The sequence below is a fragment of the Platalea leucorodia genome, assembly GCF_965183815.1.
Source record: "Platalea leucorodia genome assembly, chromosome: 1".
Lineage (NCBI taxonomy): Eukaryota > Metazoa > Chordata > Aves > Pelecaniformes > Threskiornithidae > Platalea > Platalea leucorodia.
In genome coordinates, this window is record NC_138823.1 from 96865088 (window position 1) to 96937176 (window position 72089).

The 72089-nt window shown below is 42.8% G+C and overlaps 2 protein-coding genes across 3 annotated transcripts in view; one reads left to right on the forward strand and one right to left on the reverse strand.

Moving 5' to 3' along the window:
- Positions 1-8236: 8236 nt before the first annotated feature.
- On the reverse strand, positions 8237-41074 carry ELOVL2 (ELOVL fatty acid elongase 2; the record flags this gene model as incomplete). Its single annotated transcript, XM_082329283.1, has 9 exons — positions 8237-8365; positions 8979-9113; positions 11302-11426; positions 13360-13531; positions 14654-14731; positions 27300-27487; positions 32947-33010; positions 38568-38656; positions 40981-41074. 9 exons carry the CDS (start codon positions 41072-41074, stop codon positions 8237-8239), a joined length of 1074 nt encoding a protein of 357 aa, XP_082185409.1.
- A 29541-nt stretch (positions 41075-70615) lies between these two features.
- Positions 70616-72089, forward strand: part of SMIM13 (small integral membrane protein 13) — a 13494-nt gene continuing 12020 nt past the window's right edge. For both annotated transcript variants that reach the window (XR_014228720.1, XM_082317225.1), the window contains exon 1: positions 70616-71048. Coding sequence is in view for 1 of the 2 variants with exons in the window: in XM_082317225.1 (XP_082173351.1) it covers positions 70973-71048 (76 nt within the window). In the remaining variant the exon portion in view is untranslated. The remainder of the gene's footprint in view (positions 71049-72089) is intronic.

Sequence of the window (72089 nt, forward strand, 5' to 3'; positions counted from 1 at the left end):
CAACCAGGCCTAACAAGGCGCTTGACGTGAAGCAGGCCTAACAATTGAGAGATTTCCATGCTGTGGCTGCTCTTGTATACTGAATTCTGCAAAGCCACAGAAACAGCATTGATAACCTGCATCCTTGGAGCATGTGTCATCTCCCTTGGGGCGGATGTTGCCTTGGCCACTTTAGGCTTGTTCACCTGCATCTCTGAGGAGCTTACGGCCCAAAGGGAAGGTTTGAAACAGGAAGAGGGCGAGATGTGATGTCTGTCTCTGGCTTAAGGATTTTTTTTTTAAACTATGACAATAATCATTGATCTTTCATTTCTGAGATCTTGTTTGATGGCTTAATTGCTTGCTAAGTTAGAGCTGCTAAGCCTTTAAGCTTTGTCAGCGTGATGGAATAGATGTGTAGTAAGTCTTGTTTTGCCACATTTCCCCCTTCGTGTGTGTTGGCAGAATGCTCTCTTAGTATCTTTTGTGACTGTCAAAATTTAGGAACATTTTTCATCCAAGTACCTTTGCTAGATAATTTACAGAAACAAGACTCACGTATGCTGTATCTCTTACTGTTGAATCCCTGTATAACCTGTCGTTAGGAAGCCTGGAAGGCAGGTGTTGAGCACTTCAGAGGGCATGGATAAAGGAGAAATGAGGATCTCTTACTTATTAAAAAATATCATAATGCATGCACCTATGCTTCCTTTTAACTGTTTTATTGGAAAAGTCTGAACCCTAAAAGGCTGCTTTTAGTGATAGATATGGAAGAGCAGAAAGGGAAGCCATACAGCTTAGATGTCTCTTACCCCTGCACTTCTTTTTCTATGCCTTTATATAAAATGCTTACCTATTGAGAAGCTCAGTGAGTTCTAGCTTGGTAACCTGTGAACTGCCTAAGCTGGGAGGACATACTGGAAGTTTTGGTCTTTCTTAATGGTCTTTCTATTTGTAGTCAGTAGCAGTTGTGTTCGGAGACAGCATCTGGGGCAGGAATGACTTTGATCTCGGACAGCCCATCTCATACTGCTTCCTGCACTGTTGGGTCAGTTCAGCGTGTTTGAGCTGAAACCCCCTGAAGGTCTTAAGTTAATTTGGTTTCTGCAGATGGTATCTTGGCCACGCAGACCTGTAACTGGGTTACCCTAACGTTTCCTTTTGGAAGGTAAGTAGTTGACCTTGGCAGGTTTCCTTTAGCTGCTCACTTACACTCTTTTAAGTGTTATTTCTGCAGCTATTTCTTGTATTTTCTTCCTTTCAGTGTAAATAGATAAAGCTCAATTTTGAACCTGTTCTGAACCAGAAAACTAAAGATGATGCAGGTGCTGAAGTGCAAAAACCATGCATCAGTACCCAGAAAAAGAAATGGGAAATACAAAGTGCAGGTTAAGGACAACTGCTTCATGTGTATTTTAAGCTCTTAACTAGTTTAATATTAAACCCTGTTACAACCCCTGCTATCTTTATGCTCTGTCTCTTTCAAGGGATGATGCTGTGCCAAGTGCTTGTTTACCTACACCTTCTGTATCAATTTAATGGTTCATCTAAGGTCTAGAGGGCTGCTGTTACCTATCATCAAGGCTACATGAAGGCTGCACAATGCCAGCGAAAGAGATGTCCTCTGTGGCTGGAAACGGGCAGAGTGACCAAAGGAACTGTATGTTTGTGTTTGCCCTGGCCTGGGGTTGGCTCGCCCTGCTCTCAGTAAGGTATGCTGATGTGGGCTGGAGCATACTGGGACAGGTCCTGCTTCTGCAAGTGGTAGGACTGTGTCTAAAAGAATGGTGCTCCGGAAAATAGACATGTTTCCAGGAACAGATGAGAGCTGTTGTATATCAGAAACAAACACAGTAATAGAGCCTTTCCTGGTCATATATTACAGGGTGTTTTTTGTTTATTGTGAGCAATAGTTGAGAAAGCATTACTTATAGCCAGACAGAGAAGCCCTGTAAAGCTGAGCCTTGGCATACATCAGCAGCCTGATTTCTCTCCTTTAATTCCAGTGTTCCTGGAAGGGCCTTCCTTCCTCTTCATTCCTTGGGAAGCTACTAATATCCAAAACCAGTGAATCAAACTCAATATCTTTCTCTTCTGCTTTACTTCCCTGTCCTCCCACACACACCTTCTGGTGAGCCCAAAACAGCAGGGTCAAGTGTTTACACATCTCCCCCTATTTGTATTTTCAATATGAAAAAAATTATATTTTTGAGATTGTTTTCAGTTGGGAACTGATGGTAGAAAACTGAGAGGAGAGACAACAGAGGAATCGATCTGAGAATCAAAGGATGACCTGATAGGTAAATACGAGCTTTGAACAAGCAAGTTATTGCAACCTTCACTTTGTTGAAAAACCAGTTAGCGGGGCTGTGTACGGAGACTTAAGAGTTCCCAGCTACAGTACTGTGTGATAGGAAAAAAAGTGCTAATTAGCTTGGTAGTTAAGTCCAGTTTAAAATTATTCAGAAGAGATGCTATGTGCATGCCATTTCAATGGGCATCATCATATCTAAGTCTAGAAACTGCAAATTGGTCAGAGGTGGGAGCGTTAGTTAAACATAACTCCCCAAAACTCTAGTATCTTATTGGAAAATAGCTTTTGTTCTTGACAATCATGACTCCTTGTAGCGATAACTAGTTAGGCATTAGACTGTGGAGCTATCCTTTTTGTGCCTCGGCTTCTGATATTTCAGTCTTTACAAAGCTGCTAGTTATCAGCCTGACTCACCTGAAGGAGTAATCTTACCTTGGAGCTAACTACAGTGGCAGAGATATTTTGTGATGAGTGCCTTATTTCACAGCAAACGAGTTGGAAGTATTTTTGAATCTTGTCTTGGTGCATATTTGGCTGCTTCAACCTTCATTTGCAAAGGTAGGAAGTGCTGCTTGTGTTTCATGCTGGGTATTTGTGGCTGAAGGAAGCTTAAAGCATCAGTAGGACTTGATGTCTTGAGGGTGAATATAGCTGTTCCCTTCTGCTTACTTTGATTTTTCCACCAGAAATTCAGTTGAAAGGTAGGCTCAGCCAAATTCAAGGAAACTCTTTTGCAAATGGAGAAGTTGCTTATGTACCTTATAGAGGTATCTAAGCTTCTTTAAAGTATTTGTAGAAAAAAATACTGATTTGACTGACTGGCTTGCTTTGGATTAGAGGAGGTTTCGGTACTTGTTGCCAGCACAGTTCACAAACAACAGAAATCTAGGAAAACAATTATAGCAAACTGTTATGGAGATCATGAATGACATTAGAAGCGCGGCAGGGCGCCTTGGTGCAGTATTTGGTGCCTTCATCAATCCATGACCTCTGCTTGGCCCATGCTGACACCTAACCAAGGGACTTATGTATCTGAGAGTCTTTAGGCTTGCCATGGGTATGAGTGCATCTAGGCTTGGGTGCTCTGCAGGACAGAGGTGCTGCTGGCAGCATGAAGCTCTTGTTGCACCCATTCAGAGGAAAGGCAGTGCCCTGAAAGCATGTTAGAAAGGCAATTGGTACTGCCCTCATGTTTCAGGTGTTGCCGGAAGATGAGCTTAGTAAAACACGATATTGTTTTTTTCCATACAACAAATGTTCCTTAGTGAAGGCAGGCATTGTTCCGTTGTGGTTTTGCCTGTTGGGCTGGATGAGGTTCTTCCTTCTCTCTCATTCCCCTGGAGTGGTTCAAGCATGCTACCAAGTGAAAATATGCCTGACAGACTTCATTTTCAGCTGATAGAATGTGGAATTTCCTTCTAAACTATTTAAGGACTGGCAGTCCTTGTAAAGAAGTCCGAAACAGAGAGATTGCTGCTTGCCACGAATATAGCTTGAAGTGCCTCGTGAATACGTAGCTGTCAGAATCCCTTCTCAGTCTATACGTTGGTAGGAGCAGCTTTCAGACTGGATCCTCTTTGCCGCTATCAGCTGTTACAGCTCTTATCTTTTTCCAAGAATAACACCAGCTTTTTCCATCCATGGTGCTAGACACCATCTCTGTGTGGTAACATTCAGTACAGGGCTTTACAGCAGCACTCAGAACTGCACTAGCTAAGTTTGAGATTGTTTTTTTTGACTGTTTGACTGTGAGAGAAGCAAGACTCACTGCCCATTTGAGAGTGAGCACGGTAACCATGGAGCATCTCTGCTTTAATGTCATCCATTTCAATATCTTAATGCTTTCCAGGTTTCCCTTAGTGGCTGGAGCTAGGTGTCAAGGATTTTTTGCATGTGGTTACTGCATTTGATGCACTGGAAACTATTGGCAAACCAAACAGTTCAATCCAGAAACACTTTTTCAGTGGGATCCTTTTTGTGAAGAGGAAGGTTGCTGTATGATGCTTTTATTTTTCTTGCTGCCCAAGTGAATCGCTCACTCATGCGGCACGTGGAGAAACCTGATTTCTATTCTCTTCTTTGGTGAAACAAACTAAACCCTATGTCTTCCATCTTTCAGGAGACGTGTCAATTAAAAGCCTCTCATAGCTGCCAAGTCTGCACAGGATTCGCTGTGAATTCACATATTTCTTTCTAAGCTGTGTTGGCTGCTGATTTATTTACTTATTTTTGTCGGGTAGAACTCCGAAATGAGATATTTTAAAGCCTTCATATAACAGAAACAGTAGGCACAAGAAGCTGCATTGCCAGTAAGGAAGTCTGAACTGACTGACAAGATTCCACATCTTGGCAAATAATGGGTAAACCAGGTCACTCGCCCCAGCTAGGCATGTTTGGGTGGAGAGGGAATGGTCTCTGCGTTGTATCTCCACTACGTCTCAACTGTGATGCTGCAGTTAGGCTTCACTGTGCCCTCACACTGTTGTGCACAGCAAAATCTAGAGATGCTTTTGGTGGTGTATGTGGGGCACTACAGAGTGCATTAAATGAAACGTGAATAAAAACTAGGAGTCAGACTCAGTTAAACTAATGAGTGGGATGCAATGTCTTCCTTCCAGGCAGTATTTGGAAATTTTGTAACAGTTTGAAAAAAGTAGAGACTGTGCTTTTTACCCATTTACAATAGATAAATCAAAAGGATCTCACCAGCCTAAATCTGTAAGGCAAGAGAGCCTGGGAATGGGAAGGTAGCAGAACCACACAGGACAATTTTAACAAGTCTGTCTGGACTGAAGTTTGGGCTGAAAGTGTTTTTGTCTCCACTGGAAAAGGTAAACTGAGTAGGAGATATTCACATCATCTACTTTGTGCATCTGAAATAAAACCCAGGAGAAAAGGCAGGAGCCTACAATGCCTTTAGAGCCACTGTTAAGAAGCAGGACTGCCTCGGAGGGACAGGGATGTTCAGTCTACCAAAGAAAGGTATCTCAAGTAGAAAGTGTAAATGTGCTGTGTCTGTATACTGTAGAAAACTGTTTCCTATTAACCTAATCAGTGCGTGTGTGCGTGATATGCAGAAATACCACCTGCCCAGTCAATGAGGAGGGCAGAGCACAGCCGACAGTTGTACCAAAAACACAGGGGAGCTTTACATCGGTGTGCAGGGAGTTGGTGTGTAAAGTTGTTTCTCAGTCTGAGGTGAATGTCCTAAGAGCTTTCTGAAAAAGTTTCACAACAAAAGTGGTCTCACATAGCCACTTCCCAGCAATTTGATGCCTTAAATAAAGGGGAGTGGAGACAGCCTGATAGTAAAATTTGTTTATTTAGTGTTACGTGTTACAGGAAAATCAGTTTAAAAAGTCGATGCTTCTCTTTCTTCAAAGTTGCAGCATTCTGAAGATGTTAAGACAGATCTGAAGAATTTAAAACATACCTGATTCCAGCCTTCCTGGCCAGTCTGGATCTGCAAGGTGAGACCATCTTGGTTTTTTCCTTCTCCCCAGCCCTTTGAGTTTCAAGTAAGGCATTTATTTATTTCTTTTTCTTTTGAATGAGGTTTCAACAAAACAAAAGATAATATCTGTGGGTTTGGTTGCCGTAGTAAACTTTAACACTTAGCATGCTGACATTGTCCACCTCGATAGTCAAATGTACGCTTTGCCATCAAAAGGTTACGGAATCCGTTCAGCCTGAAATCCACGCTGAGCCACAAGACCAATTTGTTGCCTGCCTTAGATGAATGGTTCAGCTAGTTGCCTTGTGTGCTCTCTTGTCAGAAGTGTTTGAATATTGCAGTTATTTTGGTTACCCAGTTCATGATGATGCAGTTTAGCAGCCAGACTGCCCAAATGTACTGCCTGTACTGCAGTATTGTGGGGGTTTCAGTTTTCTGCTGGAGCAGAAAGGTTTTCCCATGTTGTAATGGAGCAGGAACTGGCTGGAGACAGATGGGATCTGATGGGACTTTCAAGCACAAATTTAAATTGAACTCTGACCTGAGGTACCCTTCTCCGTGCCACTTTCTCCTCTTGCTTTTGCTGGACAAAACAGTCTGTTCTTCCCCCATCCTGTACCACGTCCTCAGCCCCTTCCCTTCCCATCCATGAGCCCTCATGGCTGCAGTCTCTCAGGCTGCTCCCAGCCAGGCTGGCTGCCCTGTGCCCACACCGCTCCCTGGGGCAGACCTTCCTGCCTCTGCACCTGTGGTCTCCAAGACCCCCCTGATGACAGACCATCTAGAGGGGATAACTGACCCGGGAGGTGGAAAAGAGTTGGAGGAGAGCAGGATCTGGGACAGCCTCCTCCTTCCGAAGCTGCTGGCTGCACATGTGGTTTGTCCCCTTCCTGCCCTGGGACCCCATGGGGTGATGGGAGGGAGAGGACATGGTCCCTTTACAGAACTGCTCAGGTCTGGGGGCTTGCTGGGCTGGGAAGACTCCAAAAGGTGTTTTTGTTGAGAGAATTTATACATGCCAGATTGGAAGAGACCGGAACTACTTGACTGGGAAACAGGGAGAGGAAAAAGGCTGTGTCCACTTTTAGTAGAGATTTTGAAGTGGGCTAAATGAGAAAAGGGCGAGGGCAGATCCCCAAAGCTAACCTTGGGTATTCTTCATTTCTAACCATTATTTAAGTGGGAGGTAAATACAGCTAACTGAAGCAGAGGAGATGGTGACTGGCTGTCGTGAGAGACATCGTTACAGCTGCAGACAGCAAATATCTCCTTGTTTTCCTTAGTGGATCGTGCCTCAGTCTCATCTGTTTCTCCAGTCAGAGACCAGTCTGAATAAGGCCCACCTAGCACTGAAATTCCTATATAATGTGATTTGCTCATTGCTGAATTCACTTTTAAGATTTTCTGCGTCTAGTCTATTAATATAGAATCATAGAATCGTTAAGGTTGGAAAAGACCCTTAAGATCATCGAGTCCAACCGTTAACCTATCACTACCAAGTCCACCACTAAACCATGTCCATATGTGGCATGTCAGTTTGCTTCAAATTAGCAGTGTTTGTATAGGATTAACTTTGTGCACGTTTACACTCACAGGATTTACCTTCATTAAGTTGTTGAGCTCTGATTTCTTTCACAATGCATTTACTCAGAACTCCTATTAATTTAGCACATCCCAAGTGACTTGTTTTGCTCTGACTAGAGCTCAAAAACCCATATCATCATGTGATATCATGTATTCTATATACCATACTGGGCAGTCCCAGGAGCTACCAGCCCAGCCCCCTGAAATAGCAGGCTGCTGCCAGCCTTCGTGGCATTTGAGTCAGGTTGCACGGACGTAAAGCAAGTGAGCATGGCACATGTCTGTCTGCAAACTACGGGAAAGTGCACCTGGGCTCTGCCCTCTGTTATGTCCTTCCCCAGGGCTCCCACAGGACCAAAGGGATGGCTGTACCTTGCTGATGTTCACAGGAGGGAGTGTGCTTTGGGGAACGGCTGGGAAGAAGAAGAGAGGGGTATGGTGATGGAAAAGGTATGATTCTCACCTTCTCCCTCTCTTCCTTTTCCTGACCTTGGCCACAGCTTAGCTGAATGTGTTGGGTGCACCATGAAGCCTTGCCTGAAGACCTCTTGCATGCGCAGAAAGTGCTCACCGTGTTAGTCTGAACAGAGTCCTAACCTTTTGAAGGCATTGATGGATTTATCCATCAAGCATTTTATAAGGCGTTTTTGTGTCAGCATTAGATATCAGAAAGGTTTTCTTTTTCGTGTCAGAAAGATCTTGCCCTTCTTTGTTCCAATGGTGATCTTTGACAGGACAAGTAATTCTACTTGTTTTGTTAAAACCTAAATAGCAGTACATTAACAAGTGTCTGGTACAAAGAATTGATAAATGTAATCAAATAGGTTTTAAGCTAAAGCTTGTAATTCAGTTGTTTTTCTTTTTTTTTTTTTTTTAGGAAAAAAAACCCATAGGAAACACTATACTTATTGTGCTTTCTTATTGTTCAGGAATCCATTGGCAGCAGCAAAGTAGTCCTTATGGAAACCGTTCTTGATTTCTGTTGTGACAGGGGTTTCCTTTATAGCTGTTCTTGAAGGTGCTTTCTGGTACGTCTATAAAAGCAAAATCCCAAGTAAATACTTGGATTTACTTAGTGCCCCCCAAGCACTGCTTATGGTTAACTGTAAAATGGAGCTATCTGGTGGTTGTTGATGCAGATGTGTATATTTGCTTCAGACTGTGTTAAGGGCTGTATTATTTTCAATGCAGTGGGTGATATTACCTTACTAGTATTACTGTAATACTTCTTGATGTCAAAAGCCCTTTTCACTAGAAGCTCTATGCATGCAGGCAGGCTGGAGCTGCCCCTGCTAAAAAAGGTTGAAATAAACAATGCAACGACAGAGCTGCTTGTTTCTTTTTTCTAAGGAGGGAAGAAGACTCAAAGCTGCCCAACAGAGCGAATTCAGACCTCGTAAGTCCTGAATGTGGTACCTGACTTGCTATACAAGTGCAGAAGAGCTGAGCTGTAACGGGGAGGTCATCATTACTGAATAACTGTCTCTTGAAGATGTTACTGTATCTATCATTCTTAACTGACATATATTTTAATACAAACATATTTGAAGTGCTGATGCTCATTCTACCTGTGAAGTCATCAAGACTGCTATCCAAAAAGTTCTTTATTCACCACCCTTGTCAGAGAGCTCTTGGAAGACTGCTTACCTTAATGTAGAAGTTTATGAAGAGAATGACCAGTGTGGCCATGTAGGAGGACTGGAACATGAGGCAGCCAAATGGGAATCCACACGGCTTCACAGCTGCACTGAGTGTGTGCACAATAGTGAGCAGAAACTGGATCTGTAGAGGAAAGACCATGTGTGAGTATTTGCTGAGAAAAGGTCAGTGCTAGCTAAATCAGATATAACAATGTCACCTAGTCTTGCTCTTTGAAAGTTTGAGTACTCTTGAAAACTATCCCTTTCTGAACCTGTGAATGTATTGCGAGGGTTAAGTTAAAATGGCGCTCTTATTTAATAAAAAAAACATAAGGGGTCAGAGATTTCTAAAAATGAGTTTATAGGCCTAGTTGGCAAACTGAAAGCTTTTTTTTTTTTTTTTTAATAGGGGTTGTTCTATTGTTCTATCTTCCAGACCATGTCATGCCAGGTACAGCATTGTCTCTTACTGGGCAGAAACTTGAGAAAACTCTGAAGACTCCAGGCAATAGCTTTAGAAGTCTGAACAGAAAATGGAAATCCCAGGTCTGAGGAGAAGTTCAGGTAGACTGGCGTTTGCATTAATAGAGTTAAGATAGGGACAAATGAAGCAAAAATGAGATGGAGGAGAACTGTCTGTATTTAGGACTGTGAACTACAGCCCATGCTGGTGAATCTGATTCTCCCCAGCCAGCTGAGCCTGCCCTCGATCCAGTGTGCTGAGGTGCATTTCAAACAGGGCAGTGTTTCAACTGCAGGGATGGTCTATGCTCAGAGAAGAAGCATTTGCTAAATGCATTTCTACACAGGTGTTTTTAAGCTCGCTGCAAACATCTGAACTCCCAAATGATATGAACAGGCCCTAAGACAAAAAAGTGAAAGGAACTTTATTTCATATCAAGCCTTATATCTTGTTGATAGAAGCTTTTGATGTGGCTCATCTCTTTGGGTACAGCAACTGCTGGAGAAGACTTTTAGAAGTCAGACCACTTCTGTCTTGTCTGAGAGTTTATTTACATAATTTTGCATTTTGTAGTTGTACCACAGTGTGGTGGATTAACCTTGGTTGGCTGCCAGGTGCCCACCCAACTGTGCTCTTGCTTCTGCTCCTCAGTAGAGTAGGGGGAGAAAATAAGGTGAAAAAACTCATGGGTTGGGATAAGGGCAGGGAGGGTAATTAGTAAAACTTACTAATTACCATCACAGGCACACCAGACTTGACTTCAGGAAGATTAATTTAATTTCTTGCCAATTAATAACAGAGAAGGATAATGAGAAATAAAACAAAACTAAAAACACCTTCCCCTAAGCCCCTGTTTCTTCCCAGGCTCAGCTTCACTTCTGACTCTTCTACTTTCTTCCCCTAAGTGATGCAGGGGCATGGGGAATGATGGTTGTAGTCAGTCCGTACTGCTTTGGCTCTGCTGCTCCCTCCTCCTCATGCTCTTTCCCTGCTCCAGTGTGGTGTGCCTCCCATGCGACACAGTCCTGCACAAACTTCTCCAACATTGGTCCTTCCTATGGGCTGCAGTTCTTGAAGAACTGCTCCAGCGTGGGCCCTTTCCATGGGGTGCACTCCTTCAGGAATGGACTGCTCCAGCCTGGGTTCCCCACAGGCCACAGCTCCTGCCAGGAGCCTGTTTCTGCATGGGCTCCTCCATGGGCTGTAGCTTCCTTCAGGGCATGTCCACTTGCTGCAGTGTGGGGTCCTCCATGGGCTGCAGGGTGGAGATCATCTCCACTGTGGTCCTCCATGGGCTGCAGGGCAATAACCTGCTTTACCATGGTCTTCTCCAGGGGCTGCAGGGAAATCTCTGCCCCTTCTCCCCTCCTTCTGCTCTGACCTGGGTGTCTGCAGGGCTGTTTCTCTCAAATTTTGTCACTCCTCTCTCACAGCTGCTGTGCAGCATTTTTTACCCTTTATTAAATATGATATAACACAGGTGCCCCCAGCTCTGCTGATGGGCTCAGCTTTGGCCAGCGGTGGGTCTGTCTTGGAGCTGGCTGGACCTGACTCTGTCAGACAGTTTTTATAACTTTTTAATCAGTCCATTTGTCATGATTAAGCAATGTCCATTTTCTATGCAAGAGAGAAAAAATAATGGAATTTTTCAGACTGTAGAGTTTCTACTGTATTGTAGAAAATATTTCTGAGCATCATTTCCTTTATTAAGTTATACAAGCTGGACTAGTGACTTATTCTGTATGATAGCTTTGTTATATTTGAATTCTAACTGCCTTAATTCTGCAAACGACAATATTTATCGTTCAACTCTGGTATTTTGAAGGTTTTCTGGTCGTTTAAAAAAAAGATTAAAATAGATACACACCAATTGTGCCTGAGTGAGGTATTTCTTCCACCACAGATACTTGCGCATAGAAGGGATGACTGATAGTCCGTAATAAGAATACATGAGCACATGGATAAAGCTATTCAAAGTGGGTCCAAAGAAACCTATAAAAATCCAACAAGGGAAACGTTTTACATACCAACTGCTAAAAAGTGAGAGAAGATACTATCATTAGCAATGTCTCCTGCATACGGTAAGTCTTCCCTCTGTGCTTAACCTTTGCTAAAGACATTCCTGATGTGAAGAGATGCTGCCCTAAGGACAACTGACAAACTCAATGCTACTTCCTATAGAGTTTTTCTCAAGCTGAATATTGTATTTTCATCCTGTATTTTTCATTTTCTCTACTTTTCCTTTTCTGTAGTTTACAGGTTATTGCTTTTGTTCCCCTCCCAAACATTATTTGTAGGAATCTCTCCGTTATTGCTGTAAGCTTTAGCCGCCGCTGCGGGTGACTGTGCTGCTGGTACCACAGCTTAGCGCCCTGGGAGGCACCTGCTCTCCTGCTCCCTGAGGCAGTAGTAAGGGCTTTACCCTGAATTAAAGTAGCTTCATCTGGCTGTGTTTGAGCACTGCTCTCATTTTCTTCAGTGGCTTTTCTGCTAGATGCAGATTTCCAGAATTTCACTCCAGATAATGCCTTGCCACTCTAATTAGCTATGCTTAGTAAATACTAATTCTAGAGCAAATGAATTACCTTCTGTACCTTATGGACTATTGAGAAGTAGCAGCACTACTCTATCTGCTGTATGCTCATGTGGTGGATGGCAGCGCTGGACAACTACAATATGGTGTCACCAATTGTTTTGATTTTTCCACTGATTAATTACTTTATAATTACCAATTAATTACTTAGCTACTGATTTTTCTACTCTCTTAATTATAATAGTGCAAAGTGTGGGGAATATGTTCAGACACAAGAGAAAGAACAAACCCCCACTAATTTGTTAACATTTCTGTAGAAACAGCTCATAATTGCTATGAAACCCTTGATCTCTGCTTCTACTTATAACAGTGATTTACTTTGATTTTGTGCTGTCTGTAATAAGCGCCAACACATGTGAATCCTGCTTTTTGTTCTGGAAAACACCTGCAACAAGTTGCTTTACAAAATGTTACAGTGGACTGAGGTGACTCCCTTTAATAGCTCAGAGCAAGAAAACTGATTGTCGTCTTGACTCTGATAACAGTGCCACAGGAAGCCTCCAGCTGCACGAAGCCCTGGGCAAGTGTGCATGTTGTGAGGCACCTGAAGCAGTTCTTTGCTGTTTGGACTTAGTATACAAATGCCAAGTGACCAGCCTGTGGCACCGTACACCTTCCCCACCTCTGCAGGGGAGATAATGATAATTACAATATCCTTCTAAGAGCCAAGTCATTTAGAGATTATTGTTGTGAAATATATTGAACCCAAAATATAATAAGGCAAAGGATGCTGCCGTGGCTGCTCTTTCAATATGAAATGTAAGACCATATCGATCAGTTCTGGCTGTCCAGTAGTTCTGCTACTTGAATGAGATGTATTCTCATTGAAAACAAAACAAACTCAAACTGGTATTATAATTAGCGATCACATAAGTAAAGTATCTTGCTAAAGCAGCATGTCTGATGCATACAGGAGTCAAACTTGTACAAATGCTATTGAGTTCACTTGTCGTGATTGACACAGACTTTACTAGGATCATGATTTCCTCCTACATCTGCTTTTGGAGTAGGTCTTGTATGTGATCACCCTTGTGTACTACTCAGCACTGTTATCCTGTCTAAAAGCAGTTTGAAGAGAAGTAAATATGAGGGGTTGTGGCAGCTAAGTGGAAAATCCAGGGCCTAACACAGATTTTTTTTTTTTTCCTTTTTTTTTACCTGAACTTTTAACCATGCTTTTAACTTTACTGTAATCTGCAAGTGTTCGGCAGTTCTGAAAGGCTATGAATGTTAATGATGCTGTCAGTGATACGCTTGCTTTGCATGGTGATGGGATTCTTTTCCAGCAACAGGTGGCTTATACCCCAGGTGATGAAGCGAACACAGACTTACTTTGCCCACAAGGTATCCAGTTCAGAACACACCACCAAATGTTAAACATAGTAGCATGGTGATACACGTGAAGGAAGGTGATCTGGCTGCTTTTCTTTCTCAGCACAAAGAAGATAGTGTCCATGAATTCAATTACTTTGGAAAAATAATACCACCACAGCACCTTGGCTACCTGTACAAGCAAGAACAAAGGAGTAGGAGATCAGTATCTGTCCATAAAAGGGCTTAAACAATGCTGTACTTCATCAGTCCCTAGGCATGCAACTTCCCCAAAGGAGTTAATGTCCTATTGAAGGAGGAGTGCAAGCTCTAGCTTCAATTTTATTTCCCTTTTGAATGAAGTAGTTTAGAAAAAAGGCATCATTTTTAATGTGATTGTATAAATATATAATTATCTAAATCTAATTTAAGAAATATAAACTTTGAGGAAGGATTTTCTAATTGTTCTGGTTTTTTCATCAAAGATACAGTTGTGTGGGTTTTTTTGTGTTTAAGGGTGCTACCATTTATACTTTCTTGGCACTGAACAGATTTTGCTGGTAGCTTCTTTTTAAATAATCCAAATTTGACACTCAACTCAATGGAATATACCCTCCTCTAGAGTTGAGACACTTTTATCAGAGCTCAGGATGTGTCCCAGGAGAGTTAAAGACAGTTAGTTAAAACAGAAATGGGCAAAACACCTTGTTGATGGGAAAAGGTATTTAACTGTCCTTTTCCTTGCTGTAACACAGACAAATTTTGAGGGCTGGGGAAAATTATATAAGTTAACCAATCTTTCTGCCCTTGAGCTCTAATGTTATCTGGGAAGTAAGCCTGACATGGGGCATGACAGAGGTTTAATACATGGAATTGTTGTGATGCAGAAATAAGGGTTGAAACTAGAGATGAGCCACGTCAGCAAAATGTCTCTGCAGTTTTTCCAGAGTTTAGAGTTGGGCTTAAATCTGTTTCCAGCTACAGCCCAAGAAGTGTTAAATTTTAGATGATTGATTTTTGTTCCAATTTTTTAAATGATCCCTATTCTCTGTTTTAATAGTTAGGCAACATTGTTTTGATCACAGAACTTGATCTATGATTTTTCAAAAATACTCTGTCATGCTTTCTACAGCAAGGATGCGTCTGCATTGAATCAGAAAGATAACACTTCGTGTTGGCTACCAGCTGTTAGGCAACTTGATTAAAACCCTTGTGTTAAAGATGTCCTCGGTAACATCCTTATAACTGCTGCGAAGGCAGAAGCGTTGCACCGGGGGGAAGGGCTGCTGGGGGCCGAGCGGCTGCTGTCTCTCACCCGGATGTCGGCCTCCCCTGCGCTGTGGAGGTTCTGGCACTGCAAATTGTAGCCTCCTTCCCATGTGGCAAGGATGAGCTGGAAGAGAAAAATACAGCAATTATATTCATGAACAGACATAGCAGTTCACTTTTACCCCTGCAGTTATTTGGTGTTTATTGAAAAAAGCAGCACGGAAGTACGGTAGGTTCCCGGTCCTTCTGGGAGCTGATGCTCCTAAACCAAACTACTTGCTAATATCTCCTGTTTTGAAATGGAAAAGGCATCAGGTTGTGTTGGAGATATACACTTAAATGGTACGCCTTTTACATTTCTCTAGCTTTAGAGCCTTCAAGGCATCCATTAAAATCTCTTGTTACTCAGTGCAGTGATCCTCACTCCAAAGCTTGTGCTTGAATACTGTATCTCTGTCCTGAAGCAGTATGAACAGAGCTTGACATAGCTACTTGTGCAAAACTGTCCTTGAGAAAAATTCCCTGATGCCAAGCAAGCAAACAGAAGGCAAATCCAAAGTAGTGCAATGGGAGAAATATTTCCTAATGCCATACACGTCTCTATCCTACACTGTTAAATGCAGGAGGAAGCAGAGGAGAGCGGGCACAGCACTGAATGGAGACATGAACAGACACACAAGCAACTCCTCAGATTTAGCGCATGTCACGCTGGGAAGCAGACAAAGCAATGAAATGTCAGGCTACCACACTGTGATGGAGCAGAAGGTTTCTAGAAAGGTGGCTTTTGATGTGGAATATTTCTATAGTAATGACCACCTAAAGCATTCAGTAGCCCTTTTGGAACTGGGAGCATAACCTGTTGTCTATAAATGCTCTGTAGAGTCCATCAATTTTTAAAAAGATCTTGCTTGTTGTTGAATGTGTGAAAAGTGCTTTTGGGGGCCAAATTGAGCAATTTGTGTTCTGGGGTCTGTCTCCTTCTCTACAGAGGGTGCAGTGAGCAACGATGGGAGAAATACATCGAAGTGTTACTCTGTAAGCAGAATTGTAAGATGCTGTGAGGAGTGCTTTGCCTACATTCACAAGGAAGGTGTGTATCAGTGTCTGTACAGACTTCTCCCTCCACTTCAGACTGAACAGTAGTGTCCTGTGTTGAACATGTGACAATCTATACAAAAGCGAAGCAGAGAGATTCTCGGTCATCAAATAGAATTAATTCCTAGAGTAAACATGTTTAAAAAAAAATTATTGATAATATTGTCTGGAGAATTAGTAAATAGTCCAGAATGCTTATTATAAATTCACATTTAAATGTGAATATAAATTAAAAAGCAATAAAAGCTGGAGATTCAGGGTCATCTATTATTTTTCCTCTGAATTGCAATTCTGTGATTGTCCCTGTAATTCCAACATAGCTGGTGTATGTGGCCAAAATAACCCATAGGGGTTGTAGAGAGAGATGAAAAGACAATAAATGAGTGTTTTGCAGATAACTGCTATATAACAACTGAAACAAATCCGCTCCTTTTTGGAACAGCCCATGTTTTGGTGGATTTGCCTACAGCATGTGCCAGAGGTCACCAAACCAAACAGGATGGGACTGGAGTCTAAAAACAGGGGAAACAACAAAAGCCTAGCTAGAGATCCTCATACAAATGCTCAGTGCAGCTGAGATCACAATTCGTCTTGCCAAGTTGTCTCTGCTTGGGTGTTGTGCCTGCAAGCATGCTGGGGTGGGACATGTGGGCTCCTCTCCTTTCCCCCCTGTGGCGGGTGGGAAGGGTAGGCACAGGTTGCACCTCTCCAACTAACTTAGCCTGCAGAGGTGCTGAAGAGAAGGGAGTTAAAACTCCTCAAGGAAAAGCAAATTATGCCACTTCATTTCCCTATTATCTTTCAAAAAGCAGCTGAGTGGAAAAGGAGTCATTTCTGTTTTCTGAGTAGGAGGCAGAGGGCATGCAGTTCCCCAGCTGTCCCTCCTGTGGCATGTCCTTGGTAGCTGGCAACAGGTAGCAGCTTCATGAGAGACGGGGAGATGTTACTGCGTGGTTGCTTTTCTGGGTAGCTCCTCTCAGTGTGTTCTTTTTGCACTCTCCTGCCTTGGATTTTCTCTCCAAATGAGAGGTGACTTAGTGATCCCCAAACCAAGACTTTTGGAATAGGCAGGTACAGCATTATTGACAGGCTGTTGTTGAAGATTTGCTCTCAACTCTGTTTTGTGACTTCAGAAATGCTGAAGAAAACGGAATCGTCATCTTGTTCTTGGCTGGGAGCAATATGGTCAAACAGTGCTGGAGTATCAGGAGCTCATCTGAAGGTAGCTGGCATCCTGGATGCCAGCAGGCTGCAGTGGTGACATCTGGGAGCTTTGGTAAGGCATGGCCTCAAACATGAGCATTAACAGCTCTGCCAGAAACCTCTGCTGCTAGCTCTACTAATAGGAGCAGGAAGCAAAGGATATTGCCTCTTGCTATTTTATTTTTCTCAGTCAACAATCCTCATTGGCTTTATAGGTGGGAAGCAATGATAGTGGGACTATCTCTAGCCCTTGTGATTGCAGGGAGTTGAAATCGTGACCCACAAACCTCAAACCCCTAAAAACAAATGAAGAGGTGACTGCTTTTCCATTCTTGTGCAGGGCAATGTCATGGACTAGAGAGGGCCCTTTCTCCTGATTTTACTAATGAACTAAAAATTGCTATTGCAAACACACTCTATTGCTCTGTTAAGGTAAGAGATAAAGTTTACCTTTTGTTGTATTCGTACTCTACATGATGTTTTGTAACTTAGCTCTATTGATATGGTGCGCCTATAACATTTTTTATCTAAAGCTCTTAGACAATTTTACCTTATGAGAGGTATGCAATTTTTAACATTTTTTTCAAGATTAATTAAAACAATTTTACCTGATTGATTCTATTGCATTCTATATCTGTAAATTCATACCTTTCCTATGCTTAAATTGGTCAAATTTGTTTATTTCTCTTTTAATGTATCTTTGGGAATCTGCTTTTTTTCAGGTTCCAACTGTGAAAACACTTTACTCTTTCAATGTCTTTTTCTCTTCCTTTAATAACTAACTCATTTTTTTTTTTTTGCTGTGCTGAAGATACCTAACCTCATAAAATTTTCTGCTACAGTAGGTGAAATATTGGTTCTCAGAAATATGCTAGAAAAAATTGCTATTTTAAATCTTTGATTAGTCTGTTTTACAAATGTTCTGATTTGTATATGATTACAATTGACTTATTTTCAAAAATCTCTTTTGTGTGTTGTCGTCTTGTCTGTTAAAGGTTAGGAAACTTTCCTGCTGGTGCTGAAGTGACCTGCTTGGTCATATCTCAAGATTTTTTTTCAAGTATTCCATTCATAGCTTTCGTGTTGGAAAATGAGATGAGAACCTTAAAGGCTCAGAAATAAAACAAATATTTCTTTTTAATATCACAAATTTTTAACTTGACATTTGAGAAATCTGCAACTCGTCACAATTGGTCAGCATGCAAATGGGGAGCAAGCTTTTGGGTAAGAACAGCACTCTCTCTGCAGATTTTTCTTTAATTTCCTTTGTTCATTCTTCCATGATTCTGTATAATGCCAGATTTTGCAGATCATACTGCGTGCCTATTCCCCAGTTGTTTGACTTGGCAGAAGAGTTCCCTCTGATTTGTGTCTGTGTTTCAAGAGCCAGCAGCTTAGAGTGAAGATCTGTTTTGACTGTGTTAACCTTGCTCTTTCATGTCAGCTTTTCTGTAGCTCAACATTTCTATTCTCCGCTGTAGGTGCCTTACAAACTGCTGGGTCTCCTGTAGGGAAAAGAGGAGCATTCACTTTGAGTTTTGACTGCTATACTTTGCAAGCCAGTTTTCAAGATTTCTGGCTAACTTACCAATAAAAAATTAGTGGGGAAACTAGGAAGGTAGAAAGTACTTTTTTTGGGGATCCTGGTGGTCCTAGGCCACGTCTGTCATGTTGGCTATCAACGATGTGGAAGGTAAGCAGCGTACCTAATGGTACTAAATGAGCCCGCTGCATATATGGAACAGAAGTTGGTACCTCGATGCAAGATGTTCAGTTACTAGGTCTCTTTTTTTCTCTGATACCAAACTCGTATGTTACTTACACTGTTTTAGTTATGCTCCCTTTCACATGCACTCATGACTGCAGAGCTGATGGTATTATTAATCATGCAGAGATGGTCCAAGTGCAAGATGCATTAGAGAGATGAGAAATCCCCTCCCTCTATCAAAATTCTCCCTCTATCAAAATTCTCCCTCTATCAAAATTCTCCCTCTATCAAAATTCTCCCTCTATCAAAATTCTCCCTCTATCAAAATTCTCCCTCTCTGTAAAATAGTTTTTCAAATGCTTTGCATTCTTGGCAGCCTATCCTGAAAATAATATTAACACATGCATTGTTTGAATCTATTTGGAAAAACAAATCACGTAAAGACGAAAGTGCTGCCTTGTGAAAGATTTCTGCTAAGTAAGTGACATCCTGTTAATTAGTAGAGTTTTCATGTTTTGCTGTTGCCCTAATGTTGTTCTTAACAGGTTCCTATTTTTACACCAATAAATGATCTTTACTCATCTACTCAAGTATAAACAGCGCACCTGGGATAGAGTAACGCCGGGCACAAGCATGAATTGGGAGAGGAGTGGCTGGAGAGCAGCACTGCAGAAAGGGATCTGGGGGTGCTGGTTGACAGCAGGGTCAACATGAGCCAGGAGTGTGCCCTGGCAGCCAAGAGGGCAAACTGCACCCTGGGGTGCATCAAACACAGCATAACCAGCTGGTCAAAAGGGGTGATGATCCCGCTGTATTTAGTGTTGGTGTGGCCTCACCTTGAGTACTGCGTGCAGTTCTGGGCCCCACAATTTCAAAAGGATGTTAAGGTACTTGAATGTGTCCAGAGGAGGGCAACAAAGCTGGTGACAGGGCTGGAAGGCATGTCCTGTAAGGAGCGGCTGAGGACGCTGGGCTTGTCTAGCTTGGAGAAAAGGAGGCTGAGGGGCGACCTCATTGCTCTCTCTGGCTTCCTGAGGAGGGGATGGGGAGAGGGAAGTGCTGAACTCTTCTCCCTGGTATCCAGCAACAGGACACATGGGAATGGTTCAAAGCTGCACTGGGGAGGTTTAGACTGAACAAGTAGGAAGCATTTCTTTGCCAAGAGGGTGGTCAAACACTGGAACAGGCTTCCTAGAGAGGTGGTCGATGCTCCATGCCTGTCAGTGTTTGAGGCATTTGGACAACGCCCTTAGTAACATGCTTTCACTTTTGGTCAGCCCTGAATTGGTCAGGCTGTTGCACTAAGATGATCATTGTAGGTCTCTTCCAACTGAAATAGTCTACCTGGTGTATTGTCTGTCTATCCGGAAACAGTTCAGAAGGGGAAGACAAAAACTAATGATGGAATTAGTATAAAAATAATTGAAATTCCTCTCAAAAATTCAGAGTGGGAGGATGAGCACTAGTGTCCTTCTTGTGGAAAAGACAGGGCAAGAAGCCTCTTGACATTATTATATGTATGATGTTTTACTAGGTTTTCTCTGGGACTCCAGCTCTCAGCCCGATTAAAACAGCTTGATCCGACCGCTGTGGTTCAGTAATGGAGGTCTTGCTAAACTAAGTAAGGAGACTAATCTGTTTATGTAGCAGAAAGACAGGTCTAGCTTGCAGTGCTGTGAATCGCCTCTTTCCCTTGGCCATAGGAGGAGATTTTTCTTACTCCTTGTGAATGGCAGCTCCTCCCTAGATCTATAGACTTGGACAAAACAGTCCTAAAAGCAGTTATCTGCTGGCCACATCCCAAGGGAAAGGAATTCAAGCAAACACTCAGGACAGTGTCTCAGGAAGGAGAGAGGAATGACTTTGTTTTCTTTGTATTTTCTTATTTTAAGTGGATTTTAGAACGAAATGCCTCAGAAGATTCAGTGTCTGAAAACAGAGGCCAGATATTCATCATCTCACCTGACTTTCCTTTTTTAGTTTTTAAAGGGAGAAATCAGCTCCTTGACTGTAACATGGCGCAGTTCCACGAGCATGCAACATCTGAATTGTCTTCGTATCCTCAAGAGGCTGGGGTGAAGGCATGCTGCAATGCTACTGAAGCCATTGCACTTTTACGTAATAAGTAGATGAATAGAGGAAAGTACTGTTGGTCATCCTTGATTTATCATTAAATCAGTCTTAAACAATACCTAGAAAGCTTTCAGGCAGGTTTTCTGGCTAGGATATTAAACTGTAAAATCATCTGTGAATAGTATTTGTTGAAGAATATCTCTCTATATAGGTTGCCTATTTTTAGACGAGCCTCCAAGAATTGTGGTATAATCCCAGGTTTTAGACGGATAGCTGAGATGCAGAACAGCCTGTGTTTCCAGATTGCTGCTTTTGTGTCTTGAAGATCTTAAATAAACTGTAGTCTGGCAAGACCATAAACCCCACAGGGGAAGCAGTGTGGGCTAGATTGTTAAACCCAGGATTGGGGGATTCTGGGAGCCGAGTCCCAGCCCTGCCACTTGGTCAGTGCCTCAGTTTCCCCAAGTGTAACAACTTGGTAGCAGTGTTGTGCCACACAAGAAACAGGTGCTGAATAGGAAATGCCCCACAAGATTTTTCACAATTAAAATATTTTGTTGTCCCTCTTTATGATGCAGTCAAGAGATTTTTTCATGGGGACAGAAATGTAAAGAGAGCATGCTTTGGGCTACTCCTTGGTGAGGCTCTCCGTCTCTCCATAGGTCTAGTTAGAGGTCCAATAATTGCATGCATGGTGACCCCCCAAAAAGATTGGCTAATTCTGTAATATACCAACTGGAGTTTGCTATCCTGACCTGCAATATGTACAGTTGGTCTCCATGTTGGATCTCTCATCCTGCTTGGAGCATCCTAACTAGAAGGATACTGGTTATTCCAGAGCAGAGGAAGTAAGTGGTCCCATGCTTTCTTCTTATTTTGAGGTCAGGAAGTTTGTATTGCAGTGACAAAAATAAGAGCCCCCTCCCAAATGAAGTTTTGATAAATGTCTGAAAACTTTTTTTGTCAACAAAAGCTCTCAAATGTAAAGCCATGTTGTTGAGAAACTCCCAGCCGGTTCCATTTAATATGCCTTAAATAAATGGGAGACTGCTAGAAGGATTAGTGAACTAATGACTTCAAAATTACTTGAACTTAGATAATTGCTTTGTGTGTTGCTGTTGTCAGATGAGATCCAGAGCACTGCCTTTTTGATGAACAAGCTAAATGTTCTATCTAAATGCAGAGCTCAGAAAGGTCAGTAGGAAAGACATGGAGAACTCGGAGGATGAAAACTGAGAAGATGAGGACAACATGTCCAGCTAGAATAACTGCAGGCGAGGACAGCAAAGTCAGCTCCTCAGCTCTCCAAATTATTTGATTAAGATAGAAGAACACCTGGGAATTTAACTCTGTTCAGACAAAGTTCTTGCTCAGAAAAGCTGTTTGCTTTTGCTCTTACATTTCACTGCTTTGCACTGCACTCCCAGTGACCTTTTGTTGTCTATTTTTTTTTTTTTTTTTTCCCCTGACTTCTCTCTTCTTCCAAATGATAGAAAAGTGCACCTGATCTCTTCTGGTTTCTCACTTTGTTCTTTTCCTCTTGCTCCCCTACAGTTAAGATAGTCTTTCTGTCCTAATTAAAGAATTGCTTCAAAGGAAGCATTCACCTCAAGTACCAGTCCTTATAGATCTAGAATCATTCCTTACTTCTCTGCTAAATTTACATTTGCTAACTTCTGAACAATTAATTAAGGAGTAAACAATCATTTATTCCAATCTTAAAAAAAGAAAATCATTATGTGGAAGTTGGATTTCTATAGTAAAATTCCAGGACAGTTCAAATCAGCTAGGATCTATGTCTTTTTTTGCTTTTCCTCATCATCATGTTAAAACTTTACTTAGACCTTCTACTACTCAAGTTCTATCTTTTTAAGACTTACACAGCTAGGAAGCAAATCTATCTGATGTCAGCCATTATAATGATGGAATAAAACAGAGTTTAAGTACTCCTCCTATTTTTGGTTTGTTCCTTTCATTTTGCCCACTGTTATCCCAAATCCAGGCATTATACTGGGCTTTCTAATAATTTGTGAGATGTAATCCCGGCTGCAATGTGTAGGGCTAAAAATGGCATCTGGTAGCCCTGATCGTGCCAGCATTGTGCTTCTGAGCTTTCCCTGCTATCAAAGGATACAGAGAAGGCAATTCTGGTACTCCTGGGAATCCTCACAATGTCTTGGCACCTATGGATCCGCAAGTCATGACTGCAATTCAGAAATTGGACTTACTGTGGGGTGAATTTTCAGCTCCTCGAAACAGGTAAAATGAAGGTAATTTGCTCCTTTTTTTTTTAATCCTGTAAGGTAAAAGACTTTTCTTCTGGCTTCGCTAAAAAGGTTAATGCACTGGGCTTGCAATACTTGTGCAGTTCTGCTCTTTCCCCTTTGCTCTGAATCGAGGGGTTCTCATATGCAAGTCCTGCTTCCCCACATGGATGTGGTTGCTTGCTTACAAATCCTATGGATTTGTAATACGTCTCTGAAGCTACCTGGGGATACAGGCAGCCTGAGACATCCACGCCACCCCTATGCTAATGACACATATCTTTAGATCTCCTTTTTAATCTGACCCAGATGGTGCCAGTGTCCTGGTTTTCTCAGTGCCTGATCAACAAAAGGACTTGGGTGAGAGCTTGATGACTAGCTGAGATTTAAATTAAATAGGGCAGAGGTGATACTGCTGGGGAAAGCAGCATAAGACCATGGTAGAGTTGATGTCTTTTCCTATGAATGAGAGAGGGTATCCTCACCTGAGTAATTTCACCATTCAGAGATCAGCATTGGTGGTCTTTGTTTCCAGTTTTAATTTATCATTAGAGTTGTGGCAGTTTTATCCTGCGGTGAACTTCAAAACCTTATCTTGGCCTCTGGCACCTCAGACTGCATCCCTGGAGTGTGGTTTGTGAGTTGACTTGCACATGAAATAATTTTAAAATATGCAAAGATTGCTTTTCACAGTAAGCTGGTTTTCTGCTCATAGTTGGTACTTTCAAGATCTTAGGCAGAGATTTTTGTAGAGGAAAGGTACAGTTTTTTCTTCAGTGAAATTGCTAAAAATTTTGGGTTTTTTTTAACTAAAAGAGAAAGTTGGTGGTTGTTTTTCTTTATGCAGATTCTTGGCAATGTTACTAGAAGTTGTTGGATCAGTAGACGTGATCTGAGTCTATGAACACTTAATGGTACGGAAGAGTACACAACCAATAACAAACCTCTGATACAGGTTTCTCTTGTAGCAGCAAGGTTGGAGGGAATTGTCTTCTGGCCCCTCAGTAGTGCACCCACAGCCTGCCTAATTTAAGCACGAGACTTGTGTCTAAGCTTCAGGTACTTGAAAAAGCCATCCTCCAAAACCAAGTGCTCCACTTCTCCATTATATTCAATAGGGAGAGGTTAAGTGCCTTTGACTTCAAGAAAATCTATTTGCCTAACTCAGAAGTCTAAATTAAGGTCTAATAAGCTGCCCTTCTGGGAGGCCTTCAAAGGCACCTAACTCTTTCTTGACACAAAAATTTTGAGACATCTTAGTAGGATGAGGGCAGCTGGGCAGAGGTCTTTTTCTGTAGACCTTGTCCTTTGAGGATAGTAGGGGTATCTGACCTTATGCTAATGGCACATCTTAGAGTTGTCCTGGAGCTGTTCCTCCAAGTATGTTAAGGATTGGTTGACCTCAAAGCTCATGGAGCTAAAATCGGCTGCCCGAGGTGTGGTGCATGGAGCTCTGGCTGAAAAAAGGAATGTGCCCTTGGAGATTTAAAAACCAGAATTTTTGTTATGACTCCTTGCTATAACCTTTGTTGTCTTGCCTTGATGTTGTAGAAATCAACTGTAGTCAAGTGACAGCTAAACTGGGTCAGGAGATGAAAGTGCGGAGATGAAGAATTGCAGCACAGGTAGCCCCATCAGCTGGTTTACCATGTTTCTCATTAAAGCCGTCATGTGGGACAGTCTGCATTTGGAGGTACATCCTTTCTTTTGAATGAGATATTTTTCTTTTGAATGAGATATTTTTCTTTTGAATGAGATATTTTTCTTTTGAATGAGATATTTTTCTTTTGAAAGTCTAAGAAGCACCTACTCCATTCTGGAGCTATCACAAGAAAAGGTGTGTGGCACCTTATAAACAAAACCAACACGAGATAAGAAGAATATTGCCAATAACTGGGGTTTTTTTGGTGGTTTATCTCTATTATAGAGCTTATTATTTTGTGATTTATCTCGGTTACAGAGACCAGAGGGGTTTGGGTGCAGTGGGAGAATGGAGGAATAAGACAACTGTTATAGAAGTCTTTAACTAGGAATTAATCCTGAATCATACTCACTGGAGAGATCAGCTGTGTTTACATAAGAAACCGCTGTGCGGATAGCTCTAAATATAGGTAACTCTTGCCTTAAAGAGCTTACTCTCTATAAAAGAGAGAATAAGGGCCAGAGAGAAGCTTTGGAAATGAGACGTTTTGAAGTGATGAGTCACCATAACTTTATTCAGTACTGAAGATGATTTCTGCTCTCCCATTTGCCTGTTTTCCTTCAGCAGGGATGTGCAAGCTACCTCAGGCAGGTCTGCAAGTCTTAACTTCCATTCTGCTCCTTCACAGGAGAAGCTGTGATAGGAACCAGGCAAGTACACTATGAAAAAATACAGAGCTACTATTATGGAAGAGTGTTTTAGTACAGTGTAAAACCAGCCTGGCTGACAGTCCAGAGTGAAATCTGCAGTAAAACAGCTGGCAGTGCGGATCAGTTGTGATGTCCCCCGGGTTCCTGAAAAATGCAGAATGTGGAGCTACGAGCCACTGCCAGCCGTGCCCAGCTGCAGTCTGGGAGGCATAAATCAGCAGCCTCCCGCTACAGAATCAAGGTCTAAAGGGACTAATCTAAGGACTAACGCAATTTAGCGATCGTCTGCAGCAAAGTTAGCCTCAGGAAGGACAGGGCAGTGAGGCGGCTGAACGGGAGTTGGCTCAACGCAATTCCTACAAGGATGTGAAAGTGGCAAAACTGAAGTTTGCTTCATTGATGTAAGCGAGACCTGCTAAAATTCTGTTTCTTCATTCATTTACTTGTGGCAGGCCAAATCAGCCTGCAAGGGGAAGGAAGCAGTATTTTTGTTTTCTATTCAGTTAATCCTTTTTGCTGAGTCCTGCTGCTGAAGACAGTTATCCGTATACCTTCAAGCAAAATGGGGATTTAAACATCAAAGTGCTAATTTAAATTCTGGAGGACAATTAGTATGGAGTCATCAAGCCTTCCAGCAATTGTGCTGGTTTCTCCTTTGTTCTGGGCCTGATGCTGCACTCTCAGACACCCACAGCAACCGCTGAAGCCAGCTGGAGCGCTGACCAGGGCGAAGCTCTGTGTAGCACAATCGGTCCTTTGCACAAAGGCACAAACCTAAACTGCTGTTCAGCCTTTTGACCAGGCCAGTCACCTGGTGTTTACCTCAAATTAATTTAAAACTTGAAATCTTTGGGGTCCTGTTTGGCTTCTGCAAAGTTTCTTGTCCAGCTGACAGAACAGTTGGTCCTTGTTTTTCTCGTGGAAAGTGCTGTTGTGGCTGGGAGCCCAGGGAGCCAGAAATGCTGCGAGGCTGTGTAGGCAAGGCAGCAATGTCAGGTCACACCTCCTCAGGTCACACCATGAAATCAAGCACATCCTTCAGCCAGGGCTTCTCGTGCCTGAGGTCGCTTTTTAAGCCAAGTCAGAAAATGTTTTGTGGCTTTTGTCTTTTAGTGTTTGTTTTTTTAGGGCCTCAAGTGATGGATGTTAACACTTTACTATTAAAAGTAACTCAGTTATCACGAGGCTGAGAATGGGGAGCTCCCAAATAATATCAAAATAGTGACTTTTGGCTTCTGCGCCCCACTGCGGGGAGGTGAGAACACACGTCTTTGCTGAGGAGCGCTGTTTGGGTCCTCTGCTGTTGCAAAATTGTCAGATGCATTCAAATCTCTCTTCTGGTTCTGAATGGATCCTGATTTGTGTGAGCATGTTCCTTCCTGATAAGTGCTTGGGAAATAATCTGTGTGACCATATTCAGCCTCCAAGTGTCACAGCACTTGCTTTTGGCTGAAGTGGCAGCTTTTTAACATCTGTCTCTTACTGTCTGACTATATGAGGAAAGCTTCAGTCAGGAGAGCAGAAAAATAACATTGAATTGCCAATACCATAAATAAACTAGCACTTACTCTCATCTATAAATCTGATCACATTTAAGCATGGGCATTTGTACATAGAAAAATAATTCCATAGACAGTCATACAAATAAAGCCCAATCCATGGGCATATTCGTGGGTGATGAAGAATGAGGTGTAGACATGTCTGAGCTGAGCGACTGCTGCAGATTCAAATTCATGCTTGTAGACACTGTCCTGGTAGCAGCCAGCTGTCCCCAGGTGTGGACCGTAGCTCAGGAAGGACAGTTAAAACCTGCCGAGATCTAAGCTGAGAAGGTACTGTACAACTCACGACCCAGTTGCGAAGAGGCTTTTCTTGAGCTTAAATTTACTTTGCTGTTGATGTTAAATTTCCTAGCGAAATTATCAGTTGCTAAGATATTTCTGCTAAAAACTGTATTGCTCACCTTTCTCAGCTGTGCTGCATGGAAGAACACTTACCTCTATGAGCATGTACAAGGAGAGCAGTGTAATCCCAAGGTTGTACACAATGAGGTGAACCCTGAGAGAGAAAGGAGGCCTGTCCTTCATGAACTTGTTGCCCAGCCATATGCAGAGTAGGTATGCTCCAGTAAGGAAAAACGTGGGAAGGTAAGAGTCCAAAAGGAACCATCCTCTAACCCTGGCATCTGAAAAGAAACACGTGTAGCAGGCAATTAAGGCGGCTATGGTAAAGTATTGCTAAAATAAGGCAGATCACATTGTGAAAAAAGTCTGTTAAAAGCGTGAGAGGAAATCTGCCATGCTTTGCTCGCAAGAGCTATCCGTTACTTTTACCTCCCCAAAACTGTATACTAATTCAGAGAATGTGTGCTGAAAACTGCATGGAATTCCCTAATCATCTAAGGTCACCTAAATCTCCTCATTTTAACAGGAAAGAGAAAATGAAAAAAAGAAAACATTCCTATACGCTTTTTAAAATGTAATGTTTTAACTTAATATTTAATTAAATCATATCTTAATCTGCTTAACGGACAGTTTGCAGATAGTATTAAATACAAAGTATGCATGTAAAGCTGCCAGTTCATGTATTATTTTAATTCTATATTTGCTATGTAAGTAGGAAGGTACATAACACTTGCTAGAAATCATTTATACAAGGGGAGAATTTCTCAAAGACATTAAATATGAAAAACAAATAGCAATTGTTTACTTTGGTTATCAAAGATATTTGGCAAGGCAAGGGCTTGCTTTCTCACAATTTCTGTCCCATTTGCCTGGTCCTGAAATGAAATGTTAAGGTGAAATCCTGCTCGCCTTATGTGTCACACAAGTAATCCCGTTGGCTGTAATCAGATAGTTCAGTGTATATGAGCAAAGCCTAATCCTATATGCCAATCTAGAGGCACTGCTTCATTGTCCTGTGAGCAACTGGATGTCATGAGCCAAAGGAGGGTGTTCTTTTTTTTTTTTTTTCTTTTCAAGATGGAGCAGAATTTAGAGTTAATTTTCTACAGCAACAATCTTCAGCCATTTATCTGTGAAAAGAACAAGGGGAATCGTGGCTAGTTTTTCTAAAAGGTTACTCTAAATCTATCACAGTTTATGGAATAAGTGAAGAAATCAGTCAGCGAGAAGCTATTGTGCAGGTCACAATAGTTCCTTCTGCTCTTAGAAACTGTTTTAAATTACTTAGTTTATTTTTTACAAAGACAGAGGTTATGTTAAAAATAGTGAAAGAAGAAAAGGTATTCACAGTGCCTGAAAAAAACTTTTACTATTTTTCCACCTGTGTTGAATTTGGAAAGGACTGGGCAATGGGTGATGTAGAAACCAAATGTGCCCAAGCATTTAACAAACTATTACCGATTGCAATTTTGCTGTACTGTATTTTTTCCCCGACTATTCTTTCCTCAGAAATATATGCATACAGGTGTATGTAAAGTGAGATTTTAAGTGAGTTAAAGTGCTTATGAACAGGGCTATGAACATCAGCTTTCTTCTTCATTACAGTCTCCCTCCACTTCCCGCCTTGCTTCCATCGCAGTGGCTGTAACACTCATCTGTTGGATTTGGGCTCCACATGGGATGTTAGCTCTTTTGCAGGAAAGACTTTCAACAAGACCTAAACTACCATGGAAGTCCAGTGCTCTCCTGGTTTTGACTCTCCCTTCTGGACTCCCAAAAAGCTCTAGGAGAGGAGAGGCGTAGGACTGAAGCAGTCGCGACAGCACAACCATCTATGACAAAGCACCATCCTTCCTTTAGGGTGGCCTTGCTTCGCTGTGCATTACCAAGCTAGAATGCCTGTTTTCTGCCTTCAGATCTCAATGTCTATTTAATATCACCTCAGTGTGAGAGTAAAACACCTCCAACAGCCCTCCTAAAGTTCACAAGCCATGTGTGAAGCTCTGGAGTGGATGTTTTTGAAGGGATTCTGCTCCCATATGGTCTCCAAATAGGTTGTCCTCCCATACGGGCTCCAAACAGGACACAGGAGTCACATGACAGGTAAAGGTTGTGCATGTAAATGTTGACCTAGTGTATGTTTTCGGAGCATAAGGATTTAATTTATTTAATTGGTATCCTAAATGACGATGTAGAAAGCAGTCATGTCAGCAAGGCTGCTATCTAAAGAAGGGCCTCCCTATCTGAGGATTACAACACTTGGTGCATAAAGGTTACTTGCACAAAGGCCAGCTGGTATCAGCAAATAACAAAACAGCATGTTTGCTCAAAGCGGAAAAGTAATTGGAAGAGATGGGAATACAAATTAAACTAAACAGCATTAAGTGCTGCCCCAGTATGCCCTCAGGAAGTTTTCACTCTGTTGTGAGTGGCCACAAGCATGTGGGCTGATCCATACAAAAGCAGAACTCGTGTGCCCGTTCAGGCCAGCATGTCGAGTATATTTAAGGTCTATACTATTTCCATTTCAAGAGAAATTATTAAAACGTGTACCCTTACTGATCGTTTTCCACCCCAACCTTGGTACCTTGAAGGGTAAGACAGTTATTGGCACAAAGTGGTTTATAAAGGGCAGCCAAGGAATGTGACTATTTTGTTTCCACTTACACTTATCCCTGAATGACAAGACAGGGGAGTTTTTTATGTGGCAGGAAGGGAGAGGAAAGGGATTGTATTTAAAAAAAGGTATTGGAAGAAGGAGAGATCAGAAGTATTTCTGTTGACTGATGGTTTGATCTCCGTGCTCAAGTACTATAAAGGTATGCTGTCAATAGGAGAAAGGATTATTTTTACAATGTTGAACCCACACAGCATCTGAATTTGAGACCAAGGCAGTGAATAAAGCCACAGTGTGAAAGCGCTGGACTACAGCAGGGGAAGGAGCAGGCGCCCACAAGCTCTGATCGCTCCGTGAATAAGCTCATTCACAGTCACTGGCCACAATGTGCCAGACCCTTGGGGTGAAATCTTGGCTCCTCTGAATGAGTGGCAGGCCTCCCAGGCTCTTTAAAGGTATCAGGCTTTTATCAGTGAGGTTTAGAAACATTTTGATTCAGGTTTCTGTATAGCTCTGGCCAGTTGGTGTCTGAGTAGATGCAGACCTTTTTAGGTACAGGTGGTTTTGCACCAATGCTTTGCTACTGTTCATACTCAATTAAGGAGAGGAGGAGTGCTTATTACTTTATCATAACTTTATTAAAATCTTCTATTCTTGACCACCTCTGATTCTTTCACAGATAAAATAAGCAACAAATTAACTAGAGTTAGCTCCTGCAATTAAATATTCCTTAATTTTGCACGATACCAAACAATATTCTGCAGATGAAGGCGACTCTGGAAAAATGCTTTCTTACAGAACAATATAGCTATTTCACTGTTTCTCATTTTGCCTTGAGCCTAGATAATCTCCTATGCAGAATAAAATGGACCAACACCAAACTGTAAGACCGCTTCTTATTAAGAGATGCAACCGATGGGCATGTATATGGCTTCTATTCCCTGATTCAAAGGACTTAGTCTGCTAGTTCAAAAGCAAACATTGAGGTAAATTTGTGTACAAAGCCTAGCTGACACCAGTGAACAAAGGCACAAAATATGCCTATATAGAAGTGAAAGTCAGATCTTTGATAGTACGCCCCTTATTCTAGTAGTGCGGCACTGCAGCTTGTGTTAACCAGCTACTGACAACATGAGCTGAGATTGCCTCCGGGAGCTAGCGCGTGGCTTTCTGTCTCTTCTTGTGTCCTCGGCCATATCTGGTAATGACTACTAAAACCAGTAGAGTGATATCAGTATGTCAGGAGTTACTACCTAAAATATAAACCATAAGTATGGGATTGATTTTTAAAAGAATAGAGCACTTTTATCTGTCCTTTTAAGCCATCTTGCTGCTGAATGAAGTGTGCCCTGTGGATGAAAATTGGTGGAGGGGAAGAAGGGAATGGTTTGTTGGGTTTAGACATTTGGGAAAGCTCTAAAGAAATTCATTAGGTTTTCATTTGTGGGGTAATTCTATCCAATTTAAAACCGTTTGCAGTTTATTGTGAATTATTTACGTGTATAAACACATTGGAGGGAGCTATGCTATTCTCAAAATGTATGATACTGTGTCATTATACCACCAGTTAAATTAAAGATCATAGTGAAGAGGCACAGACAAACAAATGCTATCTTGAGCATTGATGTCTGGAGAGGGATGGTGATGTACTTGGCAAGTAATACAAGTAATACTTGTTTAACTGAAGTGCTTTCTAAAAGCCCAAAGGGATCTGTGTGGTATTCTGCATTGGATTAACTACAGTTCATTCCTTCAAACAATTTGTTCTGGACCAACGAGGAAAGAGGAATGAAGGAGAACATCATGTCCATTGGAAAAAAAAAAATAGTAGTACTTTTATGCTTGTGATCACATTTCTTTGTTAATATTAAAATGCAGTGTTGTAGAAGCCATTAATAAAACTTATTCTGTTTTAATCACTTCTGCTGCAGTTCCCAAGCTGTTCAGTGTTTCTTCACCACAAATCTTTCTTTCAAGCTTCACATCTACTGCAGAGAAGACTGAAAAGATTTTGTAGCCATCTATCCAGCTAAGAAAAATGAGAATTTCTTGGTTTTAAGAATGCTACAGCTTTCTTTTCCTTGTCCTCCTAATTAAGCAAGAACTGCTTCTGGGACCTGGAGGATATTATTGCCACAAAATGAGAATACATAAGCATATGTCCATGCACATGGGCAGCAGTTCTGGGTTTAACCATGGGGAAAAATTTGCAAGCTATTCCTGAAGTTGAATGTTTAAGCCCAGCCCTATGAGCAGCAAGGTGGCCTTACAGGGACCTTCTCCGAAGACTGTTTGCTGTCTCAGCTCCTGTCTTAGCCCTTTCCTCTAGTTGCTTGGCTCTCCTAGCCCTGACTTTGATGCTCTGTCCTCACCTTCCATAGCATTTCTCTCTCTTTCTGCAGTCCTACTTCAGTTGTTTGTTTGTTTTTAACTATTACTTGTTTCAGTCCTAACAAAGCATGAGGCACCTCCAAGCTACAGTTATTCAAGTTTATTCTTGTCCAAACTGTTTTAGAAAGCAAGAATAGGAAGTAGAAAGATGTGTCTGTTCTCTCACCTTGTCTATTTGGTTTACTGAAATTTTGGATGTGATCCTGTGGGGTGCTAAAAGCCCTTGCTTGCTTTTGCTCAGAGCTTCCTTCTGAATTAGGCTATTTGATAGGTAGCTGGACCAAACAATACTGGATTATGAATGAGAATCAGTCCCAAAACATATCTTCCACTTTCAGAGAAATCCAGGCTTTCAATTTTTTAAATCTACGTTAGGATGTAAAACTGAAATCCTTTGATATTCTCAGAAACAAAGGAGTGATTTTTTTTAAAGTTTTTTTTTTTTTTAAAAATTCAGTTTCATTTCTTGTTTCACCTGTGATTGGTTTTAATTTGTATTATACATAATATGTCAAATAGTCAAAACAAAAATCTATTCGCTTTCTATAAATGCAGTACATCATTGATAGATTTCCTACAATAATGGCGTGCTCCTGCAAATACTATGATTCTGCCTAGTCTACATTTTTCAATGAGAAATTATTCAGATAGAAGATTTCGACTGCTTCTATTTATTAGAATATTTTTGAGTGGTAATCTGGATAGGTATTATTTCCTAAAAGAGCAGCTTACCTCGAGGTCCAAACATATAGTCCACAAATGCATTTACTTCCTGGTCAAAAGCTTTCAGGTGCTCCTAAAAATATAAAAAGGATATGTGACAAAGACGTTATCTTATGGCTCACATAGAGAATAGAGTTTAAAAAAACCCAACAAACTGGCAATGAGCATGTCATGCTCAAGTATTTCCAAAGTGCGCAACATTATGTCTACTAAAAAAACCCCAAACCTCTTTAAAAATTAATTTAGGGCAGATTAAATTAATTTAGGGCAGTGGTCTAGATAACAATAGAGGCCTCGTTACTGGAAACTGCCCAAACCAGAACTCTTCAGGAAGGGAAATTAAGGCTTTACAAATGAAAAAGAACAAGTATCGCAGCAAACCCATCTGTGATGGATGTCATTTTCACTCTAATAAAGATGCTTTTTTGTTTGTTTTTGTTATGTTTCCTCAACTGAAATATTTTCTTTTTTGTAGAGAGGAGGTGGCGATTCCTTTGGTAAGCTTCACAAAGCCGCCTGGTTGCAACCAGCCGAGTACCAGCGCATCAGCTGAATATCTTGATGCTTTGCTCTTGAAGAAGGAAACCTCTGGGGTGAACCAACTGAGATTTTTCTAAATCAGGTACTGAGTTCTTAAAAAAAAGTCTGCAGGAGAACCCAGACCTCCAGTAATGAATTTCAGGTCAGGTAGTGAGGGAGGAAGAGGAGGGCTATGTTACAGAGACATTGTGTTTTGAGGTCTAAATCAACGAAGCTGCTATGCTGGCAGGCTTAGCAAGTTTGTGTCTGTGACTGAGTTGAGAGCTAAGCCATGATCAACACAGTCCTTCCCTCAGTCGGACGTGGTGGCCTCCCCAAAATACTTTTTCCCAGACTCCAGTTCTGGGCAGTGGCTTCCTGCATGCCAGTGCTTGAACAACTCTTTGCCACAAGCCTGAGGTCAGCCAGGTTCTTCCTCTGCTCTTTCCACCAATGCCCTGCTGTGTTTGATGCATTGATTTCAGCACTGAGCAAATGCAGCCAAGCTGAGGAGAAAGACACAGGGTGATGCTGAGCATCTCCACAGGGCGAGAGCTGCCAAGGGCTGTGTGAGCCTTTGAATGCTAGATATTTCCACACCAGCCTGGGCTGCAGTCACCATTACCAGATCTGCCTTGTGAAGAACCACGTTTGCACCCTGGCAGGTCCAGCCCTGGCCTCTGCATTCCCCTGCTGGGGCTGGGCTGTGGTCCGGGCAGGGAGAAGCTCCTGGCACTCCCAAGCCCCTTGTGCTTCTTCCCCTCTTATGTTTTGGTCCTCAGGATGTTCAAACTGGATAGATTTTTGTGTCAATACGTGGCAGCAAGAGGTTTTGCAGCATCCCAGACTGTAAGGTCTGTCTCTGCAAGATGCTCCTCCGTTCATCTTATTTTAAAGAAAAACCCAGCAAAACCCCTGAAACTAAAACTATATATATATATATATAAATAAAAAAATAAAGGACTTGATCTGAAAAAGGAGAGAATGAAACTGATGATTCATGATACAAAAAGATTTCTCATACTTTGCAGCACTGAGGAAACTAAACCAGCTTTTAGGAAAGGGTCTTGACTAGTGCCCCTGGAGAAAGGCATTTTCTCATTTCCAGACAATTTCCTCAGCAGCCTAAGGATGGCTTCTGCCATAGGACGTGGCTCTGTTTCCAGGCGTGGGACCTGTGCAAAAGATCTGCTTCTATTTTCACATCCTTGAGCTACATAGTTTTTCTGCTATTAGTTCATGACAAAGGTACTGCCATTTGGGGAATGCCACGCTGATGTTTGTTTGTGATGTGCCCACCTGCTGCATTAACTTGAAACAGAGCTAATCCTGTGCTTGATGGTTTTGTGGTTAGACTTAACAGACTGCTTTGGAAAAAATACTTTAATGGATTCAAGTGACTTGTAGGAATGAGCATGCGAAGCTACTTGCTTTCATGCTTACATTGTATAAACAAATCTTACACATCAAGAACAAAATAAGAAACCATGTATATTCCTTTTATATTAAATACTGTAGACAAACCTACTCTCAGCTGCATTGAAATGGAAATTAGGGACTGAATTCTTCTAACAGTTAGATGGAGGAATTAGAATTGTGGAATAATTGTTAAGGAGAAAGAGCAGAATGAAGACTTAAAAAATTAATAGAATTATAGAATCATTTAGGTTGGAAAAGACCTTTTAGATCATCAAGTCCAACTATAAACCTAATACTGCCAAGTCCACCACTAAACCACGTCCCTAAGTGTTACATCTACCAGTCTTTTAAATACCTCCAGGGATGGGGACTCAACCACTTCCCTGGGCAGCCTGTTCCAATGCTTGACAACCCTTTCGGTGAAGAAGTTTTTCCTAATATCCAATCTAAACGTCCTCTGGTGCAACTTGAGGCCATTTCCTCTTGTCCTATCACTTGCTACTTGGGAGAAGAGACCGACCCCCACCTCGCTACAACCTCCTTTCAGGTTGTTGTAGAGAGCAATAAGGTCTCCCCTCAGCCTTCTTTTCTCCAGGCTAAACACCCCAGTTCCTTCAGCCTCATAAGACTTGTTCTCTAGACCCTTCACCAGCTTCGTTGCCCTTCTTTGGACATGGACACGCTCCAGCACCTCGATGTCCTTCTTGTAGTGAGGGGCCCAAAACTGAACACAGGACTCGAGGTGCGGCCTCACCAGTGCCGAGTACAGGGGCACTGTCACCTCCCTGGTCCTGCTGGCCACACTAGCCAGGATGCTACTGGCCTTCTTGGCCATCTGAGCACACTGCCGGCTCATATTTAGCTGGCTGTCGACCAACACCCCTAGGTCCTTATCCAACAGGCAGCTCTCCAGCCACTCTTCCCCCAGCCTGTAGCGTTGCATGGGGTTGTTGTGACCCAAGTGCAGGACCCAGCACTGAGCCTTGTTGAACCTCATACAATTGGCCTCAGCACATTGATCCAGCCTGTCCAGGTCCCTCTGTAGAGCCTTCCTACCTTCCAGCAGATCAATGCTCCTGCCCAGCTTGGTGTTGTCTGCAAAATATACCAAGATTGCTTTTTGCATAGGTTACTGTTTTCATTGACCCAGCTTGTGACAGTTGACCTCTTACACATGGCTAGGATGAGCAGACAGCATGCTGAGTAGATGAGCCAGTCTAAATTTAAATCTACCTCCTTTTAAATGTGCTTAAATGACCCAGTGGGGCCTTGTACCAGCTTCCAACCCTGCTCTGGTCTATCTTAATTAGTACTAGATCCATTTGGTGCCTGGTTTGCGTTCATTGGTAATTTGAGAGTAGAAATTTTTCTAGGAGGTGCAGCAAAAGAAACAAATATACTTCTTAAGAATGTCCCAGCATTTGCCTCTCTTTTAGCTTTTTAACAGCTTATCTTAGTCTACAGGAGCAAAAATAGAGATTTACAAGATATAGCTTTACAAGTTTGTTAAAGGCAATACATTTGTTTGTATACCTAATACTAGTACTAATAGTTTGGGAAAAAAAAATGCTTACTTTAAAAAAAGGTAGGTCATTTTGTGTGACTAGTCTTGTCACCTTCCTGTCAACACTGCTACAAGAGACCATACTGTATTTCTAGGTTTTAGAACATGTCCTTAATCGTGCCTCTGGGCAGATTAGATGCAAATGTCTTGCTCAATACGATCTGTTGTATTTCTAAAGAAAAGCAAATAAAACCAGCCTGAACAAAACCACATGCTCAGACAACTTGCACTTCTCTCTGGCAAATCACTGTAATAGCCTTTATCAATGAAGGTATTTAAGTTACAAGGCTAAAGATTAACATGTATTTCATGTTTTTCTTTCTGTTGTACAGGACATTGGTCTGGGCATTGTCAATGCTAGCAGTTTGGCAGGATTTCAGACAGATTTGTGGAAGATCTATTTATCTACACCAATGAAAAAGACATTTGGTTATCTGAGCAAATCAAATCACCCAAATGGAAAGATGGGGAGGGAGCAAAAGCCAATGATGCTAAAGCAACACAGACCTCTCTAATGAGTTTCAATATTTTTGCAACAGAAATGGAAATAAGTGACTAAGTAACATGGTGTGCATATGTGAATTACTGTTTTCATGCTGATTGCACTTAAAACACTATTTCAAGATCAGCAGGTATGGAAAAAAAAATCACTTCTCATTCTATGCTTATATATCTTTGCTAGTCTTGGTCTTCACTGAGAGACCAATGTCTACTGGTTTCCTAATAGTTTTAGTAAAAGTAGTATAAGCTATGCAAAAAATTATGTACATGCTATCTAAACAGTGTAGGTATCAAAATACCTTTGATTTGTCAAAAATTCCTTTGATTTCTCAAAATACCAATGATCTGCTATTAGGCATTATCTACTGCCTGCTGAAAACACTGCCTCAAGTCATTTAAGTTTCCCTTTATATAGCTATAAAACCCAGGCTACCTGGATCCAATATAAACATGTAAAAACTCCTTTCTTTTACAGAAGCAAGTGGATGCTTGTCCCTGCCAGCTATTATTCCCTGTGACAATCTTCAAAAATCCCTCAACTACTACTTTAGTGAATTAATACCACAGTTTAGAAACAAGGAGTTTATAGCCAAAGTAACTTGTTTGATCTTTTGGGACCAGGAATGGCCACCAACAGGCTAGTGAGCCCACTGAAAGTCCTAGGTCCTAGCGGCTGCAGTCACAAACCCTTCAGAAGGAGAATTTGCCCACAGGCATGGGGTATCCATAACCCGTGTTAGTCTAAGGATGGATATTCTAAAATTAAAGGCTCCTTGAAATTCAGAGACAGCGATACCAAGCTTTTCTGAGCTGGGATGAGGAAACCATATTCAAAATGTTCTTCATGTGTATAAGGTACCGTTACAAACAATAACTGTGATTAAAAGACAAATAAAAGGTAATTATTAAATATATGCATACACGCTGAGGTATGTTTGTGAGGCTTTTTGTTTGATTATGTGGATTTTAAATGGCTTTCTGAAATAAACTTCTGTCAGATGAGTAAACTGCATTCCATCTTACTTATGCTACCTGGAAACCTTTTGTATTAGTGGGTTTTTTTCATGCAAAAGCTTTAAATGTCATTCAGTATTTCAAAAATCCAAGATAACTTGTTGCTTGTTCTTACACTACCATACAGGAATTAGAATACTCTGTATACAAAGGCATCTCATTTCAGGCTTCAAACAAAAACCAGAAATGGGTGCCAGCCTCTGCTCTCCAATACAGCTGCTGGAAGTAAATGAGTTATTTGAAACAACCATGAGAGAAAATACATATATTAACTGTATGGTTATTTTTATTCATTAGATGGCAACTTTTCCTTAATTCCCTGAAGATTTCTGCTCCATAAATAATCAGTGACTAAGCAGTACTGGAATTAATATGAATTTATCAGCACGTTTAAAGAAACTAATTTTCGATGCCTGCACATATTTGAATACACAAATATTAAAGAAGTATTGGAAAACTGTGGTGTTGGCTCCAGAACAGCTGAAACGGGATGAAATGAAGCAAAGGTAAGTCTAAGTTAAATCTCAGGACTGTGGTGTAACTGCTCATAAAATTAATTTTTTAGCTTTTTATTGCTCTGAGCATTCAAATTTGATCTGGAACAAAGATGTACAATGGGGGACAATTTTTCATCAACAGATTGTTTCAGACCACCTTTTAGGTTTTTGTCATCTTTATCTTCTATGATTTGTGTGTTATATCCTTAGGGGAAATATGTAAGTAAAAAAGTACTTCTTTAGGGATTATTATACACGAACAGCAGAGAAAGACGAAGCTGAAGGTAGAAAGATGAGCCAGAGGTTGCTATGTGTTCTGTCTCTATAACAAGGGGGATATTCAATGAAATTGGGAGACAGGGCATCCAGAAATTCATAACAAATTGTTGCTTTATGTAATTTATAATTAATATATGGAACTCACTGCTAGATAATCTCATTGAGAGTAGGAACAAGCTAGAGTGAGCTCATGAGGGAAACAGACAACTAGCTGGGTGATGGGGCTGCTGCTGTGTCCCATGGATGCATAAGGAGGGAGGGAAGGAAAAAAATTAGCTAGAAGAGACATTATCTCAGATCTTCTTTTTTAGCATTTCAGATTAATCGTTTCAAGAAACAGAAACTGGACTCTTTATTTGATATGGTAATCTCTGTGTCCCATGTCCTGGGACATTCTTTCAACTCTGACGGCTGACCAAGATCAGGGGCTAGCTACATTACAAAGCCTTAATCAGTGCAGCTATATTGCCAGAGCTCCCAGTAGAAGCACAGCCCTCTGACTGTGGTAAACTGGGCTGGCTAAAGGGTTCTTTTGCCAATGTCAGATGCATCCACTTGGGATGTTTTTGGTAGTGTAGCAATCTCAGTGCCTGATTCCTGCCTAACAAGCAGCGTTGCAAAGCCAGCTGACTTTTGTAAGTGGATCTGTCCTATGAAGGCACTTAATTTGGTGTGACAGAAGTGACCAAAGCTAAGCGGTGCTGCAGCAAGGGAAGTTCTGCTAGTGGTCTGGGTCCAGTGAGGTGCCCATCTAATATGTGAACAACGTTTGGTAATGCTCCTGTTTTGCACAAGATAACCAAGAACAGCTAATAGAAAGAACACTGATGACTCCATCGAAAGATATAGTTACTATGAATTCTAAGAGAAGAGAGATCCGTATCTTTCTTTTAGAAATGCAAGTTGCATAATACATTTTAATTTAATGCAAAAATCTCTGTTTGAAAAATACAGTATGGTGGAGAAAAAAAAAACAAAAGAAGGCTGTTCCAGCTTTAGCATAGAAAATAAAAAATGAACCATCTTCATATATTTCTCTTCCTCTTTCCTTTCTTCTAAAAGCTTTCACAATAAACTGTGAGCGCTCCAGGAGAGAAAGATGTTGTTATTCTGGTCAGTAAATTATTAAAAGACTTCAAGAACAGCTTTGAAGGTGACAAAGAATAGCACTGCTTATACTTGAGAAACATATAGTATTTCTAAAAGATTTCAGTAAGAGCCATGTCTGGTCTGAAAACAATTTATTTGATTTTCAATGTTTTTCAACCAGATTACATTTTATTCCTATTATTTTCTTATACTATGCAATATATTCTCCATTCCACTGCTAAAGCTTGCATGCATATGTGCAAATGTCTGGACATTTTCCAGTTGATATTACCAAAGTCAGCACCTTTTGTGACAAAAAGGGCAATATCTTTGCAGCTGGGGGTTATTTTTGCATGTATTTGGAAATACTGACTGCAGATTGGCATCCTGCACAATGCCGGTAGCTTGCAGGCCTAACTATTATTTGACAGAGTAAGTCGGTGGGGGAGCTGATTCATCAAATAGGCTGGTTTTCTCTAGAGGGGATTGAGAACAGCTGTTTGAACAGTGATTACAGCCAAAAGTGCTGAACACCTTCTCCTGTGCTGATTTAGTCACTGCAGAGAAAGCTGAGTTGATGATGGTGTTACTGACAGTGAAAAGATAAGAGGAAGGTGGCTGTAAAGGAAAGGGAGGCTCACAGATTTTGCCTCAGTAGCTACTCAGGTTACACTACCTGTAAGAAAATGCTATGTTTTCAGTGGCTTCCTCAATAAGAAGATCAGCTAGCAATTTCTGATATGAAAAATTATGGAAGGATGTAAATTTTGGTAAGCATGGGAAGACAGCTAAATGTAGCCAGAGGTTTTATCTTCAGCAGTTACTGCATTTGGGCTGTCTAGGTGGCTGTACTTTGAACAATAGATAAGACTTTTTTTCCTGAAATATATAATTTCTTCTCTGTCCTATGTTCTTGTAATTTTGAAGTGAGGGCACTTGTGACTAAAGGTTCTCTTATTTTATTGCTATTGAGAGAATTTCACCATGTGGTTTACCGATGCCATCAGGAAAGGGGTAGGCTGCCAGCAATATCTGCACTAAGCCTGAAGCAGAACATTTGACTTGCCTAAACTACCAGGAGCATGCTGAAAGATGCTACTTACACAGGCAAACTGAATTTCTTCAATTTCGTTTTGATTTTTAGTTCTGCATTTTCTCTACTCGAAAATATCTTGCAAGGAAGAGTTAAATCTTCAGAGAGGTCTGGGGTGTAGTGCTGTGGTGCGTGACGCTGAGGTGTCTTGATGAGCTCCATGGTCCCGAGCAAGATGTCCACGCTTCCTACGCAAGGCACAAGACCTGGGTACCCGGCTCCCTGCACTGTGCAGACAGATGGGCTTGGAGCGGGTATGAGAGCTCCCTTTCTGGAGGGTGGTACCCAAGCAGCTGGCTCCCTCCTGCTGCTTGCAAATTACAGCCAGTGGCTGTTTCTGCAGCTGGGTACCTACACAAGTCTTTCCCCTTGCAAACACAGCCAAGATAAGAAAGTGGTACCTGTGCACAAGCAGCAGCCAGGTGCTCTTGTGATACCAGTGTTCGCACCTGCCCTCTGTCTAATCTGTCAATGGGCTTTCAGCTTGTATTCTTCATCTGCCCTGAGCCTTAGACTAGCAGTTAACTCTGGAATTTAGTTTTGTTCACTTCTTATACCGCAGCTCTTGTCTCCCTAAGAAATACTTCAGTATATGTCTGAGCAGGGACTAGAATGCAGACGGTGAGATGAATGACTTCAGTTCCAATTTTTCCTCTTTCTTTGATGGCTGACCGTGCTCAGAAATTTAGGGGGATGTCCCAGCCCCGGTGGTTAGGGAGGTCATAAAGAGATGTGAGATACCAGTTCAAGTTAGGTAGAAGTGCAGTTTGAAGCTTGGTCTCCCATACAACGGTGAGGGCTGAATACTTTGAATTAATGGGAATGATAAGGCAGTCGGTTTGGTGGCATCGCAAGTACCTGGTTTTGGTCTGTATGTGGCAATCTCAAATCCAGGCTTAGAAAATGATGTCCCACAGGGTAAGGAGGGCGAGTAAGGCACAGCTCAAGAGTGCTCCTGGGGTTTAGGAGCTCAGACCAGTATTGTTATATACAGAAATACAGGTGCTGTTACTACTGGAAACTAGAGAATTTAGGAGCCTCTAACATCATGTGGCAGCTGAGTTCTAAATTTTGGGCATAGGTACCCTGAAAAAGAAGTTCAACGGTTGAAGGAATGAAGCCAACAAACAGCCCTGTGCAGCATCTAGTTCTCCCTTCACATCCACCCCTGCTTTGCCAGCATTTTTGCAGGGCTCAGTAGTTTCCTAGCATGTGTGCTTCAACCAAGCAAAAACCTACTGTCATGATGCTGATAGGTCTCAGATTTAAACTGCAGTTTCAAAAAGGAATTCAGGAAAATGGCATTTCAAAGCATACCTGCTAGCCTGTTGGGTTTTTTCTTGACTTACTTTGACTTAATGTTAGCCATTTGCTGTAATTTTATTTTCAAAGCCATTCTGCTTTACCTCTAGAAACAAAAGCATCACTCAAACTGCTGCTTCCATCCTGCAGTTGCAGTCAGTTTGGAGAGAAGAAAAAAAAAAAAAGAGAAACCAAACGGTTAGTATTTTGTTCATTAATTACCCTTACTGCAAGCTGTGCTCATTAGGTCTGGGCTTGCAGAAAAATCTTAAAAAGAACAGGAATCTCTCTGTGAGACCCATGAAGAGGATTCAGGAAAAATATTTCTCGCTCCAATCTAGATTGAGGACCGCAGCATTTGTGCCTGTTAATGTTTGAAAATAAGGACAGTAGTATGTCATCCCGTACTGTAAAATTACATCCTCAGCATGCCCATGTTGTGTAGCAGACTGCAAGGACTGATGCTAGCGATCTGCTGTACAGGGAACCTCTCCTACCCATTATTTTCTCCTGTTAATTTTTTTGGGGGGGTATTACCTGGGTTCCAGACACACCTGGCATAGTGCCTTCAGTGACGCTACATAGACTATTGATTCTCAGCCTAATTTTATAGGGAAAGGCAATTTGCTATGAGATGTCTTCTTATCCTTGTGCTGCTGATAGCAAGGAGAGTGGAGTTCTACGTGCTGCCTCCCATAGCTTGCCTGTGAGTCCCAGTATGCCGAGGTCTGTGGAAGGTATCTGCATGTCTCTCTAAAGGGAAAGGGCTTCTTTGAGGCCTGAAGGCTTAGAGCTGTGGCCACTATATGCTTAAGCAGTGGCAGCCTTGAAATCTTCTATGTTTTCCTTGGAGCACAGGCAGGTAGGCAGTCTTAAACATGCCCTGTTGTAAGGAAGGGTGAGGCTCTTTAATTAGTTTCTCCCACCAGCTGCTCCCGGACTGTTCAGGAATAGTATTTCAGAGTGCCTCTTTCTTCTGTAGCAGTTTTCTTTATTATTTCACATAATCTCAAACTCATATTCAATATTAAAATAGTCTCTGCCTGCCAGCGTCGATTGCAACAGTTCAGCAGAAATCTTTCCTCTTGATAATATACCTCTCTTTGGGGAGTTAGAAACTGGTCTTTGGGCTAATGTGCACCTGAGCCAAGTTTCCCTGTGGTCTCCATGTACCACTGGTGAATAATGCCACCTTTATGCAGTTCCACTGGTGCTGATGGTACTCTTTGTGGGTGTTTCCCTGCTGAACCAGACTGGAATATTAAAAGCAACAGGAACTGTGGACCCAGAAAACACCCCTCCTCATTGCCTGGGGTGGAGAAACAGCAGAGAGTCTCAAACCAACAGCTCCCATGGGCAGATCTGGAGGCTTCCACAGAAAACAGTAAGGCCAGAAAGGACACACCACAGACTTGCCCTGAGTTAATTCCCATTTTCTGCTAAAGCAGTTAGTAGTGGAAAGTCAACCTCATCCTTTGCCAGCTGCTCCTGTGTTATCTTCAGTATTCTAAATAAAAGTGCTTTCCTTCAGGTGAAAGGGAAGCAGATGACTTAGAGGCTTGAAGGCTGAGAAACTTCCACATCCTCCTCTGCGAGTGTGAGTTTGGGTGACCTACATAAAAGTCAGAGGACATGGCTTTCTTAACAACCCCCTGCTTAGGCATCTTACGGCTCTGAGGATATTATTCACAGAGAGCATTAAGAGAAATGGTGGCCTACTAAAGGCAGAGCCTTTGCTGTGCCGCCCACATGGCACTCGTACCCCCTCACACTGAGGAAGCGGAGCCCTTTGGTGAGCTTGCTCATCGCCGCCCCAAATCAGCGTGTGCTGTGCGAGGGGCTCCCTTTCGTCATGTGGACTGAAATGGGTGCCTGATGCAATTTGTTGCTGGTAGTGAATCATAGAATCATTAAGGTTGGTGAAGACTCTTAAGATTATCAAGTCCCACCATTAACCTATCGCTTCCAAGTCCACCACTAAACCATGTCCTCAAGCACCACATCTACCCATCTTTTAAATACCTCCAGGGATGGAGACTCAACCACCTCCCTGGGCAGCCTGTTCCAATGCTTGACCACCCTTTCAAGTGATGCACCTTCATCACTGAGTTTAATACAAATGAGCGGATGGAAGTACTAGGAGTGGAAGAGGGCTTAGTGATGGGAGAAGCAGCATATTTCCCCATCTCCCTTCTGCATCTCAGCCTAGTTTCCAGCCATGCTTAAGTCAGTCATAGTGGAAAAATACACACGCAGAGCTCTGCAGCTGGACGGAGGAGTCTGAAATACAGCAACAACCACAAGCTCCAGGTTAATGTGCTGAATGCTAACAGAAAGCTAGCAGGACATATCAAAAACAAGTTGAGCACATGTTTCTCTCCGAGGTTCAACACCTTTGATTTCTGTGCCAGGGCCTGTTGTGACTGATCTTTACTGGTGAACCTGCCCTTTCTGGGAATCGCCTCTGATGGAGCGGGAAGGAAAACGCTCTTGGACTTGGCTTCCCTGCCTGCAGCGGTTGCTCCTGGAGCAGAGCGGGGCACACACCTGCTTCAGGTTTCTGAGCTCCAGGCAAGGCTCCAGCTGGTCACCTCAGGATGGGAGACCAGCCCAAGGAGACCAACTATGCTTGGTCTTTCACACAACACGCCTGCACTCCATTCTGCTCGCAGTCGTAACCACAGCGCAGACGCACATGCCGCATCTGCTGTAACACATCTCATCCTTACCTACAGCTACAATATCCACCCTCAGTGCTGACACTTTTTCTTGGTTTTTACAGGTGTGAATCTATAGGCAACCCTTGCTGCTGCTGTGATGCTTCTCTAAAACAAAAGCTTATGGAATGATAAGATTTTTTTGTTCATGAGGTGGTTTTGGAAAATGCAATAGATGACAACCCAACGCAATGAAAGGAAAAAAAATTAAATTTACTTTTGGGCTTTCCTAACACTCACCTTTCTAAAAGGTTGTCATATAAAATGAAGATCAAACTGTAAAAGCTTTGTGTGTGTGTTTACATTCTCTCTTCCTAACTAACAAAAAAATATCCTGCTTTTTTTTTTTTTCTTGCCCCTCCAAAAGACTGGGTTTTAACTCTTGAGTTAAGGCTTCACAAACTGTCATAGTTCTTATGTCTCTCTGAAAATGCTAGGTTCTAGCTGTAGTGAAGTACAATAGCAAGTTCTGCCTTGTACTGCTAAATTTATAATAATACATGAAGAAAAACCAAAACCAGCATGTACTGCTTTAATGCAGTTGTATTTGCAGAGTGAGTTGTGCACCATTTTACTTAGTATAAAACTCCTGAAACCAGATTGCCTGGCTGTGGGGGTTGCCATCAGAAGTGGGCATTTTGTGAGCACCTCAGTTCTGCATGTCAGGCCTTCACAGCCAGGAGGCTCCAGGGAAACCCTCTTCTCTCAAGCTTTGTCGGTTGTTGGTTGATGGTTGGTGTGCTCCCGTTGGAAATGGGAGTTTGAGCTGTTTTCAGCTGAGGAGCCAACATACTCCAAGCTTTTCACTTCTGGAGAAATGGCACTAATATTTAGGCTCCTTCTGCTTTGGGATTTTTAGTTTCGTTTAACAAGAGGTCTCTTTTCACTTGGTTTTGCAGTCCTGCTCAGTGCTATGCATGCTCATCCCACACATGGAATAAGGACCTAGGTGGAGATACTAATTTCCCACACATGGGAATAAGGACCTAGGTGGAGATATGGAGAAGCTTTACGGCTTCTGTCAGGACTCAAATTGCACTGAAGTACCATCAATGCCAATGGTGAGTAAGCCCTAAGAGGCAGAACAATTTTTCAAAAACATTGTAAGTAATTGAGCTATTTCAGTATCAGTCTTTTTTTCTGGACTATTCAACCTGCTAGGAGTCATAGGAAATATTAATTTCTCACATAAAATAAGATAAGCCTTATTTCACCAGCCACAGTACTGTCAGATCATATAGCATTGTGAGACAAATTGTTCTTACAAAATTAATCAGCTGTTTATTTTTTTTAAGGACGAGGAAAAGGAATTTAGAAGGTTTTTGCACTACCATTTCATGGGATTGTATGAAAGTGATTTAAGAACCAATTAATATTTACTTGGCTTCCAAAAATCTATTAATAATTTAAGTACTTGAAAGCATTCAGCCTATTGCACATTTTTTCATCATTTTGTCTTGTAAAAGGCTGAGTGGTTGCATTGCCTCCAGGATGAAAAATTCCCCTTCTAGAATCAATGCTTTCAGGATTTTCCTTCTACAATTTCAAAACTTTTTTTGCTCTGTTCTCTAGAATCATATTAAGTAAATGCTAAAATAAAATATGGCAATGGCAGCGCTCAAAATAGAACTCATCTGGCCTTAAAAGAAGAGTGGAAAGGAAGGGTGGCTGCTGTGGCCCAATTTGCAGTATGCGTCAGTCATGTACACTCCTGAGAACCGTATCTTTATAATCCATCCTCTTGCTTGTTATCAGAATTTCAAGATGAAACTGTCACCAAAGCAGATCAGTACAATCCTTTTAAAAGTAATCCTGCTCAATTCTACCTGCTACACAGAGGAACATCAGCTTAACTTGTAATTAAGGAAGATTTCTCTAGGGAGACCTTAGATGTGGCCTGTCAGTTCCCAAGAAAATGGTAGCAATTATTGACCTCGTTTTTCCTTTGCTCTAACAATCACATTTAAAATGACAGTATGACCTGAAATGGAGCATAATTCCTGTCAGTGACGATGTGACAAGACCGTATGACTGCAAGGGAATAAAAAGGAAATGAGTCAAAAATGAAAGGGTAGATAAAAATTTTGCCTCTTTCTAATAGCCTGAGTGCACAAATCACTTTCTCAGGCAAAACAACAATCCTTGGGAACCGGTCCTGGCTTAAATAAGAGAAAGTTTCCTTTGGAGCAGGAAGGTCCTTAAGTTACAAGTGAAGAACCCCAATGAGGTTTTTACAGGGAGGTTAATTCTGTTACAGTTGTTTCCTTAATGGTCTGTTCAGCTCTTGTTGACTTTACAAGGGGTTGGGAAGACAGATCAGTATCAGAATTAATTTTACATCAGCAATACGAAAGCCTGCGCAGCTTAACATACCTGCTTCCAAAGAACTAGACTTGGTAAAGGATGCCTAACCAAACTATATAATGAAGAAGCAGTGTATAATTTCTCATCATATAAGACAGCCAGCTGCACTTTGAAAAGCATGGGAAAATAATTCTACCAGAGCAAGAGAGGGTAATTACTCTTTTAAGGCTTCGAATTTACCAGATGATTTGGTTTTGGAACAGAATATTCCCCAAAGATGTGCCTGGGTATACAGCGTCTGTCCAACACATGCCATGTATGCAACTGCACAGTTTTTGCAGCAAAAAGCTTGCATCCTAAATTTAGACTCATACAATGAATAAACAAGATGGGGACAGGGAGGAAATGAAATGGTAGGGGAGAATTACAGCAACAAGTTTATAAGTGTGCTGGTTTTGGCTGGGGTAGAGTTAATTTTGTTCATAGCAGCTTGTAGGGGGCTATGTTTTGGATCTGTGCTGGCAACAGTGTTGATAACACAGGGATGTTTTAGTTACTGCTGAGCAGTGCTTACACAGAGTCAAGGCCTTTTCTGCTTCTCACCCCACCCCACCCCACCAGCGAGGAGGCTGGGGGTGCACAAGAAGCTGGGAGGGGACACAGCGGGGACAGCTGACCCCAGCTGACCAAAGGGCTATCCCACACCATATGGCGTCATGCTCAGCATAGACAGCTGGGGGAAGAGGAAGGAAGGGGGGGACGTTTGGGGTGATGGTGTTTGTCTTCCCAAGTCATTGTTACATGTGATGGAGCCACCTGCTTTCCTGGAGGTGGCTGACCGCCTGCCTGCCAGTGGGAAGTAGTGAATGAATTCCTTGCTTTGCTTTGCTTGCGTGCACGACTTTTGCTTTATCTATTAAACTGTCTTTATCTCAACCCATGTGTTTTCTCACTTTTACTCTTCTGATTCTCTCCCCCACCGGGGGGGAGTGAGCAAGCGGCTGGGTGGTGCTTAGTTGCTGGCTGGGGTTACACCACAACAACAAGGAAGCTCAGTTTTCTCAGTACGCTGTATCTTGATAATTTTGTTTTCCTTGCTATTTGCAGACAGATTTTGTCGCTGCTGAGAAGCCGATTTTCTAAGTCAGTATAATGCATGCAGGGCTTTATTTTGTACTTGGTGTACATGTTTGGCCATTTTTCTAGAGAAAGCAATAGAGACGAACAGTCAACATATCCTTTCTAGCACTGTGAAAATCTCTTCATTTTTCTACTGTCACAAACTTCAAGATCTAAGATGGATAGAAGATCCTAAGCCTCTGCACAGGATCTCGTGGCTTGTTGGACAAAGAACCTTAAAAAAAAACAAAAACCCAAACAAAAAAAAACCCCAAAAAACCCAAAAGCAAGAGCTCTGGTTTTCCCACAATCCTGGCAGCGCAGTAAGACAAAGGGCACTCTGTGCCGAAGAAGTAGGTTTCTTGGTTGCCGTCCCAGATGTCTGCAACGTAACACTGTCCCCCCACTGCAGGGATTAATGTGCAAGGGGCTGCCTGCCCCTCCTGTTACAGGCAGGGAGGATCAAAAAGGATTTTCTAAAATGTATTCCCTGACCAGGGCTCTCCCCGACTGAACGGTTTTGCCTGACTTTCTTAAACAGCTCGTACTAGTGCTGTGGGGCACTCGCCTGCTGGGTATTTGAAAACCCGCATGGGTAGCATTTCTAGTTCCTCCGGGCAGACTTAAAAGTAGAGCTGTGGGGTTCTCTCTCTAAAATACAGCAAGTTAATTTCAAATAAAATAAGCAATTATAAACATATAAAAATAAAATAAAGCCTTAGGGTTTTTTCTTTATATCTTATACTCTTTGACAGACAGTTGTCAGCAGCCCTTCAGAAAACTGTAAGTCAGAAATTCAACTTGTAAAATATTAACTAATTACTTGCTTAATTAAGACTTTTTCCTGCAATGCCAATTCCTTGTATAGACACGCTTTTGCTAAGGACAATAGTAGGACAATAGCGGTAGAAGATTGAATACAGCCTGTGAAGCATGTAACAAAAATGAAAGACATTGAGAGCCGTTGCCAAAACTGACAGCTATATACGTATGTATAATTAATGTATATATACATGTGTAATTAATACCTGTTTTCAAACAAAACCAATAACTGATTCACCTAGTCAGGATGTAGGGGGTAAAATAGTCTTCTAATATATGTAATGCTAAAGGTACTGCACATAAGAAAATGAATGAAATGCAGCATATTTTTTTGCATCATCTCTGTACTGTATATATAGTCAATGTATTATGAATTTCTGAAGTTTACTACCATTAATTTCATGCCTCTAAGGTACTTTAAAATTGCCATAGCTACCGAATGTATACAGAAGAATATTTTATATAAAAACTTCTGGGAGCAAACAGACAATTATAGCATAGGATTACCTTAGTTTTTCAGAAAAAAATAATGGTCCTGAAAATACTTTCATCCTCATGAGCAAAACCATCTTCAGTTGATGCAGTTATTAAACTGCACTGAGCTCCTTATTAAACATAAATAAAACCTAAATCAGAGCTAGAGAGCTGTTGTGTTTTAGGCACCATGAGAGTCGCTGTGTTGGCTGCAGAGCTGGGTTCCCGTGCACCAGCTTCTCAGCTGTGCTTCCTTTGGGCTGGGAACACCATCTCAAACCTCTCAGCAGTGCTGGTTGTGCGACTGCTACGTATTTCTGTTAAAGTGACTCTGGTTACTTGAAACTATCCAAATAGGTGCTCTTAAAATAAGTTATGCAAAGCTCAGGCGAGGAGCTGAGCAGGACAGTGACCTGCAGCAAAGGGATGGTGCTGTGTGACCGGGAGCGGTAATCTCATCTGCTGGCACAGCTGGAACAGGAGCAGACAGATGTTCACATCCTTGGTTGTCTTTTGTAGTAACTTCCTTAGTATAGATCCCTCAAACCAAACTCCCTCCGTCCTGCATTTTTACTGAGCTAAAACACTAAATTCTTGGTTTCATAAATTTACATGTTCTAGAGGTTACAGTCATGCTTTCAAGATTTTCATTGCCACAGTAAAACTAGAACGATATTTAAAAGGAATACCTGTAAGTTAAGATTATTACTGACCTCTGTGAAGTCAGAAAACCCAGAAAGGAACAAAGCCCACAAAAACATATCTATAATAATGCCTATGTGCTTGCTTTGTTTCCCAGATCCTCTGCTGAATGTCTTATTTAATCCTAATGTAAAGCTACTGAGATGAATTGTGCCCAGCTGTATTTCCTTTGTAGGAAATTGTACCTATAAACATATAGTCAAACTGGGCTAACTACCTTCCCAAAGGCACAATGTTTCAAAAGCTACCCTGACAGGTTACCCTGTGTAACCTGCTCAAGTTATTGAATTATACAAGATATAAACCAGGACATAATCCCATTTCCTTGCCTCGTGGGAATGGACCTGGAAGAAGCAGGAGATTTACGAGGGGGAGCGTTCATTGCATAGTTAAAACGCAACATGTATCAGTAAATGCTGTGCTGGCTGCTGTAGAGACCAGAAAAGCTACACCCAGGTGTAATGGTCCACTTGGACAGACTCACTGGACCCACTGCCAGGAGTGGAGCCTTTGTATTTTAATTTCTCTTCAAAACTTGGAACGAAGAAATCTGGCAAAGTCGCTTAGTGCTGCAGGTTAATGTACGTGTGTGCGTGTTTTCTTTTCTGTTGCTCTCCATTCAGAGACTGGTAAGATAGGTCACGTTGTAGCCTGCCTTAGCCACAGCCTTAAAAGTAATGGCACTCAATTTACAGATTTGTTCTTATAGTTTGGGTGAAGGAAATCCGCTTGCGTTTATCTGCCCATTAGAGAAGTGGGTTGTTCTTGCTTTGCAGTCATTTGCTGTGCCATTTCTTGCCTAGTTGCTGCCCAAACACATAGACCCTTTCCTGAACTATTTGTAGGGATATAAGGGGAAAAAGGGGAAGAAAAAGAATGGAAGAGGAGGAGGTGTTTGTAGTATGCTGCTGTGGATTAGAGATCCCAGCTTCTAAGGTTTCAGCCTTAATCTTCCAACACATGCAAAGCCTTTCAATTTCACTTTGAGGTCACTACCCACGTACAAGACAGTCTAATGGCTGCGGGAGGAACGCAGGTATAAAACTCAGTACAGGAAGCTTTTCAGTTAGTTATGAGTATAATTCACTCTGGGAAAGAAACCTGAGGTTTTAAGTCAAAATATCTGTTTATAAAATCTAAAGTCTGTACATTAAAGTTAAAATCAAACAGATTTCAAGCTTATGAGTTTGAAAAGTAAACCCAGAAAAATTCTGAAGGATAAGCATGTCACAATATCTAATATTACGGAAAGAAAACATGACTAGAAGACATTAATTGCTTCAGTGGGTATGCTGGTCTTGCAAGACATTTTGTGTTTTCTTGATTATGGCCAGCATTAGAAGATCGACTCTGTGTAGAGGCTTTTCACACAGCTTTCTTCGTCATTTGGGGAGATCATCTGATAGGATCAGCCTAAGCTGTCCAATAAAATCAAGTGCCATCGAAGCTGGGAATTTCCATGTGCCATCACATCTACATAAGAACGCTGCACCGCAGTGACCGCCACACCCGCATGGACTGACTGAACTATGAATTCATTCCTAGAGCAAACAGCCATTAGAAAGATAGAGATCATGTGGAAAAACATTGGTTCCCTCGATGGTCAAGTATCAATGGACAGATAGCAGACAGGAGGAAAACAGACTTGCTGGCAAGGTCAGCTTGAACTGCCTGAGACCTGATATAGATCACAGGCACCGATCAAGTACCTCTTTCCAGAAAATTAATATCCCCATGAGCTCAAGTTTCTGACAAGTGAAGCAGATGCTCCAAGTCTCTTTACTGTTTCAAAGAAGGAGAAGCATCACTACTTACTTAGTGTTAAATGTGTGTTGTTGGGAATAACTATTTGAAATGATGACCATTTCTTACAAGTACATGCAATAAATGTATTTGTTTTACAGGACAAGTTAGAAGTAGCATTGATGGCACCTGCAGCTGATTTAAGTATCACCACAGATATCTTTAAAGACAGATAAAATGGGAAGTTTCTCTCCTCAAAAAAAAAACAAACCACCAAAACCAACAAACAATTAAGGGAAGGAAAACTAACTAGCAGACACAGAATAATTATTTGCCAGCAAAACATGTTGTCATGTTGTCTGACAGAAGCAGCAAAGGTAATGATGATAAATCTAGTTGTTAAATATCATAGAGAATTAAGGGATTACAGAAAAAAGCAGCAACACGAGACTTACATTTCCCCTAGAAAGCAGACTGCAGCAAGAAATACACATCTCTGTTTAAGTCTGTGTGATTTGTAAATGTGGTGAGGGAGCAAATGTGCAATAGCCATGAGATTTAAGTAAGCAAGCAAAATAAAAGGAATGCAAGTATTCCTAGTTTTTAAGAAAATCCATCTACTTGAAATCATTTCTTTTAGCAAGATGCTAAGAAAGAAACCAAGAGATGTCTGAAGATGTCCTTTGGTACTTTTTCCAGCTAGGTCTAAGCACTGTGTTATTTGAGGGCTCTAATTGAATTTAACACTCCTTCATTCAGGCTGTACACATTTCTCCTACATAATTTAGATTCAGCTACCTGCTGTATTAACCTGAAGGTCTGATCAACTGAATGTTGGTCAAAATATATCCCAAATGGGCTTATTGAGTCAAGTCAATTCTCAGTCCTCTTCTAATTCTGGACTGATGAATGAATTCATCATAGGTGTTTGATGATCTCAGTTTGCTTTCTGGAACACAGATGCCCATGTTGCAGTGAGTACTTTCATTGTTAACTTATATGACATCATTATTTCAACAATATTGTATCCTCTTCACTTAGATAACCACCTTATTGCATCCTACGAGAACTGCTGAGAATTGCATTTGCATCAGTGTCTATCATCAATGCCCTTCATGTTTGGAGGAGGAGTGGTGAGGGGTGGGTGGGATGACTTCGTAAAAGAAACAAGAGCCCAGGAACCCCCAAATTTGCTGAAGACTAGGAGGCCGGTATGGGTTTCTTGTTTTCAGCTGATCAGGATGTTCCTTGTCCTACTGAGTGCTCAGGAGCTGATGAGTATTTTTGAGTGCTTGCAGCGCGCATACTGAGTTTCAGCAAGACCTAAGGTTTAATGAATTTTGAAATACTTACACTCCTTTAAACTCATGAAAACACACCTGGAGGCAAAATGGGATAGTGCTGTGCTGTTTCTCCCTTGTACACCTGTCCTTGTGACATTGTTCTCTGGCTTGGCTTTCAACTTTGCACCTTTCCATCAAAGCACTTTCTGATCTGAATTCTGCCATCTCCCAAAGGTGTCTGGCAAACGGAAGGAAATGACTTCCTGCTTGATGAAAAATAAATTATTTTGTGAAAAAAATTTGTATTAAATGCAGTCCTGAAGGGACATTTCAGTGCTACCTGATTTGAAATAAAATTATGCTGGTAATTTAGTAAATGTAAAAGGGGAAAAAAGTGGTGCTTTTCCCTCCAGGATAGGCTATGGGGGATATTTTTGAGTTTTTCTTTCAGTTATTGTAAGCAAAATAACTCTCATCTAGTCTTTTATCTTTCAAGGTTTATTGTAGATACTATTAAAATGCACGCTTACAAAGTGTCCAGCAGTAAGGAAGAAATAACTGCATTAAAACCAAAAGGTTCTCAATATCGCTTTTCACTGAAATGGAAAGCTACTGGCATTTTGCAGAAGAATAAAGATAAACGCTACCTTTTCTATTTCTCTGCACAAATTGCCTGTTTTTGAGCCAAGCTTCAAACGCCTTTCAGCACCAAGAAATCACAAGCTGTATCTCAGCTTTCAAAGGGGAGCATGAACATCATCCTCTGATGCTTTTGACATATATCAGAAAAATTAAAAAAATCTTAGAGAGGCTATGTAACTAACCTTCTGCCAGTAAAGAGAGCTCTGGAAATTGAAGAGAATGCCATAAAACTAGAGACGTGATATACTCCGATTTGTCTGATTTTGGGGATGGACTGATTCAGTGCTACCTTCTCATGACTCTTAATCATCAAGCTTCCAGATAAAGCCAGTAGCTCCAGTATTTGAAGAGGCAAAATTTTCAAGGGTGCTTTTGGGGGCGGATCCAGAGTCTTCTAATACCTTTTTCAATGGAAGGACCTGATTTTTTTGGGTGGAGATTTGGACTTCTTAAATAATTCATATAAAATAAGGTGTCTACTATTTGGACAGTGATGATAACTGCTGATATTGAAGCCACCTGCATACCAGCAGGTTGGAAGACATCTCTCATTTCTGCTTTCACCAGCCGTAGAAGGTGGGAAGAAGAAAGGAACTTATAAACACTTTGCTAATCTGAACTGGTTTTTGATACGCTTGTTTTGGATGTCTTTGATTTTTCTTTTTATGGAGGCCATAAGCTTGAAACGATGAGGCTCTTGTCTGGCTTCATGCATAGCTTTCTGTCAATATTAGAAGATACATCTCAGAAAGAAGGCTACTCAGGACTCCTAGGTAAGAAGAGCTGATTTTAAGCCCCAGTTCAGTCTCTGATATAACAGCAAAGTGACTCTGTAATGCTACGCCAGGGAAGTGCCAAGAGGAGAGATGCAGCTGTTCCTATAAGTATTGCACAGAATATCTTTTTTATACTAAAAAAGCTCCTGAATTTGGAGAGTAAGGTAATTTTGAGTAGCCAGTCAATAGTGCAAACTGATTAAACTACTTTGTACATAAGGAGATTTGAATAATAGATTGACGAGCATGTAAATATGAAAATAGTCTTCATGGTTTTCCCCCTGGAATTGCATGGAGTATTGACAAGCACTCAAAAAATTAAACTGTGTACATAATAAAACACTGTTCTGCCACAACTACCAACCTCTAGCAGATGCAGAACTCGCACGACCTCACACCTGACCTCTTAAACTGCAATAGAAGTAGCTTGGCTGGCTGCAGCCAGCAATCGGAGAGAAAGTGGGTGGGGATGGTACTATTCAGAACCGCCTTACCAAAAGATGTGCCAATTCCCTGACATGGAAATCACCCTCAACATCTTTGCCAACCATTTATTCCCTGCCAGTTTGAAGGCACATTGCTTTTTGGAATGGTTTTATCCATGCTTACAGCAAAATCCAAGAAACAAAGTATTTTTTTACTTCAAGCTGGCTGTGAAAATGCATGTGTAATATAGGGAAATGAAGAAACAGAATCTGATGCCTGTTTTCCAAAGTGTCACTTGAGAACACAAAACAACATTTGAAGAGGAAAATATCTTCTTGTTCTGTTAACTGGTCCCTATTTTTTTTTTTTCTTCCCTTTCTCTCTTAAATCCTTGAGGGCAAGAACCTGGATTTCAAATGCTAATTCATGTTTTGGACTTCAATCATGATTAGAGAAGACTGGGTGAGGAGAGGAAAGGAGATGACAGTCGGTTTTCAAGTTTAATAAGGAAGACAAAAAGAGAGTATGGAAGTTCTCTTATGTCTCTTCCTCCAAAACAGTTCTAAATTTACCTCTTTTAAAACCTTAAATCAGGCTAATGAACTCCAAGGACACCTCTTCTTAAAAGTGTATGGAACCCCAGTAATAAAGCACAGTCTGCTGGCACGGGATAAGAGGGTGCACAAGCTAATGAGCTCCCTTCCTCCGTTAACCCCCACAGTAGGTATCCTAGAGTTTAATCCACATATAACTGGAATTCAAAAGCCCCAAACTCTTAAACCCATTATACCATGGAAACACCCAGCCCGACTCTTTTCTCAAAACAAAATAAAAATGCTAATGACTCTGCTGCATGGTAAGACCCTAATGACACAAAGATGTCTGTAAACTGCATCAGCTATTGTCACATAGTGGAAATAAAAACAACTGTAAACTTTTCTTTATGCGTGTAAGTTACTCCCCCCGTTAGGTTGCTGTACCACATTGTCTTTGCTAGCTGCAAAGCGTGGTGAATGCTAACTACTGACTATAGCATACTCTAGGGGGCCTTTAAGAACAGGGGAAAGAATGGTTTTGTTGAGTTTCCTTATGCTTGGTTTTAGGATATCTATTTAAAACTTGGCCACCCTACTTCCAACTTCCATTTCTTGCTGTGTTTGACTTTCAAATAATGACATGGAATATAAAGTACTTCGTGTTTCATTTCCGTATCTGTCCTTCTTAGGGGAAGAAATCCAAATGTCTCCTAACAGTGATGAAAACAATCTTAATTTTTTATTCTCTAATTATACATCTTCATGTAGCAACTTCTGCCACATGGGGCTTGATTTCCTTCAGTTTGGGACATCTGACCTTTACTATTTGATCATGGTCGGTTTTGACTGAGGAAGAGGAAATGCAATGCAGTTTAAAGTCATTAGCTGGAAGAACTTAATATTTTTTAAAAATCACTCAGTTATTGTTAGATTGACATCTAATCAGAGTACTTTCAGTATTAATGCCAATATAATGTTAATGATCATATTCTGGAAGATGCAGGATGCAAAGTGTTCCCTCTTACCCTCCTAGATCTGAACATAACTAGCCCTCAAAAACTCAAGTGGTTTTTGCTGTTACTTAGGTAGCTAAGAAGCCCCACAGAAGACATAAGAATTCATTTTATTTCATATTGAACTCTGTTTGTCAGCTGTGCAGCAGTCCTGTGGGTACAGATGCAGTCACTCAGATATTGTGGCCCATGTATTTAGCATATGATAAGGCAAGCCATGGGGGGTGTACGCAGATAATGGATTTATAAGCTCAGCCGTTGCCAGGCGCTTACAAATTGGCTGATAAATTTGATATGCTTGAAGTCTGAAGCGTGGCATTTATAATGCGGCAGAACTGCAGGCCCCAGTCTCACAAGGTGTTTCTTCTCTCTTGCAGCCGGGCAATCCTCCTCGTGCCCTTCCGCCGTCGCCTCACAAGGGAGACTCATCCTAACAGCTTTCCGGCTCTGAACAACCAGCGGTGCTCCTAGTTTTCATCCTCCTAACCTCCCGCCCTTCTCCTTTACCTTCTTTAATTACAGGTCAGGCTGCACTTGTGACATATTACTTTATCATTGAATATGGACTTCAGAGTCCATTTGCATGAGATTTGTTTCTAAATGCCTGTCAATGCTTCAGCTTCTAAATCAGTTTTACAGGCAACGATTAACAAAATCTCTCATATAGCATGGCATGCAAACATCAGGCAAAATTCCTACCTGATGTAATTCTGCTGGTTTACACTTGAAGCTCGTTTAAATCAGGGAATAAACCAGCCCTTTATATTTACATTTATCTGGAGTTTAGTAATACCTAAAGAAAATACTACTGCTGTTTTTTGGGTTTTTTTTTTCCTCCTTCAACTTTTAACTGAGTCAGCGGTTCAATTTTAAAGTGTTTGCATCTGATTAACTTTTTTCTTTAATAAAATCAAGAGGTGTTATTAAACTAAATGAACGTAAAATCAAGGGCCTGATGAACAACAGAGTCTGTTTCTTTTCACAGGTCAGAGTGCTTGTAATAAAGATACAATGATCAGTCTTGAAGAATCAAAGGATCTATCCAGAGATGAAAGGAATCAACAGCAAGGCCAGCATGCCAGTTTTTGCAAGCAGGTATGCATAAGTAACTGTGCAAATGAAACACTGGATTCTTACTTCAGGTCCTGGAGGTCTTTTCTAACCAATCCCTTGTCGCTGCATCATGTGCAAATAACTTCAGCGCATCTTCTTGGGTTTCAGTGCAAGTACTTATGGTCCTTTGTCTGTTCTATATGCAGTTTCCGAGCATGTTTTCTCATAGTTTATTAATTCTGTATCAGCTGGCACAACCCTGGCTTGCTGCCGTGGTTCTGGGCGGCAGGGCTGCTGAAGTCTGCTGCCTTTTCCCTCTGATGGAGCTGGAGAGATCTTGTTGGCAGTGGGTGCTGTAGCACTGGCTTCTGTGTCAGGCATAGATTTGGGCTGGATTGATCTCTGTCTACAGAAAATCTTCTCTTCCAGTTTGTGTGTCAAGGTCCAGGGACTCCAAAGGAAGGGGCTGGAACATCGTCTTTGCAATACTCTTTTTCAGGAGGTGCTCAGGGCAATACTGACGGATAATGACGCAGAGTTTTCTTTGGCTACCGCCAACAAAGAAGAGAGATTTGTTGCTGTCTAGGGCCCTTTCTGTATGTCCTGCAATCAATGTATGCCCACATCAAGCACCATACTCTGATACGGTGGCCACGATGCTTATGAATGCTTAGCAGGGGTAGGTGTCTTTCTTCATTGATTTCAGATTACACCGGTTATCAAAGTCTCTCAGGGAATTTAAAAAATATTCCAGCTCCTGTCTGTATAACCCCTCTGCGACTGGATTATTGTAGAGGTGCAGGTACTTGAACCTATTAAATACAGCTTCGCACCATCCTCATGTTTCTGCTTACCTTAGTGTTACCTAGCCTCTTTGTAAGCATTAGTTGCCATGCACTGTGCAAGGTTATACACTCTCTTACTCCATAAAAGTGGGATTTGACCCCATGGAAAATACACTGACAAATCAAAATTTATAATCGGTTTAAAGTTCAAGGGTGCAGCCAAATCCTGAGCCAGTGTAATTTGACCTAGATTCACTGAAGTAAGTAGAGCTGCAATGAACTACATAAACAGAAGAACCGTCCCACTGTGGTTGCCCTCATATGGCGGGGATCACAAGGAAACGCTTAAAGCCTGATGAAGGCCGCGGTTTGCTGCTTCAGCAAAATGAAGTTTCAAAAACATGTTTCCCTATGCTACTTTCTACAGATAATCGTGGTTTAACAACCAGGATGCTGAGGAAACTCTCTCAGTTGAGTTGAAGGGACACTAGCAACATACACCTGCTTATTTCTCTGCCGCTAGAGAAGGGAGCGCTAAAATATTGTTCCCACTACTTGGCCCCAACATCTATGTTTGTCATTCACCTGCTCCTGATACCTTTGGTAGCATCCTCCCGTGACCGTTTGTCCCCCGCCCCCAAGCTCCAGGTCCACCTAGACATTGATGCGCGCTAACTTTCAACCCTGCATTAGTGCCATTGCAGCAGTTTTCATCAAAAGTTCAATTTTATTTTCAGTAGCTAATGCTCCGAGGACACTCTTTAAAGCTTTTAGAGCCAAAGCAGCCTTCAGCCTTTATACCACTTTAAGGATTTTCCCAAATCGGCCATTCTGCCCCCAGAACGCCTGTATGTGTGAGTAACAAGGCTTGTGAAATCTCAGCAGCTTTTCAACACTAAGGTTATTGGAGAGACAGAAGAGCAAAACTTGCTAATAGAAACCCATGCGTAGCTCTGAATGGTGATTTCTGGATATTGCTGCCAGCTGTTTCAAGAACAATTTCAGGTTAATTAAACAGCTCTAAGAACCAGAAATAATAGGTTAAGGATAGGTCTCAGCTATCATTTCCATTAGTACAAATACAGAGTTGCCAGTGCTTATGTTACCAACGAATTTTTCCTTGATTTGCACCAGGATAACTGACTTCATCTCAGTCCTGGAAGGAGTCAAAGTGAAATATTTTAACTGGTTCAGGCAACTGTAACTTTCTTTCCAGTTGACTCGGCACCTCTGAGCACCTGGATGTTAGCTGTACCACTTATTGGTATATAATGCACATTGCTTTCTCTGACGCCAGGTGTCTTTGTAACTGCCTTCACCATATCATAAGGAAGACATTACCAATGGCCGGTATTAACTTAGGCTTTGTGCAGTTATGGTAATTTAGTCATATATTTTGTATTTATGTCCCACTCTACATGATAAGAAATAGGAATTCAGTAATGTAGTGGAAAGTCATTCTGGGGGTCCTAGACAGCATAAACTACTGCACCATTTCTGGCCTTTTTCAGTAGGGTCTTTTCCTATTTATCATCCCAATTCTGAGTTGACTGCAAATACATTAAATAGGAGAAATGGATTCAAACTGACAGCCGATGGCTACATGACTGTTAGGAAGAGGACTCAAGTTCAATCATGGAAAGACTATTTTAATATTATTCATGTCTGAATTGGGGAGAGGGGTTCAAATTGATTTTTATGCAAGGAAGGCAGAATTTACTATAGATGATGCAAAGACATTTGAAAAAAAGTATTTTTGTTGTTAAATCATACGAAGGAAAAACTAAGCTCTGCTGCTAATCACGCCCCAAGCTTCTGATATGACAAGCGTGGACAAGTTATTCAGCCCCAGTCGGACCTTAAGGCTGTATGATACCTGTATGTATCATACCTGTATGATACTGTCCTACTTTGTAAAGTCAGCGTTACACCTAGCGCATCCCTGTTTATGAACAGGATGAGCTCCTTCGGGAAAGTTACTATGCCTGCAAGGACACGACGCGCTACGGGGACACGGTCCTACTCGCTACACAGGCGACTGCGTTGGTCCACTTTAACTCTCTTAAGCGCTAAACTGGAATCTAGAACTCCATTGTTCGTTCATTGCACGGGAAAAAAGGCGAACGTGTTCCGCTGCAGACGGCATGGCTGACAGGAGAGCTTCTACCACCGCACCGCCGGGAATAATCTGTTTATGTAACGCGCCCAAGCGCACCTCGAAACGGAGAAGGCGGCACCTGCCTGCAGCGGGGAAGGGCGCCGGGGCCGGGGGCGCACCCGGGTCTGCAGGGGGGCCGCACGTCGCTCCCTCCCTCCACCCACGACCCCTCCCCCCCCATTCGCCTCTCTCCCACGGCTGCTCCCGGGGCTCCCCCCCCCCGCCCCGCCGTCCCTCCGCCGCCTGCCCCGCTTGCAGCCGGCCCCGGCGGAGCGGGGCTGGGGGAGGCAGGAGCAGCCGCGGCGGGCGGTGTGCAGGCAGCCCCGGGAGGGGGCCGCAGGGCCGCGGGCGGGGGCCGCAGGGCCGCGGGCGGCCCGGGGCGGGGAGAGGGGGTCCGGCTGCCGGCGGCGGCCGGGGGACACTCACCATGGCGGCGGCGCGGCGCTGTCCAGGGTAGGGCCCGGGGCTCTGCCGGCGCTGCCCGCCGCCAGGCGCCGCCTCCTCCCCGCCTCCCCCCGCCGGCGGCCGCGGGGCCGGAGGGATCCCGGGTGCCCGGGGTCCGCGGGTCCCCGCCCCGCAGCCGGAGCGGGAGGGTGGGAAGGCGGTGCCGGTGCGGCGGCCGAGCGGGGCAGGGGCTTACGGGCGGTGTCCCGCCGCCGCCCGGGCGTCAGCGCGGGGAGCGGCCATCGGCCGTCGGCAGGAGCGACGGGCAGGTTCAGCCCGGAGGGGTCTCCATGGGCAGGCCGGTTTGGGAGGAGAGGGGGGCACTGGCTGGCCGCCCTCATCCTGACGTGTCCCGGTTACGCTTGGAACAGAGCCACAGAATCGCTTAGGTTGGAAAAGAGCTTTGAAGAACGTCGAGTCCAGCCGCTAACCCAGCACCGCCAAGCCCACCACTAAACCACGTCCCTGAGCACCACGTCCACCCGTCTTTTAAATACCTCCAGGGACGGGGACTCAACCGCTCCCCTGGGCAGCCTGTGCCAGAGGTTCATAGCCCAGCGCTCGTATTCGCCGTTGAACCTCTCCGACCTGAAGCCCTGAATCTTCCACGCGCCGTGCCAACGTGAGATCAAGGTCGCCCTGCCACCTCGCTGTGGCATCGCCCTGGAGATCTGTCTATTCGGGAGGAACTGATAAGCAAATGTTTGTTTAGGTTGGCTAGGGAAGAGGCAAAAATCACACAGAGCAGGAGCTACTGACCCCGACACAACTCTGCCACTGACATAAAACAGAAAAAGGTTAGGGAAGAAGGGAGGCTTTGTGCTCGGTGGAACAAGCACAAAATTTCATGCCTTCAAAACTGATTTTTGTTCTAAATGCTAACAAAGCCTTATATCTCCTATAAAACATTGATTTAAACTATCAAAGCTTATTGAAAATGCCCCGCTTCTTTTCCCCTGTTTTTAATAAAGCAATCTTTGGCATGTGAAATCAAAATAATCGTCCTTAAAATATTAAAATTCTTCATTTTTATTTTGTTTTCTACATGAAAACTTGTCAAAAACGACACGTTCGTACATGCGCTGCCGTTGCTGCCCTCTCAATTCTGCCTGTTCATAGTTTTGTTGACCAGCGCTCAGAGAACAGTCTTTACTGGTTCCAGCGGTGCAAGCAGTGGAAATAAGCTCAGGGGACCACGTGTGGTGCAGGACAGGTGACATCTTCACAAACTAAAGCGTACTTGATGCATAGATGGGCTGTATTTGTCCAAAATGTAGCACTGATGCCTAAACCTCAACCCTTCCTTCTCAGTAGGCTCTTTCTCCATGTGCTACTTCACCCCGTGCTTTCGCTTGGGTCTAGATGCAGAGACACTCCAGAGGCTGTGAGAGTGGCTGTCTTCCCAGGTGCGCTGGTTTTGGCTGGGGTAGAGTTGATTTTCTTCACAGTAGCTAGTAGGAAGCTACGTTTTGGATTTGTGCTGAAAACAGTGTTGGTAATACCGGGATGTTTTAGTTACTGCTGAGCAGTGCTTACACAAGGGCAAAACCGGCACACCAGGGCTGCCTGCTTGCCCAGAAATGATACTGCCAGAAGCTTCACATGAAAGCGTGTCCTCCTGTAACTTCTAGCCCACTTTTATAGACGCAGACTTGTTTGCTTGAGCTTCCAAATTCCAGCGTGGTAGTCTACACTGAACTGCCATAATTCCTGAGGTCGACATGCCAGCCTTTCCTCTAATTCATCTTTTTGATAGGTTCGTCATTTAATTCTTCCTGTGTGACTAGAGACCATCTTGAAATATTGAAGAGAAATACTTTTTGATATCCATTCTGTCCCCAGAGAAGTTGTTTCCTAAGCAGAAAACTGTCCTCTTTGTCCAAAAGATTACTCTCTAGGTGCTGTAGAGCAAGGAGCAGTTTGGAAGCTGACTGACAGAGAAAGATGGTAGTGACTCAGTGCATTGGAATGCTTCAGCCTCACAATTTTTATTCCAACTTCTTTTTAGTCCTAACAGGCTGGAGTTAGTGGGTTAAGCCAAACCCAGACCTAAGAACATGGTAATACAGAATATTTTTTTCTGTATTCTTGCTTTTCTTTGTCCAAAACAGAAAGGAAACATATGTTCAAGTTTGGTAAAGATGTATCATTTCTAATTTCTTGAGTTCCTTATACCTGACACATCATATTAATACTAATTAGTGTCGTTTCCTTCTATAGTAGCAATTTTATTTTTTATCAAAACAATAATGTCTCCAATGAAGTCACACACAGGAAGCAAATCGGATTCTGGTGGCATCTAAAAGAAGCTGTAATAGTATTACAGATATTTTTAACACCTACCTAATGACCTGAATTTGGAGATTTAAGGGCTATGGCAGGATTTGGAGTCATCCCTTTTGTATGGAGGGCGATGGCATGTATGTAGTTGGATCCTGGGCACTGAACACAGCAGACCTCTGCCACGCACGTTAGCTTTGTGTGGTTGCTGAACAGCATGTTCTGCTGAGGAGAAAGGCGGAAAAATAAGTCAACATGTGGAAAAATGGAATTGCTTAGTTCCAGCTGAAATTCCCTGGAAACGAGGACACTAAGTGGAGGCAATTAAAACAGGATTTCATTCTGGGGCGATGCTGTTACACAGCAACTACTGTTCACAGTGAAATACCACCGGGAGTTAGCTTGAGTCCTGCTGGTGTAGGGGCTGTGTAGATTGGACCTCATCACAAGCTACCTGACTTGCAGAATCACAGACTGGTTGAGGTTGGCAGGGACCTCTGGAGGTCAGCTGGTCCAACCCACCTGCTCAAGCAGGGCCACCTACAGCCAGTTGCCCAGGGCTGTGTCCAGTCGGGTTTTGAATATCGCTCCATCTTAGGAAAAGCACCTTTGAGCTGCAATGACTTCGGAGCTGCCAAGTCCCACTGGGTTTGCAGCTCAGCAGGCAACAGGCTGGACAAGGTACCACTGATCATCCAACTATCGGCAACTGCGGGTTCCTGCTGAGTTTCAATCAGGATAAAGTTTTAGTTTGGGAAAGAAACGTGAAATCAGCCATGTCTCCCATTACCCATGCTCTTGATTGCGATCTCCTCCAAAGCTTGGAATTTAAACTCAGGACCTGCCTGTTTCACTAAACTGCCATGTCAGTAGCATCTGTCCAACTCACTGGCAAAACGTCTCTTCTTTCCCTGAGCAGCTAGCACAGATGAAAGAGGCTATCTTTCTTCTGTCATCCATTAATTTTTCTCATTTTATTGGCACAGAACAACGGTTATGTACCCGAAGATCTCAGTTCTATTAGTGACATCATGGGGAGTTACGAGGTTAATGTGACAGAATTTTTGTTAACTCTCAGTGAGTGCTTAAGAACTGTCAGTAATAAAACTGCATTGAATCAAACTTGAGTAATCAGACTAAAGCAAAAAGATTTTGTAATTTATCAAAACAGATTTGGAAGTTTGTGCTCTTTTTTTCCTCTGGTATCGTTAGTTCTTTCTATAATGTCATTTTTTCTATGCTTTTCATTTTTGCAACTGTAGCTGGTGTAATATGCCTGTACAGCTAAAGCTAAAACTTGTATTAAATTGCCAGCTGCGAGCACACAAAGTAAAAACTAAGCCACAATAAACTTATGCTGGAGGAAGTATCAAGTTGAACAATTGCCCAGCTTTGCAGTTTTTGTAATAAATATTATGTTTTAGCACCCTCTTTCGGAACAAAGTAATACTGCCGGTATTTGCTCTTAAAGGCTTTGCTAAAGCAATTGCAACGTGTCCAGCAAAAGTCCTTGGCTGCAGCCACAGATACAGTTTAGTTGTGTAGTTTGGTATTTTCTAAATTTACATAAAGAGAATTTTCTCATCCCTCTTATGCTTATCATCTTTATCTAAATAGTCCGTATTGTTCGTTTAAGTCAGCCAAGAACTGGGAAAAAACTGATGGCTCCAAATCAAAAACTGAAGCTGAGCTATTACAAAAGACCATGTTTAGATGCGCTGCTCCTCATCGTCTGCACGTGTCCTCTGAGGCGCCTGGTGGCGTTAACTTGCTGTGACTTGTGGCTGGACCTGAACCACCTCTCTGATACCCGCTAGCATTTAGTGTTTGGGTGGCACGGGGAGGTCCCAGTCTGGGATCATGGTCTTGCTGTGTTGAGACCTACGCTGGAGTCCTTCCCCAAAGAGCTCACGGTGCGATGAATAAAGGTGTAACGCAGAGGGGAAGGGGTGGAAAGAAGCTGTTCTCTGTACTCCTGCCCTGGGAAACAGTAATGCCAAGAGAAAGGTAGTGGGAGGGAGGTCACCAAGTGTATTCCGAATAGAAGAAAGGGCTACGCTTTGCATCTTCCACGTGGACCGTCACTACCTGGCTAGCTCCTGGGGTACAAGTGACAGGCAGTCAAGCTCCTGTATGTTGTTTTGGCTGCAGTAGTTGGAATGGTTGCCAGTTACCTTCAAGGACATTGTATGTGCCAAGAGAAGGATTAAAAAATTAGGACACCGTAGAACAAAAACTGCCTGGATTACTTTAACTTGCTCTTCTTGTGAATATTAATTTTAATAAGCCTTATTTATAATAATAGCCTTTGGCAAGACTCCTGCTTCATCAGTGCATGGTGTGGGCGATAATAAGCAAACAGGATGCCATGAATGATGCAAGAGTCTGGAAAAGGAGAAAAGATAATCTTGTTAAAGTGGCTGAAATTCCTTTTCAGGACTAGAATACACAGTTTATATAACATAATTTCCATGTGATTACAGAGGGATCATTTAAATATATTTTTTCTACAGCTACTCAATGATTTTATTCTTCCTTCTGCTGTCTGCCTTAGAGTAACTGAATGTAGATTTGCCGAAGTGCTGAGCACTTAACAGCTGCACCTGACGTCAGCGAAAGCTGTGCTACGAACAAATTAAATGCAAGAGAAACACGAGATTTTCCCCACATACCAGCTGAAAAGGAGGCCAAAAGGGGCACATCCAAAAGCAGTTGATACTTTGAACGCATATTTCAGCCTCAGTCCTCTCCCTGGTGAACCAGGGATAATAACATCCCTCACCTTGTCTTCCTTTGGCTGGGGCTGCACGGCTAGAAGGCGCGTCCCCTGGGTGCTGGATAGGGGATCCCTCTCTGGAGGGTGCACCGGATAAAATTGAAGAAGGTGCCAAGAACCAACGCAGCCTAAGGGAAGGCCACCCTGACAGAAAAGCCACTGGCCCTCCAAGTCATGGGGGTTGGGCAGGAGGCCAACTACCTCCTCCCGGAAAAAAAAAATAAAAAGTTGCAGAAATGATGAGCATCAGAAATGGCGGGGATGGAGAAAATCGGTAACAAAGTGAGGAGGAGGAGATGGAGCTGGATCGGTCGTGTCCTGAGGGGGAAACCGACGGAAGACGGCGCTGTGGCCCTTGACTCCAGAGCACGCAGCCGCGGACCGATCAAAGTGGAAAAACGATGTTTGCGCCTTGTGTGCCTCCTGGCACTGAGAGAATTCAGATCAGATCACCTTGTCTTGCTACGCAAACACAAACACTAGGTAACTGACTGCTATGAAACAACTGGTTAGTCTAGATGTATTGACTCTCACACCCTGAAAATAAGGCTTGTGCTTTTAGCATCTGCTTCTCTCTTCTTGTCACTAGTCCTTAGCTCTCTGATCTGCAGCATTGCGTGGCCTTGCTGCTCTGTGGAAGCGTGTCAAATGTTGCTGCTTTGACCTGACCCCTGGTCTGCTGCGCTGTTTGGCAGAGGCCCTCCAAATGCCTGCTCACCAGTCTTGTGCTGCAGTCCCTTTGTTGCTTGATGAGCTGACCATCCTCTTCCCTCCGCTCCCAAAACATACCTCGATGCATAGGTGGTTGTACACATTGAGAGAGAAGATGTGAAAAGTTTGATCAGTGTTGAGCATCATAGGAAAAAGTATTAAATGTAGAATATTGAGTGTAGCAAGTGTGGCAAGGTAATGGATAAAAGACCATAATGACATCATCAGTGAGTTTTTCCATCCTCTTCAGGGAACAGATGAGCTATATTCGATTCTGCAACTCCATATTGCACCTATACACGCAAGGAACTGGATAGAACAAGCTTAGATTTGTATAAACAACCAACCTTATTTCTGAACTTCAGTGATTCGAAAACCTCATCTGTCCAACACTAACGTGTTTTTTTTTCTTTTGTGGGATTTCATGGGCTTTTTGAAAAATGACAATACCCACATTGTAGCTCACTTATCCCAAGTGCATCATCGTTAGTATTGGTACAGATTTCTGACACATTAGCACATGAAATGATATCTAGAGGGATGGATGTGTTCATATAATTTAACTTTGGTCTGAAGAAACGTCTTAGATAAAATACATCTAATATTATGTTTGGTTTTTTTCATTCAGAGGGAAATCTGTATATATGTTTCATTTGATACATGTTCCAAGGGCCCCTAATAAAAGGCTTTATTTCATGTATAAGGAAAAATAGGACAACAAAGACTGTATTCACCAAATGGTTGGAGGAGGAAGTGTTTCTCCTTTTATCTCATGGCTTGGTCAGAGTGTAACACCCACAGTTACCCCTTGCCTGTGTTTGTGGGGTTTAAACTCCTACCTCCTATTTAAGTGCTTCAGCCATTATGCTAGAACGTCTTTTTTACTTGTTTGTTGGCTGTCCTGAGGACAATTTCAGTAGTTCATCCATACTGGCCTTCAGCAGTCTCAGGCCACCAAGACCGGAGTGAAAGTCTGGAGCAAGGACAACTTACCCGCGGTGAAGGAGGACCAGGTTAGGGAGCACTTAAACAAAGTGGAAATACATAAGTCCATGGGGCCTGACAGGTTGTGTCCACGAGTGCCGAGGGAGCTGGCCGATGTCACAGCAATTAACTCTGAAGCACAGTGGTGACTGGGAGAGGTTCCTGAAGACTGGACGAGAGCAAGCATCACTCCCATCTTCAAGAAGGGCAAGAAGGAAGATCTAGAGAACTACAGGCCAGTCAGCCTCACCTCAATCCTGGTGATGGAGAAAATCCTCCTGGAAATTGTCTCTGGACAGATGAAGGACAAGATGGTGATTGTGAGTAGTCAACACAGATTTATGAATGGGAAATCATGCCTAACCGACCTGATGGTCTTCTACAACAAGGCGACTAGCTTACTTGATGAGCTAGAGAAAGGGACACTTTCTCTATGTTCTAGAGAAAAGGACACTAAAATAAATAAATAAAATTAAGGTTTTTCAAACTGAACATACATGGATTAAAAGGCCCTCTACCTGTGCAGTGTCATATGAGAAATCCAACTGCTACCCGTTTTCATCTTTATTTCCTAGTATGTTGCCTTGGATGGTATAATGTATATTTATCACTCCAGAATGACCTTATTCCAAGATAATTTATTCTTCAGTTATGGATGCTGGGTGGTTCTGCAATGCTTGGGGATGTGATGTGAATTAATTAACTGATCTGATCTGAATTCTCTCAGTGCCAGGAGGCACACAAGGCGCGAACATCGTTCTTCCACTTCGATCGGTCCACGGCTGCGTGCTCTGGATTCAAGGGCCACAGCGCAGTCTTCCGTCGGTTTCCCCCTCAGGACACGACCGATCCAGCTCCATCTCCTCCTCCTCACTTCGTTACCGATTTTCTCCATCATTTCTGATGCTCGTTGTTTCTGCAACTTTTTTTTTTTTTTTTTTCCCCAGGAGGAGGTAGTTGGCCTCCTGCCCAATTAATTAACTACTGTTAGTAAAACAGTTTGGAACCGTAGGATGATGTATATGAAATATTTTAGTAGCCCTAAAACGCAACAGCTATTTTACAGGAAAGAGAAAGTCACCATCCCATATCCAGAGAACTTACTCAAACTATAGATGGTAAGTAAAAAATCAGAGATACAGAACAGCATAGCTAGGAGGGAGCTTAAATATTTTTCAAAAGTTAATATGGTAGTAAATGTTACTGGTTTGTTGTTTGTTTGCAGTACAGAAGAAACCTTGCTTAAGTATGTGTAGCAACTGCTTAGGCTAGAATTAGAGTGACATTTCAAGATTGGGAGACATGTCACAGTACACTTATTGAGAAATGACAGAAAAGCTGTTTTAAGTGAAATGATACTTGAAAATGACACAATGAGTGGGTTAGGCAGAATATTAAACAGGGCCGGGAATGCTGGGAGAGAAGGCTAGGAATGGAAAGAGAGTTGAAACTCTGGTTTGATTTGGTGAAGTGACAGCAAATTTAAGGCTGTGTGTAAGAATGCGTGTGCAGGTGATTTTTGGTTTACAGGTATCTTGAAAGAAGGAGGCATGTGGCATGCTCAATGAGCAGGAAAAACAACAAGAATTTTAAAAATCTTCCCTTTTAAGTGAAGTGAAATAATCCATAAAAGAAACACGAAAGAGAACTGGATTAGCTTTCTCTGATGTCTCACTGCAACGGTAACATCTTCATGGGAAATTAGGCTTCTGTAGTGGTGGATTTACGTACATGTTTTCAGTAGTTTTGGAAACATTAACCAGAATCTCCTATGCAACAAAGGAAAGTTATAACCTTATTGCAGTGCTAAAGGCAAAGTCTGTATCAGAATCAAGATTGTCTCACACTTATCTCACGATTCCTGGAAGATACTATTTCCTCAGATTTCTCGTAAGAGGAAGAGACCAGCTTTGATGTATTGCTACAGTGTCAGCAGAGGGCAAGAGCCAAGGTCATGTGGAATGTGAACCACACTGGGGTGGCAGAGGTGTGAAAACGGCGCCTTGGCTACGGCCCGGTGTCCCTGCTGTCCCCTCATCGATCAGACGGGGGGGAGCGAGGGCAGCAACGACCAGAGGGAGAAAGAGGAACCAGGGATCAGCTTGCCCCATCCTTACGAGTGAGCTAAAGCACCGCAGAGGAATCAATCTGTCCTGCAGAGCTTCTCTTCTGCGCAGGGCTTCAGCCACGGCCGCGCCTGTGTTTTACCACACGGGCTGCCCCTCTTTTCCCCGCTCTGCCTCAGGCAGCCGTTACAGGCCGCGGCCCCCGGCCGGGCACCGCGCCCAGCCCACCCTGCCTTCCACCCTGCCTTCACCGCTGCCCGTCCCGCCGAGGCAGCCGCGCCAGAGGAGCCGCCGCCGGCCGCCCCTCAGCCTCCCCCGGGGCGGGGGCCGCCCACCCCCGGGCGAGGGGCAACGGCTGCCGCGGCCGCCGGGCGCCGTTTCGCGCCCCGAGGGGGCAGCGCGGGGCACGCCGGGACTTGTGGTCCCCGTTGGCGGGGGCGCCCGGCAGCTGGGGCGGGGGGCGAACTACGACTCCCAGCATGCACCGCGCGCCGCCCCGCGTCACCATGACGCGCTTGAAGGCCCGCCCCCTGCCTCTGCTGCCGCTCTTCACGCCGGGTTGTTAAGCGGCGGGGGGAGACGGCGCCGGTGCCGCCGCCGGCTCAGCCCGCGTCGTCTCCGCTCCTCTCGCCCTCCCGGCCGGGCCGCGGAGCTGCCCCCTCCCTTCCCGGGGGTAGCGGGCAGCGATGCGAGGCGCGGCCTCCTCCCCGTAGCCGCCGCCGGCGGGCCTCTGCCCTCGCCTCAGCCCTGAGGCGGCCCGCTGCGGGGTGACCCGCCGAGGGGCCGCCCGGGCCCCGACCGCTGGTGCTCCCCCTCCCGCAGGGCTGAGCGGGCCCTGAGGGCCGCCGGTGGGGCTCGGCCCAGCCCGGCCGAGCGGCTGCCGCGGCGGGGAGGCGTCTTCGAGGAGGGAGGCTGGCGGCGGCGGGGGGGAAGCGGCCGGCGCCATGTGGCAGAGCATCGGGCTGACCTTGCTGGTGATCGTGGCCACCCTGGCCTGCGTGCTGCTCTTCATGCTGTGCGGTGAGTCCCGCCCGCTCCCCTCGGCGGCGGGGCGAGGAGGTGCGGGAGGGCTGGCCTGGCTTCGGCGGGCACTGCCCGCGGCCCCCGCCCTCACCCCGGCTTTCTCGGTCTCTGGTGGTTCTTCTTTGCTCAAATGGACTGAAGGAAACGAAAGGGCGCGATGCCCCGGGGTGCGGGGGAGCGTGTGCGGTTCACAGCGCCCCCTTCTCTTTGTTTCGCAATAATTTTGAGCCTTGAAATGCTTCCAGAGCTTAATGGGGTGACTAATCTGTAGCTGACAGCCTCTTTAGCGCACGGAGCACTGAGCAGGCACTCTGTGCAGCTTCTACGGGGGTCGGAAAGGCCGGTGAACGGAAGGAGTAAACTTCCTACTGGTACTCCTCAGCTGTCGACATCTGTTTGCTAGAGTAGATTAGGAGCAGCTCTTGGGAGGTTTTTTTTGGTCTTAGGTGGATCCGAGGCTTGTATTGCTTTGTAATGCAGAGAGAAGGGTTATTTCAATGGAAGGCACGACTTGCAGGTCTGTTAGAGTTCTTGGAAGGACTCAGCAGTATAGTGCGTGTGGGTGTTGTGATCGATATGCTGAACTTAGAGCTCTAAAAAAAAAAACCACCCGAAAAATCACCACTGCCAAACTCGAACTATGCCATAGCCTGTGGTGAAAGGCTTGTGAGATAAAAGCCAGGTGGATTTATAAGTGATGCTTGAAAACCAAGGGAGCAAAGTGAAGAGTCAGCTGACATTTTAATGCTAAAAAAAAAAAAAAATTGTTAATTGTAGTCAAAATGGGAAAGCATTGTGAAAAGATTTTGCAATATCAAGGGACTGGATAATGGGGGGGGTGAAATCCAGTATTAACCTATACGGAGTAATGCACACAAAAGGTGTGAATTATGTGCATACATAACTTATGTGGGGAAATACAGTGGCTTCAAACTGAGCTGTTAGTATCCCAGAGAAAGGATTAGCTGAAGTAATTGCAAGCACTTCTCCAAAATATCCATTTAATGCTTTGTAGCAAGCAAATAGGCAAATGAAACA